This window comes from Xyrauchen texanus, chromosome 27 (assembly GCF_025860055.1).
Source record: "Xyrauchen texanus isolate HMW12.3.18 chromosome 27, RBS_HiC_50CHRs, whole genome shotgun sequence".
NCBI lineage: Eukaryota > Metazoa > Chordata > Actinopteri > Cypriniformes > Catostomidae > Xyrauchen > Xyrauchen texanus.
The window spans coordinates 38841874-38913962 of NC_068302.1; the positions used below are offsets into that span (position 1 = coordinate 38841874).

Consider the following 72089-nt stretch of genomic DNA (forward strand, 5'->3'; position numbering starts at 1 on the left):
CGAATATTAAAGACATTTGTTTTGGGAGTTGAGAAAGTCGGTCCCACGGTGAAATCCATGATTTAATTTACTCCGTATCTATGTGGAAATATGTTGGGTGTTGTGTTGTGAATTTGTCCAGTTTCAGAAGGCTTTTGTGCATTTTGTTTAAACAACTTGAAGAGAAATGGGTTTTCTGTAATAGAAAACCTTTTTGATTCATATTCAACACAAACAACCCATGACAATATACTGTACATTAGTGCAACAGAGAATAGTCAAAAAATAGTATATTAGTTATATCTCTCTCTCTCTCTCTCCCTCTCTCTCTCTCAAATGGGAAGGCTTAAATGAAATTCCCATCAATAAAAATAATTGCAGGTATTTATGGATTATTCTCACTTAGTCTGTCGAGAAAATGTGCTGGTCACATATAAATAAATAATATTTTGCATAAAGAAAATGAAGCCTAAAGATTTTATACATTGTGACATTAATCACAATGTATGATTGTGATTAATCCCAAATTCCCCCCCCCCCCAAATTCTCATTACTGTAACGCATCCTTAATAATATACTTTTTCTATTCCCATCTTTTTTTTAATAACAATTCTCATTATCGTTACAATGTAGCACTGCTGTTGTACAATTCTTTTTTTAATTAAAATCTTTCAAAATGAAAGTCAGTGCCAAGGGAGTACTATTATGATGCATACACAACATTAATAATAATACCATAATATCCATGAGAAAATTTGTGGGAAAAATGTGTGTGAAAATAATGTCACAACTCAATGGCCCTAAAAATAGGCTTAATTGTATTTATGCAACATATAATGTCTTGATTGTTTCTTCTGATTTCGGAGTAAAATAGGTCCGGGTCATTTAGGTCAAGTTTCATGAGTAATTTGTAAACACAACCTTTTAAAGTAATAGTTCACCAAAAATGAAAATTCTGTCATTATTTACTCACTCTCATGTAGTCAAAGTGAACACGGCCATCAAGCTAGATTCTTAGTCTTCTGAAGCTATACAATAGCATTGTGTTGGGAACAGACTAGGGATGTCCCGATAGCGATACTGGTATCAGAATTGGGCCCTATACCAAACAGATACCATTTGATGAATGAATGTCTTTACGTAAACCCAAATTCTAATCACGTTATGTCCTAGCGAGATTATATAACCTCAAAAGCTTCAATTTAATGACATAAATAGTGTTTACTTTGCATGTGCAGCGCACTTCAAATGTGAGCAAAGCACTAGTGAATGTGTGGAGACAGTGTTGTGCTGACGCCGGCTGCACCGCACATACCTTTTAAAGATCCTCCTTGGCTCATACAGGGAAAACACCATCATGAGCATTGAGCACTCTGTACAAAATTCACTTTGTTGCAATAGGCACATACAGAGTACATATTTAATTAAATAGCAGGCTTTTGTAGTTTAATAATAACTTCGAGTCACATAACAACCGGCTCTTTCAGACTGAAAAGCAACCGTCATCACACAGAAACACTTCAAAATAAAAGCTCAGTCAAAATAAAAGCTCAATTTAAATTAAAGAAAAGTATGACAGAAATATGTCGCTACTCTATAGTTATGTAACATTCACTGTATTACTACTACTACTAATAATAATAATAATAATAAATCCATGGTAACTGTTTTATATTTAAGCAATGACATCTGTGATGCTCTGTTATGCAGCACTTAATTTGACAAAATATAACTCAAATGACGTACTTTGGATTTTGCTGTAAGATTCTATATTTAAGCACTTCATTTGATACAAAATAATACAATATTATGGGGAAAATAATTGGTATATTTTTGGTTGATTAAAGTTTTATTGAATTCCTTTTGGGGTGGCTGTGGTTCAGTTGGTAGAGCGGGTTGGCCACTAATTAAAGGGTTGGTGTTTCGAATCCCGGCCCACATGACTCCACGTGTCCTTGGGCAAGACACTGAACCCCAAGTTGCTCCCAATGGCAGGCTAGCACCTTACATAGCAGCTCTGCTGCCATTGGTGTATGAATGTGTGTGTGAATGGGTGAATGAGAGGCAGCGTAAAGCGCTTTGAACCCCGCTAAGGTTAAAAAGGCGCTATATAAGTGCAGACCATTTACTATTTTGATGATAAAATTTTAATAAAAACAAAACTAAAACAGGTATTGAACGAGTTTCGCCAAGTATCAGAAAAAAGTTCTCATATTCACTGAGAAATTGTTCTCAAAAAAATGGTATCGGGACATCCTTAGAACAGACCAAACTTTATATGAACTAATGAATGTAATAATGATCTAAATTTCAAAGTGTTCCTCTTAAAAAGTTTTGAATGGCGTAAATCTGTAGTATGTAATTCACTAGCGCCACTTAATGTAATTGCAAAATTAAACTTTGTTTTCAAAACAGCATTCTGAATACACCCCCGCCTGCTGTTGGTCAAACAAAGAGATATCCCCCTGCTCATGCCATTGAGTAATGTTGTTGGGGCGGGTCTAAGCGGGTCACTCAAAACAACCAGAGCAATTTTCATTGCACCACAGAAACACAGTGCTTACAGATTTTGAGTAAATTAACCTATGAATGGCTTCCTTATAGTTGTCTCTGAACATAAAGCTGGGATAGATGAAAGTATTTTAACACAGAAAAAGTTACATCAGCTTTCATACTTCAGAAGAAATATATTGTTGATTTTTGGAGCTCAACAGCCCATGGTCTATGAATCGGAATTGTATACATAGGTTTGTAAAGACATGAAGTTTGGGAAAATATTAACAGAATTCCCATTAATCAGCATCAACACAGCTGACAGTGTTGCAGCAGTTTCCAATATTCTTCACACAGATTGTTCCAGTCTTAAGCGGCTTGTCTTTGTTAATCTTGTGGTGCCTTCAAATCTGCGACTCCTTGAAGTGGCAAAACGGCATCACACACAGTGTGAGTCTCTTCAGAGTGATTTCCCCAGTGCGCTTATTCACACCGCATCCCCGTCCTCACACAGCGAGAGCTGATGGATTTTGATTACAGGAAGCGAGTTGTGTGTGGGCGGCTCGGGCTGCAGCAATTCCGTTCTCATGCAGCAACAAGTCCTTAGCAGGTTCTTACCACACATTCCTGCCACTTTTGCTCCCACGCTCACACCGGCGCCGACCCCCGTCGTTCCAGCCGAGGAAGCTCCGGAAGGGGCCTGCCACTCATGGCCGTCCCTGGAGGAAGGGCTGCGGGATAGCGCGATGGAAGATGAGGGGCTCAGGCGAGAAGCATTTTCACGGCTGGTCAGGCCAAGGGCGAGGAGCTGTGACTGAGCGTGGCGTGGACTGTGACCTTGGTATAGCGGATGGGTAGGCGTGGATCTCTTGCGGAGGCAATGCGCACCTAACACGCTCAGGAAAGCTTTCTTAAACTCGTGACTGGAGCAGGGGTAGATGATTGGGTTGATGCAACTGTTGAAGTAACCGAGCCAGAACGTTATCTTGAAGACAGTGTCCGAAGGCCTGTACGTCGGGAATATTGAACCTAGAAAAAAAAAACAGGAAGGAATGACAGAAATAATGACTTCATATTTCCAACAATGTATGCGTTTACATACTCAATCTTACACGATTATACTTAATAAGCCGAGAACATGTAAGGACACATTGGGCCTCATTCATGAAACATGACAAGAACTAGTTTTTGTGTTAATCGTTCGTAAAGCCATTCTGACGTATTTTCTTGGAAAGTTTTCAAATTTTCTAAACATTAGTTGGTACGAACGAAGTCTACACCTGCTCCTGACCATGTGTAAATCGTGCATATGACATCTGAACGTTTTGTGTTCTTTCAGGCAAATGGACATGACTGCGTTTTGATGGAAGTGAAATTAAATAAGTTGTGAAAAAATTAATAATTACTAATAAATAAAAGTGTGAAATTACACGTCTGAGACCGTCTACTCTCACATCATATCACGTGGCTCGCTGGGCGCGCCACCGCAGAGGCAGGCATGGGGGCTTCACGCCACCCACCACGGCAACCACAGCCAACTCGCCACTCGCCCCACCGAGCATGAACCACCTTACAGCGATCACCTGTGTGACTCTACCCTCCCTAATAACTGGCCCAATTTGGTTGCCTAGGAGACCCGGCTGAAGTCACTCCCAGCTGCTGGCGAGTCTGAGCCCGTACACTCGCACATCTTATCACGTGGCTCGCTGGGCGCGCCACCGCAGAGGCACAGCGCGTGTGGAGGTTTCACGCCACCCACCGCAGCAACCACGCCCAACTCACCGCGTGCCCCACCGAGAGTGAACCACCTTACAGTGATCACGAGGAGGTTACCCCGTGTGACTCTACCCTCCCTAACAACCAGGCCAATTTGGTTGCCTAGGAGACATGACTGAGGTCACTCTGCCACTCACATTCGAATCAGCGAACTCCACGGTTGGTAGCCAGCATCTTTATCACTGAGCTACCTGGGTCCCCCACTTTGTTTGCTTTTTAAACCATAGCCTATCCTAGCTTGATTTTTGGTTAAAAAAATAAATAAATAAATGTATGCACTCTAACATGACTGGTTGGACAGTTTGCTTTTATTTAATATGAGCTCTATAATTTAGGTTTTATAATTTAGTATAGGGATCGATAAATCATGTTCAGTTGATAACGTATGGTCAATGCTAATGCTGTTAAACCTATAAATAAACACATCGCAGGTAGGTTGCGTACACAATACATTGGGAAAAAATGTAAAAAGCCTGCACACTGTATATATATATATATATATATATATATATATATATATATATATATATATATATCTTGCATATCTGTAATATCTTACAGCGTTTCGGTCAAATATCTTCTTCAGGCATTCTGTTAATTTCTCTGAAGTTTCTTCCAGTTGCAAGTATATCACCGTTACCATCACGATTGACCCGATAAGTTTCACAAATGATGCTGGCGATGTGCTGCGAACTGAACCAGAGAAAGTTAATCATGGTGGAGAACATCTCCCTCCAATTTTTTCACTAATGTCAAACAGACTTTTGTAAATGTTTGATTCACAAAGGAGTGCCATATGACAGCAAAAACATCCAATGACAGTAAGTCCTCACTTTCTTTGAGATGCTATTGTGTTTGCTAAATCTAAATTTTACAATGTGAATGCACTTCATTCATAAGAATGATTTCATTACTGTTCCACATAGATGTTAACTAGTGAGTCTGGTGCCTTCCTTATTTGGCATTTTCATGGGCATGGATTATGATAATTGTGAACGAACATGCTCATGGCCCTTATTTACGAATGTATGGAACATACACACCTTTACTAACAAATCTGTGGAGTACAAAGCATTTGTGAATTCAGCTGAAAGATTTCAGGTCCATTTTACATGCAAATTACTCTGAATTTACACATAAATACTACAAAAGTTTCATGAATGAGGCCCATTAAACAGTTTTCTTTATTAGAGGAAGGTCATAACCGGCAGTTACCTGGATTTTATGTTGCATGTAGACACCTTAACCAGCGTTTTTACTGGCTTATCCAATGTGCCAACGTTTTGCATATGCCTGTTAACGTTACAGAAAATAATCTGTTGATTTTAAAGCGCATTTAAACAGGGCTGGCTCTAGCTATAGGCAGACTATGCAATTGCCTAGGGCCTCCACATTGCCCATTACCACATTATACACTGTGGACGTTTCATGCTTGGAAAATTCACAAATGTCACCTATTATCAGCGTTGAAACAAATAACATGTCAAATGAGTCTGATGTCTACTTTGGTATCACAAAATCTCAAACTTCTGCGCATGGTCATGGACAAGTTTTCAGGGTCGAGGTACTGCAATATTCCCTCTGCGCAGCACATGTTGCTGCACTCAAGAGCCACAAAACAATTTTTTTTTCACGCTAAAAACAAGAACAGCACAAACTGAGAGGTGATCAAACAAAATGTTAGATATTATTCTGATTTCCTGCAATTCTGTGAGTATCTAGATGCTTGAATTAATGAGACCGGAGATCTTTTGATTCAGAAACACTGAATTTTCTTTGGTGTATTTAAATGTTAGAAATGGCTATAATTTATCATAACGTGAACATTAATAGTAATATAAGTATGTCATTATATCAAACTGTGTTATGGATATGGGATTATTTTGCACTCCTTATGTTTAAGTTGCTTTAACTTGTAAACTAAACACTCTCATACAGCATGACCATGAAATACAGACCATTCACAGCGAGCAAAATGCGTATTGCAGCAAAAATGGCAAGAGCTGCCAAAATATCCATTTTCTATTATATTATATCTATTATATATATATATTCTAATATCCATTCTGATTGGCTGGCTGTAATGCTGCTCTTGTGAGACAAGGGTGTGCATGTTTTAATCGGTTTATCAGGTAACAAAATTTTGTTTAGAACAAGGGTTGGCAACCTATGGCACGAGGGGTAATCACTGGCACGTCAGCAACGGCGAGAGAGGAGTAGACTATTTTATTTATATAAATTCCGCACCTGCAATCCAATCTACATCTTGATGTAATCCTTCCTCATGATAATGCGGTGTGTTTTTATGAGCTGAATGGCAGGCTAAACAAAAAGTAAAAAAGTCACGACCTGATTGGACTGCTTTTATGATGTATATTTTTTGATGGAACTTACCGAACATCCAAAACAATGCTGGCGAAATGCGCTCGTTGGATGTATATATGTATGTATGTATGTGGTATTTTTACCAGCTGAAAACAAACGTAGAGTTAACACAATGTGTAAAGAAGTCAAAACAACGCCAGGAATTCCTCCGTTGTGCACACAAATGAAGATATGCTGCATGGATATCTGACGGGCGGATCCGACGCCTGTACCGAACTGTAATGGGCAACATACATGAGCTCCTATGATGAGAAGAACCAGGTATGCTTGAGGTCAGTATTAGGAAAATTACTTCCTGTTTTTGGTACGTTTAGACATCTTTGGTCCATCTTGCGTTCATATATCAATCGAACCACACCAGAGAACCGTACCAGAGAAACCCCAAGTCACTTATCGGAAATAAAAGTGGTGTACCCTGGTGTCCTGGCCAAATTCCCCCATTGGTCCTCATCTATCATGGCCTCCTAATAATCCCCAACCCTGAATTGGCTACATCACTCTACTCTCTCCTCTCCACCAATAGCTGGTGTGTGGTGAGCGTTCTGGCACATTGTGGCTGTCGTCGTATCATCCAGGTGGATGCTGCACACTGGTGGTGGTTGAGGAGAGTTCCCCTATACTATGTAAAGCACTTCGAGTGCCTAGAAAAGCGATATAAAAGTAAGGAATTATAAATGAAAATATAATCAGCATCAGTTACTGAAAAAATACCATATCGGACTTCAGCTTCTATAAATATATGTATTTTTTTAAAACATGCTCAGGCAGGGTTGGACTGGGAAGAGAAATCGACCCAGGACTTTACATGGCAACTAGCCCTACTGCTGAGTGTTGGGGGGGGTAATGGGTGTTCGCTGTACTTTTCTACATATCGCGGTGCCGTTTTGTGGTCCGTTCTGCATAACGCGGCGGCTAATTTTTGGCTTATCGCGGCCCATTCGGCACGTTTCGGCACATTTCGCTCGGTTCTACCGATGGCCATTTCGCCCCAAAGTGCATCGGCCCACCGGGAAAATGCCCGGTATGCCAGATTACCAGTCCAGCCCTGTGCAACCCAGGGTTACATTTTTATTTATTACTTACTTAAAGGGTTTAAATGCAAACTAATAAGCCAAGTATGTCCGGAAACCATGTTTTACGTGTGATTTTAAAGTTATTGTGTTTTATTTTCTCCAGTCTTGATGTCAAAATGTAAACAGACACGTGCACAAGACATGCCCTTTGAACAGGCTGGCAAGAAAAAAAATGCCAATAAAGAGATTTACATGCTAATTGAAATTTGGGGTAATGGGGGAAAAAATAGATGTGTCTGTTTGATTTATGTCCTTCCTTATAAAAAGCACCATTTCAGCTGTTTAATGACCATAGATCACTTGTGATGCTTGAAAACATACTCAATGTCCAGTAAAATGCCATCCAAAGCATCAGCACTTATTTCGACAAATTAATTCCAGGCACTTACAATACAATTTTACCAGACACTTGAATCCTATGTTTCAGATGTCCCATCCTCTCATTGAGAAAGATTGAATACTCATCTCTATCATGCAACGGGGAAGATTAATGAGACTTGAAATTATTAGATAAGGACCAGAAAATTAAAAAAGGTATGTCCAGAACAGTATGAAAGAGAGGAAAATGAGTTTGAAAGCATTGTTCTCGATGCCGCTGCCTCTGTGTGGCAGGACAGATCGTTACGTCATGCATCACAATGCCGGCCAGGTCTTTTTATAGCATCCGATCTGATCTCCTTGCTGGAACGCTCGTCTGTTAATCAAAGGTAATAGTTTTATTCAAATTGCCATCATAAATCCAGCTCAATATGATCAGCCAATAGCTCTTCAGAGGAAAGGAATAAAGCACAGCAGGGGCTGCGGCCTAGGTTCTGGAAGTTTTTGTTTCTTTGGGGATTTAAAAAAATTATTCGATAAAGACTTCTTACCATGAACCAAACCAGCCAGTTGAATAACAACATTACAAAGTTTGATTTTAAGCTAAAAACGATTTACATATAAGGGGAAATAGACAAAGGCACACACAAAATATATAGTTTAAGTGTCTTGAAATGTACAGTATATATTTATATGCAAATACGTATATATGAGTATTTTGAGAGTGTAGAGCAGAGGTGTCAAACGTGCGGCCCGTGGCCCAAATGTGGTCCGCAATGGACTCCAATGTGGCCCGCGGGATGATTTGAGGGGAAAAATGCTTAAAAACATTCACGCTGATTTAGCCTATTACATTATGTTTTTTTTAGCTACAGCAGATAAACATATTAATTCTAAGCGGTTTGTAATTTAAAGTACAAACAATTTCTTTGCATTAATGTTTGGTTTTAGATGGTTTGTTTAAGCTAATGCTATCCAGCCCAGAACAGGGAGCGGTTTTCTGTCTTTTTATTCAATATTGTTGCTTGATACTCCACTACTAATTGATGTAATCTGCGGTTAATTAAATTAATAAATTTCATGTTCTCCGTTTTATATCACCCCCAGGGCTGGACTAGTAATCTGGCATACCTGTCATACCGGGCAATTTCCCGGTGGGCTGACGGACTTTTGGGCAAACCAGGGCCATTGGGAGAACCGAGTGGGCCGGTGGTTCGTCCTCGAAACGTGCCGAATGGGCCGCGATAAGCAACAATGAGCAGCCGCGTTATGCAGAATAAGAAAGTGAACACGTCGCTCTTAAAGCATGTTATGAGACTGCTCAAGCTTATATATACATATTTTATATATACAGTGCCAAAACTACTAGTAACTGGTTTGCTGACCATGGCATTACTGTGCTTGATTGGCCACCCAACTCACCTGACCTGAACCCAATAGAGAATCTATGGGGTATTATCAAGAGGAAAATGAGAAACACCAGACCAACAATATTGATGAGCTGAAGGCCGCTATCAAAGTAACCTGGGCTTCCATAAAACCTCAGCAGTGCCACAGGCTGATTGCCTCCATGCCCAGGGGCGTAGCACCAAATTTTGGGCCCTGGGTACAAACCATCTTGCTGGGCCCCCGTACCAAATATGTATGTATAGAAAACTGACTTCTAAGGGGCCCCCCCTGCCTCGGGCCCTGGGTACTCGGTACCCTTTACCCCCCCAGTCCGACGCCCCTGTCCATGCCATGCCGCATTGATGCAGTAATTTGTACTAAAAGAGCCCCGATCAAGTATTTAGTGCATAAATTAACATACTTTTCAGAAGGTCGACATTTCTGTGTTATATATTCTTTATTCTAATATTTTGAGATACTGGATTTTTTATTTCCATGAGCTGGAAGCTATAATCATCAAGATCACAACAAAAAAAGGCTCGATTTATTTCACTTGATGTGTAATGAATCTAGAATATATTAAATGGTATTTTTATTTTCAGTACCCTAATGTTGCACACCATAATTCATTGTTATAAAGAACGTAGGAATAGAAAACAACACATATTAGTAAGACATTCAGCCAGTCAATGTACACACACACACACACACCCACTGAATTTTTATAATAGCACATTGGCCATACCATTAAAAAAATAAAATTGTCTTGCGAAACCACCTGGCCTTGAAACACAGCATCTGTCTTCAGAGCTAGAAGCTTGAGCAGTCTCATAACATGCTTTAAGAGCGACTCTAGAGCGGGCTCATGAACACACGGGGTAATAAATGAGCTAGATAGACGGGTTGAGGGAATATCCTGCCTCCAAGCATCACATTTTAATCATTACTATCCAATGGCTAAACAAGTTGAAAAGCTAATCTGAAGCTTAGTCATCTACATCCCAGTTACTAGTCACAAAAGAAATGTCCGCTACGTATTTCATGTATTTTGCAAACAGAAAAATGCCTATTTTAGGACCATTAAATTTTTTGGCATAATGACAAATTCTCATTACTCTAATGTGAAAAAATATAATTCTCAATACTGAACCGAGTCCAGATGTTTTCCAGTTGTAAAGTTTTGGAAATTAGAGGCCAAGCACCGACAGAGCAAAGCCTCTATTATATCTGTTTCCTGCTTATTATTATTCTTTATCCACTATTTAAGTCGATGGCAGCCAATAGAACAGTATGGTAAAAAGTTGCCAAATTTGGCACACTGATAGGGGAGGGTCTGAACACTCCTGATAGAAAACTTGGGGTCTCTATCTCAAACTGTCTAGCGCCACCAAGAGGTTGAATTTACACTTACGTTTCTGTAGAAATGTACTACTTTTTTCCTCTGATTCTTTGAAGAATGCATACCATGGTTTCAATTTACACCCAACTACATTTTCCACCTTCAGTCTTTTGCTTCTCCAAAAAATGTTGTCTAAGACAGAGCCACAAAGTTTGGCGAAAACAAGGTATCCAAAAAGGAAGTGAGGATGTATCTCAGAAATGCTTGGGCATATAGGACACAAAACTTAACATTTTTCTTCACCACTATGAGCTGAGGGTGCATGCACAGTTTGGGGAGAGCGCCACCTAGTGGTTAAAAATCCGAAAAATTTATATTTTTGTGTAAAACTTATGATTAGTTTGGCTTATTGTCATTAGGAATACAGAATTTAATTCTATTTATTGTATAGAAAATGTAAACATCACACATGATGTTCTACAGTCTATCCCGAGTGTTATCCGCTGAAATATAAATAGATGATCTAACCAAATAATGTGTTAAATTGAAAAATGAAAAAAAGAAAAAACTGAAACAATTTCGGGCAACCCCATAATGATAATGACAGAAACAATGAGTCGCAACGCTTTTTATCGGTTAGAGAGAAGTTACCAATTTGCACTAGTCAGAATGTAAAAATACTAAAAGTATCTTCTTTATCAGGCCATTTATTTGGTGGAATTCTATCAAAGTTTATGTCCTCAGCTCACTGAGGTGTGAGGGCCCATTTACGGGAACAGAAATGATCAACTATGCCATACATTCGACAATAAATCAAGCCACCAGGCCCTTGTTCAAGCATCATACTGTAAATGTACAACTGTAACAAGGTTGTCCTTGACTGCGTGATTTGCCACCGGACTTATTTGACTTAACTGTTTGTGTGAATGGGGCCAGTCCATAAATTTAATGACAAGATGTGGTCAAATATTACACGGAACAGGTCAAACCAAACTTTTGCTCTCACCAGTGAAAGGATCTCGGTGATAAACTTCTTCTATACTACTCAATCAGTGGTGAGTGAAATCTGAAAACCTACCAGTCAGTGGCTCATCACAGACAATTTTAGTCGCATAGCATGAAATTTGGTCGCATATGCAAGTGATTTACTTACATTTTAAAGGGTTGCCGTATAGAGTAAATGATTGTTCTTGGGATTTAAGAATAATTTACTGCATAAACACTGGTCGGAATAGGGCAGAACCTTTGCGATGTGTCCACACGGAGTCATTACACTGATGCACACACCACAAACACACACACAACACCTGTGTTAGTGATGAAATGATAGGGAAAGGAACATTTAATGGTGTTTGTTGTACAAAACAAGCACAGATGTGACTTTCGACAGATATTAACTACTTTGCAGCCTCTGTAAGGCACAATTTAATTACCACAGAAGCATGTCAGGTTTAATCTATCACAAAAATGCAGAATGAGATGTTTGCAAGCACTTTTCATGTGGAGTTCAAAGCTGTGCTTGACGCTGGCATTGACGCCCTGATGTGAAACTTGAATGCAGCTTCACGATTGCTGTAGCAAAGAGGATATCCACTGTCTGTGAAGGATGACATTTAATGTACATTTCAATGAATATGCAATCTATGGTTGCATAGTTCTGTCAATTAATCATCCTTTTAGTGCATTTCTATCTTTATACTGTGGGAGACTTTATTGGAAATGTTAACCCTTTCACATGTACGATCAAACTCGTGTGATTACATTAGAATGGGTTCAGAGGATCTGTAAACTGGTTAGTATACTCAAGCCTTTTCCCATTCCATCTGTCACACGTTCTCGGTGCAACAATGTAGAAGGAACATGTTTTTAGAACCTTCTATTCTTGATGAAATCAGAATCCCATGATGCATTGCAATGTGGCGGCATGAAGTGCTTTAAGTGCATTTGCAAAGGAAAAGAAGTATATTGAGAGTAAAATTTCAGTACTTTCAAAATCTGTGATTAATCACGATTAAAATTAAAAATAATTTTTACCCAGTCCTATTTAAAATGTTTTGCAGTTGATGGACAGTGCAAAAATGGCTAATACGAACAGCAAATATCAATGCACCATTAAACCTAATGGTCAAATTAATTTTATGATGTCACACTTAAAAATTATAGATCAAACAGTTATTTTAAAAGGGGGAAATACAGCATAATGGGTTTGAACATAAAGTTCAGAAAGAGCAACTGTATGTATTTTTTCTATAAAGTGCAAAGCATTTAAGTAACAAAAACTACATAGACAGTGAAAGCGTGATATTTAAATTTCACCGAAAATTTTAACTCATAATATAAGGGTGATGATCTTGGGAGGGGGGGGGGTTATCCAAATTTGCTGACATTTCTATAAAATAAGCAATAGAATATTTAATTTAAATAGAGTTATGTCTATCACATGATGTGTTCAATATCCTGTTAATTATATCAGAAGTTATGGGGACATACTGTAAATGCCACCATTTCATCAGAATGACCAAACTACTTTAAGAAATAAGCAGGCAAATATTTTTCTGTTTGGTTTTTAATGTCATGCCCACATTGGTTGAATGTAATAGAAACCACATGAGATACTGATGCTCATTATTTATTAAAGCCCTGCTGCATTTTACTCAATTTATTCATCAACTGTGCAAATGCATCCAAAAATATAGGATGACTGAGCTATTTTTCAATTTCCTTTTTTCCAGGCTGAGTATTTCATTACTCTCGCCTTGTTTCCCATAGTTCCTTGTCTGAGCAAATGATCAGTGGAGAGAGAAAGAAACCACGTGGGAATTTCAGACATGAATTCAATGTTAAAAACTACTAGACATGCCTGTTAACCTAGGGCCCTTCACGGTGCTACTGTGTACTGCTGAAATACAAGCTGTGGTTTAGTCACGCAAACTCGTGCCCGTCTGACATACGGTGGCTTTGATGGGAAATAGACCGCATGCTAACATAAAGAATGCTTCTGAAAGGGGGAAAAATAATGTGTTTACACACTAACAAGCTCTAAAACCCCAACACAGATTTGGATGGGTGATGACAGGTGACAACCAATGACTCACAACCCTGCTTAAAAAAAAAAGCTTAAACCAGCTTATGGTTTAACTATGGTCTAACCAGTCTGGCTTAGCTAGAAGACCAGCAAACCTCTTTGGGTTGGTTTAAGCTGTTTTTTCAGCAGTGCAATCTCATAAAATGTGGACTATCACTTACAAACATTTGTTATTGTAACAATAGTTTGCAGAGTGGGTTTTCATCATGAACAATTCAATACCACCATGCTATGTTATTAAGTGTATTGAAGCTTGTTGCTATGGGGTTCTGGTTGGTTGCTTACTGGCTGGCCCAACTCTAAAGAGTCCACCCCCATGTCTCTATGATATTCTGGTCTATAGATATGACTCTGGTCCCTCCTTCAAGTCTATGATGTTTCCCCCACAATGTAATTCTATGTGTTTTCCAAAAACCGCATCATTCATAGCAATATCCCATTCATTACTATGGGGAGTTCTGCAGAGCTTGTCAAAGACAGCGATCGTCACCAAGGGGGGCGGAGCTTAGCGAAAGGTCAATTGAATGTGATGTCATAAAAAGAGTGTGTACCTTGACATAACACGGAAAAACAACACATCTTTCTATTGCGTTGTGTTTGCTGGCTACACTCAAAAGAACACATACATACGATTCACGAACAAAAGATTTTTATGAGCAGATTCTTGTGTGAATCACTGTGTTCACGGAGTTGTCTGTCTTCGCTTGTTTTCCATTGTGTTTATCTAAACATGCGCTAGACGGATGTCTTTTAATGTTGTGCTGCATCCAGCTGTTTTTTTCAGGGTCTTGTGAAGAAGCGCCACGTTTTTTTAACTTTTAAAACTGCGTCTCAGGGGTCTGGGTAGCTCAGCGAGTATTGATGCTGACTACCACCCCTAGAGTCGTGAGTTTGAATCCAGGGCGTGCTGAGTGACTCCAGCCAGGTGTCCTAAGCAACCAAATTGGCCTGGTTGCTAGGGAGGGTAGAGCCACATGGGGTAACCTCCTTGTAGTCAAGATTAGTGGTTCTCGCTCTCAATCTCGCTCGTACGTGGTAAGTTTTGCATGGGTCGCGGAGAGTAGCATGATACTCCACATGCTGGGAGTCTCCATGGTGTCATGCACATCGAGCCACGTGATAAGATGTGTGGATTGACTGTCTCAGAAGCGGAAGAAACTGAGACTTGTCCTCCAACACCCGGTTTGAGGTGAGTCACCGTGCCACCACGAGGACCTACTAGGTAGTGGGAATTGGGCTTTCCAAATTGGGGAGAAAAGGGGATTAAATAACTCAAATAAAAAAACTGTATAGGTTTGCAAAAATTGTTTATATAACAACATATAGTAAAAACTACACATTTGCAACATCGGTTTTTATATTTATATTTAGAAAAATCTAAAGCAAAACTGTTTTATTCTGTAGAAAAGTAATAACACACCTCTCCGCAACAACCTGCACGATTTGAGGTATCATTTGTCCTTTCATTCGCCTTCTAGGGAGTGTTGCCTTTGGCTTCAGTGATTGTTATTATGGCTGCATTCTGCACATCTTGTGCCAATGTGTTTACGCAATATTAGCACACCGACTTTAGTTTTGTGGATGTTCCTAAAAGTGATCCAGGCATAAAAATTTCAGCGCTCATACTGTACAGTCTAACCGCCGAGGGATCAAGGGAAGATTTAAAAGGAAGACGAATTTGCTCTTCTTTTTGAAGAGCAAATTCTTCATCCTCATACCTAATGCATTTGTCAGCAATGTCCCCCCAAAATTATACAATGTGTCTCTTCCACACAGCATTTATATAAAGCAGAGAGTCCTTTGTGCCTGAAGGCCAGAAGTTTCTGTGATGAAAACGGCATGTAATTACTTTTCTAGGAAAACAATTGATTTGCTGTTTTTGAATTATTGCGGATTGAACAATGACTTTTCTGAATTCATTGTGGGTGACATAAACATCTACTTGGGGGGTTTAGCTCCATTGTGAGATGTCATACATGCAAAAATAGTCAAATTGATCAGTGTAACATTAAACGAACTACTTTGCTATTGAGCCTAGTGTTTTAGATTTCACTGTAAAAATAAATTGGTATGTGTGTGTGGTATTGTTTCAGACTGAGTCATACTGATAAGGTCAGTGATTCCCTTGAGCTTTTTAACACCATTAAAAGCCATTTAATTCTAGTTAATTAGCAAGTGTTGTAAACTTTCACAGAAATAATATTTCTTAAAAATGTACATGCAGATTCATGATAATTGTTGTATGCTTGAGAAAACAGAGTTCCATTCTTGCTGAAAAACAACAGATTAAACCAATCTAAACTGGTTTGCTGGTCTCAGCTGGTCTCACTGTATAGCTTAAAAGTCCCCAAAACCACTCTAAAACCAGCAAGTCAACCAGTCTGACCAGCTTAAGGAAGTGTCCAAAACCTCTCTAAAACCAGCTTACTAAACCAGCTGGGAAAAAAAAAACATCTAAAACAAGCAAACCAGACCAGCTGACAAGTCCCAAAATCTCAACAACAAAAAAAAAATTAAAAAGAAAAAACAGCAAACAGACCAGCCTGACCAGCTTAAAAGTGCCCAAAGCCCTCTTAAACCAGCAAGTAGACCAGCCTGACCTGTTTAAAAGTGCCCAAAACCCTCTAAAACTAGCAAGTGGACCAGCCTGACCAGTTTAAAAGTGCCTAGAAATCCTCTAAAACCAGCAAACCAGACCAGCTGACAAGTCCCAAAACCAACCAACAAGACCATCTGAAAGTGTCCAAAACACCTCTTAAACCACCAAACCAGACTAGCCTGACCAGACTAGGAAACCAGCAGACCGGCTTAGGCTGATGAAAATTCAATGCTTTTTTTTCAGCAAGGATATCACAGATTTATAAAACTATTCTCTTTGTTTGCTTGGGGTTTCCAATAATACCATTTCCTGGATTCTTTCGTTTGTGACTAAATAGACTCATATTTTGTGGTTCATCTTGGAATAACCATGAACCTAAAGGTCTCCACACAAGAGCTCTGTTGTTCGGGTGGGAAAAACAATAGCAGCTGAAAATGTATTATGGGAGAACCCAAGGAGCTCTATTGAGAATTATGGGAATATTGGCATGTTCTGACTTTGTGAAACTCATTGAAGGAGCCAAACATATTGCAACACTTGTAACCCTGTAGTCAAAGTAAACTTTCTAAACAATAGGTTTAAACAAACATCTTGTCAAACACTGGCACATCAAACATCTCGGTTACTGATGTAACCTCCGTTCCCTGATGGAGGGAACGAGACGTTGTGTCGATGAGTTGAGTAGGGGTCCCAGGGGCTGAGGAAACTGCTCTTTTTTCGAAAATGTGAGTACCGCAGCCCGTTTCCTGAGTCCCGGGGCTGCCCATCTCAGGGGTGCTTTGAAGCCTTCTTGGGGTTCTTGGCGGCTGGCCGTGAGACGGGTGGCGTCGCAGTCCTGTGGGTAGCGCCACGCTGGGGCCGGCCCCGAGGGACCACGTCAGCCTACAGGCCCGAACGGGAGCCTCAGACGGTTCCGCCAGGTGACCGTCAGCTCCGCGTTGGCCTGCGACTGAGCCACCACACCCAAGGGTGGGAATCCAGCCGAGTCCTCAGCATCTGACATGACAAACCTGCTCTCCGATGCCGTGATCGATAGCTCATCGTTGTCGGCCCAGCGCTTGGTTGGAGCATACGAGCGTGACGGGGAGTGTGTGTGTGTGTGTGTGTGTGTGTGTGTGTGTGTGTGTGTGTGTGTGTGTGTGTGTGTGTGTGCAGTGAGGACATAAACCATCCACGAATGCTGACTCCACGTGGGTGGAACCCACACACGAGAGGCAGTGATCGTGGCCATCAGACGGGGAGAGACAATGACCGCAACCAGGAAATAAACACAAACGAAAAGGCATCTTGAAAAAGACGCTTTCCGTTTGCGCCACTCTTTTATAGAAAATACAACTCTTTTTGTGTTTTTTATATATACAGTATATATGTATATATAGACAGGTATATATAAATATATATATAAACAAAGTTATTTACTCCGTGGACTTCTTGCTTTTTCTGCTGCTGAAGTGCCCAGGGGTGTTTGCTCAGCACAACATAGTGTGCGAGGGGGAGGACCACTGGAAATCGCCATAGATCCAACAGCTTGTAGAGATGAATGGAGACTTGCTCGCTCGGCTCCGAAGAAGATATCTGATGTGTGTTTGCAGCGTCACTCCTTTCATACCCGTATGTCCGGGGGTGTGGCATGCAAATTCCACATGCCAATTTCCATTGGCCTATTCTCAAAATCACAGATGTCTGGGCTCCGCAGGAGCGACCCCTTGTGTCAACTCATCGACACAACATCAAGTGAGTGACAGATAGGGAACACTTTTGTTGCACTAGAAGATTTGCAGAATTGAAAATGAGTAAAATCTTTCATACTGTATACACTCTAAAATGGCAGAATGTATATGGAGGACGCATGCCAGTAGGCCTGTTTGGACCAAAACATTTATCAGATCTTCAGGATTCTGCACATGGCACCATTTGAGATAATTATTTTCCCATCGCTTCTGGCACTTCACATGCATTCAGACAGGAAACCTTAAAATGTTCCTGTGCATTCCTGTCTGTTAAATGACCTAGTTTGTTTCATAAAGCCGCAAGAAAAGAAGCCATTCACACATATAGACCAGATGCATCACACAAAGCAAAGAGAATCAGCTCAGATGCAATTGAAACAAGAGATCCTCCAATTCTGGTAATTAGTAGTCTTCTGGTACAGTTTTCTAACTTTTTAAACTAGTGATAGACTGATTAATTGGCCATTTTGGGATTACCGGCATTGGCAGATAACTGTGCCTGCTTGGCTGATTAACTGGTTAAGTGGTTTTCCCCCTGTGCCTCCCTTTTGAATTAAAATGTTCTTACCCCATTGGAAAGTAGTTTTGTTTTAAGCATAGTCCTCACTAAAAAAAATTGAATTTACTGAAAACAAGACTTAATTGTCATTTTGCTTCTCATGTATGTGCATCTTATTTTTCCAGTAAACTACAGTATGTAAACATTCTTAAAACAAGATAGAAATCCTGAGCAAGACAGTAATTTTCAGAATGTCGGCATTATATCGGCCACCTTGATCTCTATTTTTCAGGTTAATCTAGGTAATGCACATCTACGTTCTAGAGCAAAATGTCTGGTCGATGCCTTTACCAATAAGGCGATTGGCTCTTCTAACTGAAAGGCGAAATGTCCTTTCCTTCTGCACCTGAATTGAGCATTGCAATTTTCCAACAATTTTTCTGATTGGCCCATCTCCTTTATGAAATAATTTTTTTCTGAAAATTTCTGAATTTTTGTGTCTGGTGCGCAATTATACTGCAATTTAATGCTCTTTCAAGCCAGCTCATTCAAGAGGTACCTTTTGAAAAGACATGTTGCTAGTGCATTTTTGGACAAAGTTTTTATCAGCTAATGATAGTATCTATGTTTCAAAACACTGTTATCAAAAACAACATGTAAATATAAAAATGTAAGACACCTACCGATAGGAAGAACCAGGAAAAATGGAAGCCAACAAAGGATGAAGCACCCAACTACGATTCCCAAAGTCTTAGCAGCCTTTTTTTCACGAGAGAACTTGAGCAGACGCAGCGCAAAGTGTGTCCGGTTTCGCAATGCCTCATCCTCGGATACTGTCGTGTTACCACGGTGTATCCTCAAGGTTACAGCCTCAGAGGCATGGTCATATTTTTCTGTCTTCTGTCCACTAATTAGTCCACGTGTCTCCCTCTTAGCGACCACATACACACGGCAGTACATGGACAGGATAACCACCAGGGGGAGGTAGAAGGATCCCAAGGCGGAGAAGATGGCATAGCCTGGTTCCTCGGTTATCTTGCAAATGGACTCGTCCTCTGGCGCCGGTTCCTTCCAGCCAAAGAGAGGCCCAATTGAAATGGTGATGGACAAAGCCCATAACACAACAAGTGCTATCAATGCCCGTCGCTCTGTTACAATGGAAGGGTACTGTAGCGGATAGCTGACGCCAATGTACCGGTCAACCGATATCACACACAAACTCATGATGGATGCCGTGCAGCATAAAACATCCATCGCCGCCCAAACATCACAAAAGGGCCGCCCAAAGACCCAACGACCCAGCATCTCAAAGACGGCAGAGAATGGAAGAACTGTTGAACTTAGCAGAAGATCAGCTACCGCCAAGTTGACGATGAAGTAATGGGTAACTGTGCGTAGATTACGGTGGCAAGCCACGGACAGGATAACCAGTATGTTGCCTAGAACTCCAAAAACAATGAAGACCGCCAACACCGTGCCCAAAACGACAGCCTTCATGACGTTCAACTCTGGAACGAGAGCATGGCTGCAGTTGGTACAGTTCTCAGCAAAAGACTCTGGAGTCATGTTGTCATTGAGGGGAACCATTTGTTCAAGATTCCCAGGTATATAAAAGGGGCTTTATGGTTGGCCACATGGGATCCAGAACCCTCAGTTCAGTTTGTACCTTAAATTGAAGTCCCAAAAAAATAAAAAATGTGTTGCAAAATGGTACTTTTGCATAGGCCATGGTCCAAGGACATGTTCACTGGGGTGTCCATCCGCTGTCAAGGAACGTAATGATATTTCAAGTGTTGTGTCTTTCAATGCTCTAGAAGGGTTTTTAATGATCTACTGTATGTCCATAGAACATTGCTGTGGGTGAACATTTAAACAAGGGGAACTAAACATATTGTAATGCAAAGAGAGTCAGATTCTTTCATGAAAAGTCATAAATTCAAGAGATTGCTTTGACATGTTCATAACCATGTGCAGCTGGTGGTTCAGATCATACAAAACATTCCCAATGACAGAAACGGCACGTTGGTGCAATTTTTGTGATCCATTAAGGTATAAGAGGCAGTTTAGAAATGTGTTCCTCTAATTTGAGGCTTTAGAACTCCATCGGAACAGATAATCAGTCTTAGAGATGCATGAATGCATTGCTTCTGCAGATGTGTGAAAGTTTAACTGCTCCAAATCACTCTCCAAACCTGTTACTCTCTCCCTAGATTCATCTGTTAATTTTGTATCTGATCCTTTAAACAACAGCTTCCAGTTTTTCAACAAACACTTGTGGTTGTTGGGAAGTGTCCACATGGTGCTGACTATCGCGCTATGGTTCCTTTCATCAGTTAAGTCATTGATGCACACCTCAGCATTGAAAGTCTGCACATCACAAGCTGATGTCACTGATGTAGAGGTTGAAAAGCCGGATAATAAGGACGCATCTAAAAGCACTTTGGCATCCGCTGAGCAGATATTTTTGGCTGAAGTGCAGCTCTTGGTGCATCATGCAAATTTTGGGTGAACAGCTTCAGTCAGGATACATTTGGTCCACCATGCTGGTTTCATTTGAAGACTGATTATCCCTAAAAAAAAACAGAAAGAGACTGCATTGAAACTGGAGCTTTTTCAATACAGAGTATTCATTTGTTGGAACATTTAAACCAATTCTATATTTTGTGCATTTGGTTCATGCATTAAAATTATGTGTGAAAGGGTTTCATCTCTTGAAAACCACAGACAAGTGCATGACATTAAATTATGTGCTAGTTCCAGTGGATATTGTTTTGCACATTCATGAGGGATTCTCACCAAAATACAAATGCTTTTCCCAACAGTTCCATTTATGTGTTAATTTATTCATTTATCTTGTCAAACACAAGACCAATATGGGGACAATATAAAATGAATGGCAACTTAATTCGGATTCAACTGTAATGAAGTGGTCAAATCACACTAAAAGCTGATTAGGAATGTTGCCCGCATTGTAATTTCTATCCTAGACAATACAAGAGAAACAACATATTTTTGCAGATGGGAATATTTGTTGAGCTTCTACAAATGACAAAAAGTGGTCATATGATAGGATAGATTTTTTTTGCTTATTTAAGTGCTTGATGGTTGATGAAGTTTAAAGTTTATTTTTTACATATAAAGGCTACCACCCAAATTTTATTAGAATAAGGATTTCCCTATTCCTTGAAAATGTCCCATACTTCCTGCTGGGGTACTTAATGGCAAAATTTGCAAGGATCCCCCAGAGATAGCCAAATTACAAATACACTCACTGAGCACTTTATTAGGAACACCATGGTCCTGGTAATGTGCCCGAAGTGGTCTTCTGCTGTTGTAACCCATCCGCTTCAAGGTTCGACATGTCGTGCATTCTGATATGCAATCGTACAGAGTGGTTATCTGAGTTACTGTAGCCTTTCAGTCAGCTTGAACCAGTCTGGCCATTCTCCGTTGACCTCTCTCATCAACATGGCATTTGCATCCACAGAACTTCCACTCATTGCATGTTTTTTGTTTTTGACACTATTCTGAGTAAATTCTAGAGGCTGATGTGTGTGAAAAGGCCAGAAGATCAGCAGTTACAGTAATACTAAAACCAGCCCGTCTGGCACCCTTAATCACGCCACAGTCCAAATCACTGAGATCCAATTTTTTCCCCATTCTGATGATTGATCCTGACCCATATCTGCATGATTTTATGCATTGCACTGCTGCCACACGTTTGGCTAATAAGATAATCGCATGAATAAGTAGGTATATGGGTGTTCCTAATAAGGTGCTTGGTGAGTGTATATTTTATGAGTAAAACACCACAGGACAATAATTGGTAACAAATAGACTTTTGTCAACTTTGTCAGATTTATTTTTTTAAATAAATGATTTTGAATTCAATTTTGAAAATACACCACAATTAGAGAATACCAATATTTTAAAAATGTTATTTCCAACCTCAATGTTCAGACTGATACATTTCCGTACTTCACAGTTCATGATGAGGACAGTAACAGATCGTGGACAGACAGATGGACAGAGAATTTCAGCAAGCATGTCATGGAGGTGCTGGGAGATGCTGTCCATGATGGTCAGAATCTCAGCAAGAACCTCCAGATGGTCCAGGTCAAGCTCAACAAAAGGCGGTGTTCTGAGAGGCATTGATGTGCCTTTGTACCATGCTGTGGATATGAGTGGACCATGTCAAGTCCTCAGAGATGTGAACTCTAAGATACTTAAAAGTCGCTGACCTTCTCCACTGGTGAGCCAGATACCATGAGGGAATGTTTGTGTGATCTTCTTGGTGACTTTCTGTCCATTATCAGCCAACTATGTAGACATACTTTGATGTTTACAATGCAAAGCTCCCTCCCTTGTCCACCCAGGGTTGCATTTCCCAAAAATATTACAAGTCTAATTAGATCGTAGAAACCATTGGTCCCAATCGTCTCTGCGATCAATTTAAGCTTGCGATGCTTTTGAGAAACGCAGCCCAGACCATTTACTGAAACTGATGCATACTGTGAAGACAGATATTAGCATCTCACTGTCCATTTTTACATATCTACATAGGTGGCACTAGGGGTGGGACAATGTATTTAGTGAAGCCTGAATGTTTATGCAGGGGTGCCAAAAGTACCCCTACTTCACTATCAAGTCAATACTAAAATATACATATATAAGATGCTCCAAAAAACAACAACAAAGGATGTTAATAATCTTCAGTTTTACTCAATCCATCCATGTTCATATTACTCAAAAAATTCATGTAACCAAAGGAACTTAAATGAACTGAGTTGATTCAACTAAAAAAAGGCTCTTGTCAGCTTTACTTAATCCAGGTTCATTGGAACAACATGAATAATTTTGTTAGGATGACTGAAACTAAAAGAGTTTAATTTGAGTTATTTTGACATGTTAAATTTAGTTGGATTTACTTGATTCAGTTAGGTTCCCACTACTTGAATTATTTAAGTTGAAATGACATGGTAAATTTGTTTTAAGAAACCTTGTTTCAAACATGTGCAACCACTGTCCATAACTAGTTCAGCCAAAGAGTTATTTTGTATTTATTTATTTTTGAGTGTATGTAATGATACTGTCTTGGTGAGATATTGGAAATGGTGTTGAAATAGTTAATTCAGATGTTAGAAGTAGCAACTATTTAGAAACTGTATAACTGTATAACCCTGTATAACCACTGTATAAACTGGAGTGGTGGTGGAGTGGGCTTAAGCACATAACTGGTAATCAGAAGGTCGCTGGTTCGATCCCCACAGCCACCACCATTGTGTCCTTGAGCAAGGCACTTAACTCCAGGTTGCTCCGGGGGGGATTGTCCCTGTAATTAGGGCTCTGTATGTTGCTTTGGATAAAAGCGTCTGCAAAATGCATACATGTAAATGTAACCCTGAAAACAAAGAGTAATATATAGATGTGCTCAAGACATTTGCAGAGAATTTTGCATTTTTGGCCAAACTATTTAATTAAGAAAAGATGCCACTAACCTCGCAAACCTTGGCTAGCAAATTATTTTAATATAATCACCTATTTCACCTATTTAAATGCCTATTTAGAATATCCACTGACTCCAGAACAGCCCCTGCATATCTACACCTATTCCGTATTCAGCAACTTGGTCTGCTATGATAAATGATGGTCATTTATATAGAAGTCTTAAAGTTATCTTTAATTGTAAGGGTCAGAGAGAGGGTAGAAAATGGACATACAAATGAAATTACAACTGTTTCTGGTGCAAGAAAGCTTGATTTATATAAATCCATCAACTCTAGTCACAACCCATTCTGAGACATGACTTCCCTGTGTACTCAATTTAGCCATTATTGGTACTGGCAAAGACCCATTGCCTAAAATACAGAGTCTGGGGCAAAATGAAATTTGAGTACCCAATACATCACAGATAAAACTCTGAAACTTCTACCTAAATTCTTGGATTTTAACACACCCCCAAAAAACATGGGTTTGGTCTTCATCTTCTGATTGGCATCGCCAGCAGGTCGGTGTGTTTTTAAGACCAAGCCTATACAATTGAGGCAGATAGTTTTAAGTAAACGAGATATCCCTGCATGTTTGGAAAAATAGTTATGATGCACACATCGTATGTTATACACACCCCAAAACATCACGTGGGAAAGTAGTCAGACATTTCATATCTGAGTTAATGAAGGGCATATGCACAGCAAGTGCATAAAATTATAGTCAATTTCAAATTGTGGTCACACTGTGTCAACAAAGGATGTGTAACCCGAAAACTGAAGAAAATGGTCAATTTAGACAACCAGCCTTAGGCAAGTCAGATGGGCATCATGTCACATGTCATCTGATAATTGCAAAAACAGAAAAATATAAGAAGTTTTTACATGTGTACACTTGTTGTCTTTTTGTGGGTCAAGGGGTCAAGGAAAGAGGGAAGAAAATCACTGCAGGCAGAGAGCAGGTAAACATGGAGTAAAAATCAGCGTGAAAGTTTGTGTGTGGGATAGAAGAATGTAGGAGCGGTTTGAGCGTCATGATCTTCGAGACTTCAGTTTGCAGTCTCGAGGATCATGTGACATGCAGTATGATCTACAGTGCACCTTCAAGCCAATGAAGCGCATTTGTTGGCCGCACACGTCATCAAGGCTGTCTCGTTTCAGAAAAGCGAGTAGGACACTTCGAATGCAGCCTTCGAATGTGACCTTCTTTCACGGGAATTCGGAAGATGCATTAGGTGTATCCTTCGTGGGCACTCACAACCCACAATTCTTTGCTTCAACGGATATGTCTAAAAAAACGCCAATTTGCCCATAAATATGATGTTCAAACGCAAGTAATGTTAATTCCCAAGTAGATGGGTGCTGAGTATCTAATATGTATAATTATATTCACATATAATTAAAATAAAGCATTAGACTAAAAGTACACCTGTAAAATCTATTTTCTTTTCTCTTTACATCATTATATCTCTCCTAAAATGTACCTCATACATGGTTGTCCCATCCAAAGGGAATTTGTTACCCTCTCACTCAAAGTGCTTGTGCTTGTTAAAGAGTGGCGTGCTGTCATAGCAACCGTGTTACATTCCGTTTACGTTTGTCCTACGAAGGCCGTCTCGTTTAAACGAGGCTTGTTTAAAGGAGGACGCTCGGTATACAGCAGCCTTCAAAGGACGCGTCCTACCTAGCATGCAGCCTTCGAAACGGGACAGAGCTTGTGTGTGCTGATTGCTCTCCCCTCTTCCATTCAGTCCCCCATTCTTCAGAGGAACAGCACTTCAAAATAAAAGGGAAAATAATAATGGTAAAAACATAAAATCACATAACTTGTGGCTTTTAATGTTAAAATTAACAATAGTGTGGTGGTGGTGGTGTAGTGGTTAAAGCACAGGGCTGTTAACCAGAAGGTCACTGGTTCGAACCCCACAGCCACCACCATTGTGTCCTTGAGCAAGGTACTTAACTCCAGGTTGTTCCGGGGGGATTGTCATATGTCCCTGTAATAAGTGCACTGTAAGTCGCTTTGTATAAAAGTGTCTGCCAAATGCATTAATGTAAAATAATATTAAGCTATAAATAACGGAGGGTTATTTATACCAGATTCTACCTGGTTTTATTGAAGGCCGGCCTCCGACTTGTGAAATTACCAACAGTTTAGAATTTGGGGTGGCACCTGGGGTGGCCAGTAAAATTCTAGGGGGGGCTAGGACCACCCCATGCCCCCCATCTGGACACGCCCCTGGCTAAACCACAAAAGATTTTGAGATTTCTGGAAACTTGTTTGACAAATTGATGAGGGAAAAGGACAAGAAGATAGAAGGTAAAATATGTTTGTTCAGGACTTTAAATAAGTCTGCAAAGGCAAACTGTTAAAGAGTTAGAGGCATGAAACTTTGGCACAAACCCTTCCCGTAACGTTTGTGCTATAGACGCAGTCACGCAAATGACACCTTAAATCACGCGGCTTGTTAAGTACCCCTACTAGTACTTTTATAAGAGACCGGACTGACTATTTCCACCTTGTGGATGATAAAACAGCGTAAAAATCCATTGGACTTAGGAGGGGTTTTGCGCTGGCAAACACCAATCACATTTTACTCACAAAATGTACAAATCTAAAAGATTCAGAGCAAAGGAAACCTTGCATGCAAAGGTTTTAACAAGATGTGTCATGTGAGGTTTTGACCAGTTCAGAATGAAGCAACAGCATTTTTCTCCTCTCACAGTTGTGAAAAATGAACCCACTGCGCAAAAATGAGGCTGCCTTAAAATCAGAGGACATGTGATTTTTTTTTTTTTTTTTTTGGCAGTTGCAAGCTCTGTAATTCCCTCTCAAATCAAGCTTATTCTTGTTGCTGGCTATGAGAAAGAAAACAGCTGCATAAATAAAGAAAACATATTTATTAACATTCAAACATGTCATGCTTTCAGGCAAATCTCCGCTGCAGAAAAATTACAATTTCTGTTGACATAGATGTATTGTTTTGTTTTGTTTGCTCAGAATGAAACCTGACATTTAGAAATTAAATTTGGACTTTTTTTGCCCTAACAAATATTTTTGCCAAACAACAATGCATGCACTGACAGAATCAGACAGATGGCAAAATACATCTTTTTTAGCCCTGTGTCTCCATTTATAATGCTGTCAAAATAAATGTCCCTGTGTAAACGGAGAGCGGTGACAAATTAATTTGCACACATGCAGGACCCTTCTCTGATCATAAACTGTACGCTTAATTTTATCCTGGAAAAAAAAAAGAGGATCTTTTTCATAACTGTGCTATTATTACTCCACATTGACACTGATTACATCTAATGAAATCGCCCACCACCATTCTTGAGCCTATCAATTCACTTTGAAATTAGAAATGCATGGAAGCTTAACGCTCCTACTCGAACGCTATCAAGTTTCCAAAATTAGTAGGAATATTGATCTGATTTCCAGTTTAATGAGGCACAAAGGTGACTCTCAGAGCTCGCTGGACACAACAGAGGTGTTAGGACACACAATGACTCCTTCACTTGAGTGGGAAAGCGCGAGCTGTTAGGTCGGTGCTGACACACACTCTCACACAAGGGTTCAGACACAGTGTCTGTCTGGTCGGTGTAATTCTGGGCTATATTTATTAACCCTTTCAGCCTCAATTATGTTCCAGGGACACAAAAAATATAAAAAAGAAATGCTTTATAAATAATTTTATGGTAATGTTATTTAATAGTTATATAGAAATAAATAGCTATTTCTGGTGTCCATTATAACGGGCATTGGTTTTGAAGTATGCCAAATGTATTTCCTTGTGTCATATGTCACCATGTTTCATTACAAAGGATGATTTGAAGTGGAGTGGTGGCGTAGAGGGCTAAAGCACATAACTGGTCATCAGAAGGTTGCTGGTTCGATCCCCACAGTCACCACCATTGTGTCCTTGAGCAAGGCACTTAACTCCAGGTTGCTCCGGGGGGATTGTCCCAGTAATAAGTGCACTGTAAGTCGCTATATAGGATAAAAGCATCTCATAAATGTAAAAAAAAAATTTGTTCAAAAAAATAACTGTGCAATATGACACTCATAGTTACTTTGCAGAAACGAATTTAATAATTATTGTGATTTGGGATTCACCAAATGGTTAAAAATGGCCAGAGATGTCCATTGGAATGTGTTGAAACAGATTATGTGATTTCATCTTCTTTCATCTACTCACATTTGAAGTGCGCTGCACATGCAAAGTAAACAATATATTTATGTCATTAAATTGAAGCTTTTGAGGTTAAATAATCTCACAAGGACATAACGTGATTAGAGTTTGGGTTACGTAATGACATGCGTTCATCATATGGTATCGGAGCATTTTTACGAGCACAAGTATGAGTACATGAGTGTGGACTTCCCCTAGTTTCAATGTCGGATGCAAGGTTAGAAAAACAAACTTATGAATTGTGCAAAGTAAGACCATGCTGGGACATACATTTAGGAAGAAAATAGGGTCCATTTTGATTTATGCTGTCTCTAAAAACTGATAAACAAGAAGTTTTTAGCGCAAATCCCATTTCACACTATCTCCCTTCCTCTATATTTGTATATCCACTTTCATTTCCATTCGGCCTCTCTCTAAATATTGCTCTCATTTTATCCTTTGTATACACAGTGGGCGCGAGAAACCAAATCCCTTACAGGGTTCACCAGACTTGGTGTGATATAATAGTCCAAGAGCAGAGATCAGTCTCTGATCTCCCCATCATGCATCAACCGGTGTCTGACCTTTGGACCTCTCCGGTGAACCGAGTGAACTCCATGCTGACACGCCAGCTGCTCCAATCCTCAGCCGATGAGCGCGGCACGCTTTCAGCTGATATGATGCATTGCACATCAGCCCTCCTGCCTGCGCTACACCGTCCACCCCTGTTCTGCTCTCTCCTGAGCTGCTATCAACGCTCACCATCTTAAATGGCTTGAGTTATACATGTTAAATAGCTCCATGTGACCTGATCTGTCTCCAAATGCTACAAGCACAACGAGACTCTATGATTTTGCAGCATTTGTTGTTTTAGTCTTCTAGCAAACTGTGAATAAAAGGGATACCAGATGATCCTTACACACATTAGTAAGAGACCTTAAGCTTTGCCATACTTGGCACCCATGTGGCTGTGCACATGAAACGAGTCAACAAAATAACTCTTCGACTCAGCGAGTGTCTTATCTTGTGTCTAATCTAAAAAATATCAAGAATGAGACAATTTAAAGGAATAGGTGAGGCAAAAACCGGCATTATTTGCTCACCCTCATGTCGTTCCAAACCTGTTTGCTGTTGTTTTATCTGTGGAACACAAAAGATGTTTTGAAGAATCTTCACACAGCTCATGGTAGCCACTCCTGTCAACTCCGAAAACAACAAAGAGAAGTAGTCCACACGTGTTAATCTCGTCTACGAAATTACTGACGAAAATATTCATGGCGAAGGAGTTTTTGATTTAGTCAATGATAATGAAGACAAGACAAAAAAGACGCATTATGATGATAATCAAACAGTTTGAATTAAAACATAATTTTGACCAAAAACTAAATATTGCGAGATAATAAAGACATGCAAAAAAAAAAAATTTTAAAGACAAAAATCTAGAAAGAATTGACAATTGAGCTGAAAGCGCTGAGCCGGTATACAGACGGGTTAATTACATCCCTCAAAAGCATCGTGACAGTATATGTGACATTAATCAGCTATAGTCACAGCCATGTCAGAATGCGTAACTTGCGTTGTGAATATTCTGTTTCCTTAAAAGGAATATTTGTGTTCAATGCAAGTTAAAGCTCAGTTGACAGTGTTTGTGGCATTACGTTGATTATCACAAAAAATTATTTCAACTCGTCCCACCTTTTCTGTAAGAAAAGCAAAAATCGAGGTTACAGTGAGGCACTTACAATGGAAGTCAGTGGGAACAATATTTTTGAGGGCAGAAATGTGAAGCTTATATTTTATAAAAGTACTTACAGAGAAAACATTGAGCTGTAAAGTTGTTTAAATTGTTATTGCGGTTTTAGGGTTAACAGTCGCCATAGCAACAAAGCTGTAAAACTGGTTATAAATTGACACGGAAAAGGTTAGTAATTTTATTGCAGTAAATGAATGTAAACATGCATGTTGTTAACGTCTTGTATCTATTCTTTTGAGCTCCATTCACTTCCACTGGAAGTGCTTCACTGGAACCTCGATTTTTGCTTTTTAAAAGGAAAGAAAATTAAATATTGTGGTAATCAACATTATGCCACAAATGCTTACTTTTGCTGCTTTCACTGCTTCAGAAGTACAAAAATTAAAGAAAAAAAATATATATATATATATATTTTTTATATATATATAAATATAATTTAAATTAATAAATATATCTAATGAAAATTCCAAGACTGTGCAAATGAATACGTTTGAAATAAAATGAATTACAGTAGATGCTATTTACACTTAAAAAAGTGTCATACTCCCCAAAAGATATTAATGGAATAAGTGTTGTGAGTTATCTCACCTGTTATGCAATGAGAACGCGCAAAATGATTGACAGTCAAAGAACGTCACTGACCGCGGTCCACAGGCTTGTTTGCCGTTTACAGAGTCTAGAGCTGTCACAGAAACAGGTGAGATATCTACATCTACACTACAACACTTATTTCAAAAATATCTTTCAGGGAGTATATAACATTTTGTTTTTGCATACCTTTCCATCAAAAAAATCACTTACAGCACCGTTAAAAGATAGGGCCAGCACTGGAGCTCAACTTGTATCGAACCCGGAATATTCCTTTAATAACGTGCTAAACGTAACGCAATATCCTACACTCTTATACTACAGTCTTATAGGGTAACTAAACCCTAAACCAACTTTTTTTAGTTAATTATCTGTAAGCATGGGGCTTTATTAGTACTGGTCATTGATTCAAGTAATTTTTTTGACCTTTGTGTATAAAGTGTTTTAATTCTACAATATATGGTGTAAAAACGTCTGAGTGCTGCCCTCCAGGTTGAACGGTGGCTACTGCAGTTGAATTTTCCTATTGGCTGTTGTGGTACTTCGTGAGGTAAGCGGTGACAGCTGACGTAAGCAGGTTCCAGCTCACCACGCCAGATTCATGTACATGTCGTCTTGCGACCGTGTGAGGAATAATAATAACATAGAGTCTGACAGCAGCTGTCAATTAATCCTTCACTACGAGTCTTAGGTTATATGGTGTGTTTTTGTCTTTTTGGTGCTTTCCAAAAGTGGCCATTCTGGACTGTTATTGTATGGGAAAAAGCTGCGTATGTCTGTGAATTTCCCTGTTCCTGTTCCCCCCAAAAATTACAGCATACGGGTATGGAACGACATTTAGGTGAATAAATGATGACATTATTTTTGGGTGATCTATTCCTTAAAAGGACTTGAGAGGAGTCTGTTATTCACAAAGAGATTGTCAGGAAGTCATGGTGGCCTGCGGGTGATTCTGCATTCTCACTCATCACAGAGACAGTCGATAAGTTCAGTTTCAGCTCGCCGGTCTCTCTGTGGCCTGCAGGCCAGACTCACTCTGACTGAGATTAAATCACAATTATTGGTCTTCTTTGCGTAGTACTTATCACAACCCCGCAGTGGCAAGCAACAACCAGAGCTTCGGTGCTCTCTGTGTAATCTCCAAAGCCCCCTGTGAAATTAATGGATACGGTTGCCTTCTTTTACATAAAGAGAGGTAAATGTTTAGGCATCACCACTGACAGAAAGTCTAATATTAGTGGAGGTTTCCTAACATACAGGTGGGAATTCACCATCATTTTAGAATGCAATTCATTGAAGGAAACAAGCAAATCAGACGGCATTATTACGTCCAAAATACATAGACATCATTTGACATCGATTTAATGCTGTCAAGTCATTGGCCACATTTACATGCATCTAAGAAAATATATGTTGTTTGGCACTTTATAGCACACGATTTCTGTCGGAGAACACAGCTTTTATGTGAACGCATAAGTGTGGCGTTAATATGCATTTGAAGAGTGTGCATTTGCATATGCTCAAGTGGGTCAGGGGAACACCGAAGTGTAATATAGAGGGAAACCCATCTATTGCAGCACAATGCATCTGTCGCATTACAAAGTGCATGCCGCTTTCATGTATTCATCAGCATTCTTGCATTAAACGGCTTTCTGCTGTATGTGTAAATTAGCTATTTTCAGGGCTGGACTGGTAATCTGGCATACCGGGCATTTTCCCGGTGGGCCGACGCACTTTGGGGCTGATCGGGGGGCGGACTGGCCATTGGGCGAACCGAGCGTGCCGGTGGGTTGGCCACGAAACGTGCTGAATGGTCACGATAAGCAAAAATGAGCCGGCGCATCATGCAGAACGGACCACAAAATGGTGCCGCGATATGCAGAAAAGGACAGCGACTTTTGGCTCAAACCCCCACCCCACCCCCACGCTCAACAGTTGGGCAAGTTGCCATGTAAAATCCCGGGCCGATTTCTCTTCCCAGTCGAGCACTGGCTAATATAATTTAATATTTGCAGAATACAGCTCAAACAACGTGGTTCGAACGATGGATGTGCGACACAGTCACTACGGTTTTGCAAAAACGTTCTTGACTAGCTAGTTCATTTCTACAACGATGCATCATACTATGATGGTTACACAGTTAGTTACGTCATTGTACGAGAAACGCACCCCTGATCGTAAATGTCAGGCTGATCTCTGGAAATGACGTAGCTGTGGCGACATTTTTGCAAAATGATATTACGTGGTTCATTAGACATACCACATTAGTTCTGAGCTAAAATATCCACTGTATGGCACTAAAAGAGAGTTAAATGTCCTCACAAACAGATGCATTTAAGGTTAAAGCACTTTTGAGTTTTAAATCAACAAAACCGACCTCCCTACCCTAAACCTCAAAACTGAACCTAAGTGATAGTGTCAAAAAAAGCAAATGTGAGATTACAACCACGTCATTTTGTGACACTATGGCACGTTCGGCTCACGTGTCGACTTGCGTGCTCTTCAGGACTTTTTTTTAATCGCAAATGCAACGCTCGATCAGTTGAGCGTAATTTAATTGTGCTCAAACAAGCTTGTAAATATAGTTGATTGTGTAAAGCAAACGTTAAAATTAGTCACCACCAGGGGTGTGGTGGTGGCGGCGTAGTGGCTAAAGCACAGGGCTGTTAATCAGAAGGTCGCAGGTTCTAACCCCACGGCCACCACCATTGTGTCCTTGAGTAAGGCCCTTAACTCCAGGTTGCTCTGGGGGGATTGTCCCTGTAATAATTGCACTGTAAGTCGCTTTGGATAAAAGTGTCTGCCAAATGCATAAATGTAATGTAAAAGTAAGTGTTTATGAACTGATAATCAGCAGTTTTACATTTTAACGTGATTTGTCTGAAAGTGAATAAAAGTCGTTGTTGTTGTTGTTGTAGCGTGTGGAGCGGAGGGGGGCGGGGCCGAGCTGGAATGTCGCACGCCCGGTACCCAATTGGCCTGATGGGGCGCGCGAGGGACAAAGGCGGCCGGTGACGATGGTTCGAGAGAGAGAGAATAATGGGCATGTCCGTCATGTGTGTTGGCCAATGTTAGGGGGTTAAGATGGACAAGGAGGAGGCGAGAACCGGCTTGTCAATATAAATAATAATTTAATGAAAACTTAAACCAAAACACGCACATGCGGACATGCCCGTAATTCTTTCTCTCTCGAACCATCGTCACCGGCCGCCTTTATCCCTCGCGCGCCCCATCAGGCCGATTGGGGACCGGGCGTGCGACATTCCAGCTCGGCCCCGCCCCCCCCTCCGCTCCACATAGCGCCTCTAGAGTTCATTAACCAGGAAACTGCCACGATACTTGCAACAAGCTACGTACAAATTGTTTTAAAAAAAAAAATGTACTATAGTATCGAGATTCTGAGACCAGTTTGGAAACTGTACATAAGCAACTCTTCAAAAACAAATGTTTTTTGATTGCTTTACAAAGGTTGCAAACTCTATAATAAGCTTGCTTTATATTGAAATAAGGCACGTTTTCTGAGAAAAGAATGACAATGGCTTAATATAAATACTTATGGCATCTGGAATGCAGATAAAACGCAGGTTTGTGTGATGAAATAATATCCGAAAATTCCATCACTGGCCACTCATACAGAGAAATGGCACAAAATACTGAATAGTCTGTTTATGTATCATGAAAGCGTTGAGACCGCAACACATAATGAAGAGGTCACGCAGACAGCGGCATATCTCTCCTGATTAAAAGCTCAGGTCTGTGGCTTTCTAGAACATTCACTCTTCAAGAACAGAAGAGAGGGCACGCTGAGCGACTCTTCATCACACATTATTCTTTCCTCTTTGGCATGTGAGCGAGGAGGAATACAAAGATTGCAGAAACCGTGAAAATGTCAGGTAACCTCCCAAACAACAAGGTGATTATAGACTTGGAATCTGATTGTAAAAGTAGTAGCCTATATTTGACTAAATTCTACACTATTTGTAACTGACAAAGGGTCATATTTATTTGCTGACACTGCACGCCAAATGCTCTTTGGAACATTCAACATGGTTCATCATGTTTTGCACAAATATGTGGACTTCATGCCAGCTCAAGTGCATGTTGACATTAATAGGGATCCATTACCAGATACTGAGACATTTTCAAATGTGTCACTTTTCACTCAAATTGTTATGCTGATGATAAAACTTATATTGGAGCATTTTGTATTCAATTAGAATTTTTTTTTTCTTTTGACTTTTTGGACCCCACTGTGTAAATTTACACTGTGTTATATAATCTAACGCACTGATATTCAACCATTATACAGTATGCGTAAACAATGCCAATTAATGCATTATAAAATACCAATTAGAAACTAATTTACATTTTTTTTAAATGGTCTGTGTCCTTTTCAGGATATTATGCATGTCATAGATCACAGAGTTCATATTGATTCAACAGTTTGCACTGCAGACTGAGAACCTGGAGAAATTCTGTTTTTCAATTAAACTATTTTGGGTTAACTCAATATACGACAACAGTAACCTTTCAGGATGCCCATTATGCATAAATCATATTGACAACTGGGGAAAGAAGCAGTAATCTCTGGAACACACAGATAATCAATGCACTACATTAGTATGCACCAAACATCCTCGGAATATATGCATGAGCACTAACGTCAAACATCCTTTTTAAAGAGGATCATAACCTTCTGAATTCGACATCATATCTAAAGTTATTAGATATGTTCATATTCCACATCATCTGAAGCAACCTGTGGACTGTGCAATGCCATGCAATATATATTTAATGCACGCATCTTTTACATCACAATAAGTTTGTTCAAGGAAAAACTATTTGCATTGTGATTTATGCTAAATATATTCTATTAATTGTATTATTGCATCACCACTCACCTCAGTTGCGTGTTAATGAAGGTAAAACCCGAATCCCGACGTGTTTGTGGTTCATCCTTGCGCGAATGTTCCGTCTTCTCTTGTCACCGCTGGAGACGGCAGTGGTGAAGTTCAGTGAGTCAAGTGCAGATCTGTGTTGAGACACACACACCTATGCGCGGAACGCACCTCGGGACATTAGTATTTCTCTGAGGAGGGTGAGGGTGACTGTGAAATGAGTCACGGCTCCCCGCGCCGCGCCGCCTCCTTTACGCACAAACTTTGGTGCTGCGCGCTGGGCATGTGGATTGTGGACGTGGCAGTTGGCTAGAGATGGGTTCACATCACCTTTAAAAGAGCAGTGAATCAGCTGGTGACGCGAAAGAGGGTTAAAATAGCTTCCAACGTCTAGAGATGTGAGTGAGAATATGTGAAGGTAGACACAGGTGAGTTGGAGTGTAGTGGTTATTTATAGAGGGGAGTTACTTTTGACTCCAGGTAATATCTCATAGGGTGGGATGATTTTTGAAAGTCTGTTTTTGTATATACGTCACTAAAAACGCAAATAAGAAAACTTAAAAAAAAAATAAATAATTAAAAAAAGTATATCTATTAAAACAGCGGCTAATCCCGTTATGTCGCGCGCCCCGACGAGCCGAGCCCCCGCATCGGTGTTGGGAATTAACAAAAGAGAGCTACTACTAACTTAAAGGGATAGTTCGCACAAAAATCTTAAAATTATCTCATCATTTACATTTATGCATTTGGCAGACGCTTTTATCCAAAGCGACTTACAGAGCCCTTATTACAGGGACAATCCCCCTGGAGCAACCTGGAGTTAAGTGCCTTGCTCAAGGACACAATGGTGGTGGCTGTGGGGCTCGAACCAGCGTCCATCTGATTACCAGATTACCAGTTATGTGCTTAGACCACTACAACACCACCATTTACTCCCCCTCGTGCTATCCCAGATGTGTGTGACTTTATTTCTTCTGCTGAACACAAACGAAGATTTTTAGAAGAATATCTCAGCTCTGTATGTGCATACTACAATGCGTGTGAATGGTGACCAAAATTTTAAAGCTCCAAAAAGCATATTAATCCATTCAGTTAATTACTCCAGAAGTGAATAGTTGTGGGTCAGAAACAATCAATATTGAAGCCCTTTTTTATGATAAAATCTCCTCCCTGCCCAGTAGGTGGCGACATGCAGGAACAATATGAATCGGCAAAAGAAGAAGATTGTGAAAGTGGAAATTTATGGTAACTCAACGACACTTGTACAACAAGGATTTAACAACTAGAGTCATATGGATTACTTTTATGTGCTTTTCCGGTGCTTCTCCATCCACACCTTGATTGACCTGACTGTGTGGCATGGAGCATTGTCCTGCTGGGAAAAAAACTATCCTCCGGGTTGGGGAACATTGTCAGAGTAGAAGGAAGCAAGTTTACTTCCAGTATAACCTTGTATGTGGCTTGATTCATGCATCATTCACAAAGACGAATCTACATGATTCCAGCTTTGCTGAAGCACCACTAGATCATCACCGATACTCCACCAAATTTCACAGTGGGTGCGAGACACTGTGGCTTGAAGGCTTCTCCTGGTCTCTGTCTAACCATTAGACGACCAGGTGGAGTATCGGTGATGATCTAGTGGTGCTTCAGCAAAGTCTGTAATTGGGTAGATTCGTCTTTGTGAAGGATGCATGAATCAAGCCACGTACAAGGTTATCCTGGAAGAAAACTCCTTTTTGTTTTTAGTAGCATTTCGAGGCAACGTTTAGATAAATATCCGAATTAAACACTCTGGATACTTTTGTCCATACCGAGTGCAAATGTGAGATAACAGGGTGTAATTTAATTTCTCTGGTTAGATTGATAGAAAGGTTTTGGAATGGCAAAATAGGGCAAGAACTTCCTGTTCAATACAAAACCACGGAGGGGCTCTTTCAGGTGGAAGCGACAAATGAGCGAAATGTCTGAGATCAAACGCATAATAATAAAACAAAATCTTGGGTTGGCCTAGCCCACCTTTGTCAATCGGCCTATGCAGTTTACTGAAATGTAATCTGGGACACTTACCATTCCAAATGAAAGACTTTGCTATGATCTCAAATTGTTTGAAATAAGAGAGGAGGATCTATAAGGAGTGACTGTAGCAGGTAGTTGAATATTGGAATACAGTTAATTTTCATAACATTAACCTTCCAAATCATCGATAAATGTAATGAAGCCCACCTGCCCAAATCGCTCGAAAACATTTTTATGAAAGCAGCAAATTTAACTCTAAATAAATCAGACAAATTTGCTGGGAATAAAATAACCAAATACTTAATGCTCTGTTTAGGCCACCAGAAAAATTATTAATAATTCTGTGGAGACAAGGCATAGATCTAGTAGGGTCATAGGCGAATAATAACATATCATCTGCGTAAAGCAGAAGGTTACCATACCTCCCGCCATCACCCCTGGAAAATAATCCAGCCCTATTCAGAGAAAAAAATGATCTAAAATTAATCAATTTGTTTGTGCCGCTGCTACAGGGTATCTATAAAGTAACTTAATCCATCCAATACTGCCAAACCCATACATTTCCAAAATCTTAAAAAGATTATCCCATTCTACCATATAAAATGCCTTTTCGGCATCAAGTGAGATGGCAGCGACCGGAGTCTGATCATTTGCCACTGACCACATGATATTGATTAAAATCCTAATGTTATCAGAAGAGCCGCGGCCCAAGAATAAACCCCACCTGATCTATCTGTATAAGAGATGTCAGAACTTTACCTAATTGATTAGCCAAAATTTTGACAATATTTTATCATCTAGCTGGATTTGGGAAATTGGATGGTAACTCTTACACTCACTTAAACTTTTTAAGAATCAGACTGATCCGGGCTTGTTTCATGTCTTTCTGCTCTCCTGATCTGGAATATCTCGTGCTTCTGTGTCGATCATTCTGGCTACCGAGGGAATTCACAGTGGTCATCATCACAGCTGTGTACATCCCCCCACAAGCCGACACAGACCGGGCACTCAAGGAACTGTATGGGAGTATAAGTGAGCAGGAAGCTGCGCACCCTGAGGCCACGTTCATTGTTACCGGGGACTTTAACAAAGCCAATTTGAAAACAATCACACCAAAATACCACCAACACATCAGCGTCTAAACACGAGGGGACCAGGTTTTGGACCATTGCTATTCTCCTCTCCGGGAAGGCTACAAATCCCTCCCCCGCCCACCATTTGGCAAATTAGACCACTCTTCCTTTCTGCTGCTGCCCACTTACAGGCAGAAACTGAAACAGGAAGCACCCACCCTCATAATGATCCAGTGCTGGTCGGACCAATCAGACTCTATGCTACAAGACTGTTTTGATCACGCGGACTGGGAGATGTTCCAGTCCGCCTCTGATGACGACATCGAGGTTTACAATGATTAGCGTAACGTGTAAAGCGTAACGACATTTTCAACCTTTCCCTCTCCTTGTCTGTAGTCCCCACATGCTTCAAAACATCCACCATTGTCCCTGTACCAAAGCAATCAAAAATCACTTGCTTAAATGACTGGCATCCTGTTGCTCTTACCCCCATCATCAGCAAATGCTTTGAGAGGTGATTTGATTTGATGGTTGGAGGAAGCTTTGTATAAACTTATAACAAAAGTGGAGCTGGTTCTGTAGCATAAGATATACAAAATTCAGCAGCAAAGCCATCTGGCCCCGGTGCCTTGCTTGCTGTGCCTTAATTACCTCATCAAGCTCCTCCAAGGTTATCTCAGAATCAAGATAATTTTTTGGCTCAGTCATCAATTCAGAGAGTTCTAGAGGTTCTACAAAGTTTCTAATATCTTCATCAGTAGACAAAGACATGAAACTGTAAAGATCAAGATAGAACTCTTTGAAAGCATTATTAATATCAATAGTAAATATTTCACCACCAGCAGATTTCACTGAGGGAATAGTAGAAAAAGACTCTGTATGCTTTATATATCTAGCCAAAAATTGTCCTGCTTTGTCCCCCGACTCAAAGTATGACTGTCTTGCCCTGAATAACCAAAACTCCACTTTTTACGACAAAATAGTATTATATCTTTATTTCAATCAGGTCAATTCTCTGAGGCCATCAGATGACATTCTGCGCTTCAGCTCAGCCTCTGCACTTTTAATATTCCCTTCCAACTCCACGAGATCTCGTGCTTTGGATTTTTTGATGAATGAGGCATAATGTATGATCCAACCCCTAAGAACATCCTTAAGTGCTTAAGTGCCTCACAGAGGAGACCGGTTGGTCTCCATATAAACATATTTAGCCTTTAACATTTGTTGGAAATCAGGATTTTGCAAAAGGGATACATTAAAGCACCAACTATATGAATTTGTTTTTTTTCAACCTTTGCCCCTGAATGTCAGCTAAAACAATAATGACACTTCCTAATTTATCTTTACTTTGTTTGAGACATTTGAATGGTAGATGTTTACTTATCAATGTAATGACTCCCCTGCTCTTACTTGAGCCAGCACTAAATAAAACATGCCCACCCCATATCTTCCCAAATGTTTCAGCTTCCTGTGGGGAAAGATGCGTTTCTTGAAGAAACACTTTATCATATTTCTTAAACTTAAGAAAATAAATAATCTTCCTTCTTTTTATGGGGTGTCCCAAGCCATTTACATTCCACGTGGAGAGTGACAGTCCACTCATATTAACATTTTACATTTTGACATATTAGACAAAAATAGATTGTGGTTCCCCCAGAACCAAACAAACAGAAAAAATAAAAATTTGAGCATTAACCCCACACAGGACAGCGCCAACCAGCGTCCATCCCTCTAAACTCAAACACTCCATGTACGCCTTCGAGAGTCTCAGCGACAAATTTGCCATTGGATTGCTCAAGTCCGGTGCTTCTGTACAAATTTTGTGAGGCATAATTACAAAACAGAAAATACTCTGTAAAACAAACTCCAGCCAATATGCAGAATAAACACAATGAACATGTAGATTAATTCACACAACTGTATCGAAGGTGTGTTCCTCTACAAAACAAGCTCCAGCCTCTAGTGGAACCAACACATAAAAAAAGGCGTTCAGTTTTCTAGGACAGACAAATGATTGTTCAATCAGACATGGGCCACATAAGAAACACCAAATGTCTTACTCACCCCATTCCTATGAAAGACAATACTTGCTGGGGACATGTAAATACTTTGCAGCCATCCTTAATATCTATTCTCAGCTTGGCCGGAGAAATCAGTGCAAAAGCGACCTTCTGTTGATGTAAGAGTTTCTTGCATTCCTTGAATTGATCATGTTTCTCTCTTGTAGAATTCGCAAAGTCCGGGAACAAGAAAATGTTGTGATTCTTCCAAGGAATCAAAAGAAATTTGGCCAGAATTGATCAGGACCTGTCTCCCTCAGCCGATCTCAGAGCCGGGACCCTGCGAGCTCACTCGATTTCTAGCTTATGGCCTGTTATGTCGAGCAGACTCGGGAAGAGCTCATCCAGGAATTTCATCATATCTCAGCCTTCTTTATACTCAGGAATTCCAACAATTCGGATGTTGTTTGACAGGTCACGATTCTCAAGGTCTTTCAAAATGTTTTCCAAGTCTACAGTATCTTGGTCGCTAGCCGATCAATCCGCCACTCGACTTCTGACAATATTGTAACCAACTCAGAGAATTTCCCCTACATTGCCGTAATCGATCAACGTATTACAACAAGACCTTCCAGGTCAGCAACAACCTTCATCAGCATCACAGATGTGCTCGCCAGTTGCCACTGGATTTCTCCTGCCGCACTGTCCAAACCGAGTCCTTGGTCAGTGGGCCTTTCTGGGGTATCAGCTTGAGCACGTAAGTGTCTTTTAATGTCTCCAAAGCTCGAGGGTTTTCAATTCTTTACCATGTTGACATTATAGAACAGTTATGTAGCAGGGTGTATTGAATTTCACCGATATATGACATAAAAATAATTTAAAACTAGCAAATTGCGCAGAGCTCGCCATTTACACGTCCGACCCCCACGTGGTGCCACGCGACTCCTTTTCAACCATCTTTTGGCATTTTGAGATCATCCAGACTTCTGTAATTCTCAAACATGATGGAATGTTTTAGAATGACTCAAACCTACTAATTCGACAAAACATCAGTTCATTTATCAAATTTATGCATATTTAATATATACTTTCTGATGTTTTTGCTGTTGTTTTCCCACAAAAAGGATGTCACTTTCAGAGAATGATGTCATCAAGGAACTGGCTTGGGATATTAGGGAGGGATTTTTTGTTCGTTTATTTTGTAATAAATAAATAAATAATTGTATTTATTTACTTTATTTTAAAGGGATATTGCAAAATACTAACAGGATTGTGATATTGGAAATAACAATAAATTGATTACTATTTTAAACAATATTTCCAAAACAGCAATTTGATCAAAATTTTTGATTAGAGAAAGTAAAGACATGAAGGAAAAACCTGGAATTATTTTTTATAAATTGCCAATTCTACATGTCAGAAGTAAATACATTGAACCTGGCGACATTGCAAAAATAGTAACTCACTCAAACCAAAGTAGTGAAATTATTTAAAATGAACCTCTATGTTCACTTAATTGCAATATTGTGGTTTAAAATACAATCTAACTAATATGATTTCCATCTTTAAAAATTGTAATTTAATATATTTTATCCAATATATTAAGACATGAAAATATTCTGCATAGTAGGAATACCTGTTTACTCTTTCAAACACACACACACACACACACACACACACACACACACACACACACACACACACACACACGTTTCTTCCGCATTGTTTTTCTCGGTATCCTCCTCTGCCTCAGGAAGGCATCGTCTTATCTCCACCTTCCAAGTCTAAATCACCATGACAACTCTTACGTTGTGTTTATCTCCTAAATTGCTGCTCAGAAATAGCTTTGGATATTGGAGGAAGGGGGTGTGCATCTTAAAGAAATGATTGCAGTCTGGGGTCGTTGTGCAATCGATGCCCCCCACCAACCCCACCAAACCTCCCACATCCCAATCCATGTGTATATCCATCAACAGCAGTGCTTGATTCATTCCACAGTCGAGTGAAAGATGGCAAGAAGGAAACATACCGTTTCAGTGCCGAGTTATTTGAATAAACAAATGTCATGGGTCATGATTTTGAACATGAGAGCACATACCACCAGCCAAGAAAGAAATATGGTTTTATATTGAGTTTGGAGAGAATATTAAAGGTTTAGTTCACACAAAGTAAAAAATCTGTAATTTACTATTAATTTATTCCTCGGAACACAAAAGGAGACATTTTGAAGAAAGTTCAAGCTGTTATTTTACATTCAATGATAGCAAATAGTGACCAGTCACATTCATGCACAAAAGTTAAAAATAAAATACAATCTAACTAGTTCATAGAATTCAAATCTTGACATTAAATGTTGCATGATCCATCTTGTTTCACCAAGTCTGAAGATGCCAACCTTGGCCCGTATTCACAAAAAATCAAAATTTAGGAGCAACTTTAAAAAATGAGGTACGTGTCACTCCTAATTTTAGGACTTGTAAATGTTTCATCTAAGATTAATTCATGAAGTATTTTAATGCTAAAAGTAGCTGCTAACCCCACGACAGCATAGAAGTCGTCCTGAGGACTTTTAACTCCCTAAGAGTGACTCACAAACGATCCAAAGCAAAGCTGCTAAAACGATGTATTGCAGATGAATTGGGAATATCTGTCATCCGTCAGCAGAATCATCTGTCAAACTATATTTGCCATCTCCAGGCCGCACAGCATCCGACAATTCATATAGTATTTTTCCTGTGGATGTGTGCTCGCTGCAGGGGAAAAAGGGGGCATTCATGGGGAATCATGAAAATTGCAGGGCTACCCGGTGTTTTGATGCTGTTGATAGGATTCATGCTTGTTTCTATCTATCTACTGTATGTATCTGTCTGTCTGTCTGTCAACTGTATGTCTGTCTATCTATCTATCTATCTATCTATCTATCTATCTATCTATCTATCTATCTACTGTATGTCAGTATGTATGTATGTATGTATCTGTCTGTCTATCCATCCATCCAACTGTCTATCCACCTATCCATCCATCTATCTACTGTATGTATGTATATCTATCCATCCATCCATCAACTGTACAGTATGTCTGTATGTCTGTCCATCCATCTATCCATCCATCCATCTATCTATCTATCTATCTATCTATCTATCTATCTATCTATCTATCTATCTATCTATCTATCTATCTATCTATCTATCTATCTATCTATCTATCTATCTATCCACTGTATGTATATCTATCCATCCATCTACTGTATGTATATCAATCCATTCATCCATCCATCCATCAACTGTACAGTATGTCTGTATGTCTGTCCATCCATCTATCCATCCATCCATCTATCTATCTATCTATCTATCTATCTATCTATCTATCTATCTATCTATCTATCTATCTATCTATCTATCTATCTATCTATCTATCTATCCATCCATCCATCCATCCATCCACTGTATGTATATCCATCCATCAACTGTACAGTGTGTCTGTATGTAGGTCTATCTATCTATCTATCTATCTATCTATCTATCTATCTATCTATCTATCTATCTATCTATCTATCTATCTATCTATCTATCCACTGTATGTATATCTATCCATCCATCTACTGTATGTATATCAATCCATTCATCCATCCATCCATCAACTGTACAGTATGTCTGTATGTCTGTCTATCCATCCATCATCCATCTATCCATCTATCTATCCATCCATCCATCCATCCATCCATCTACTGTATGTATGTATGTATGTATGTCTGTCTATCCATCCATCCATCCATCCACCCATCCATCCATCCATCCATCCATCCATCAACTGTACAGTATGTCTGTCTATCCATCCATCCATCCATCTACTGTATGTATATCCATCCATTCATCCACCCATCCATCTATCTATCGTATATCAGTATGTCTGTCTGTAGGTATCTGTCTGTAATATAATTTTGCAAAAATATCACCACAACAGTCTCGTAATTTTCATGAGATTAGGCTCGATTAATGTATATGCACAAACATTTCTCCTTTTGTGTTCACAGAAGAAAGTTGAATTCATATGTGATTTGGAATGACACAAGGATGAGAATGATAACAGAGTTCATTTATGGGTGAACTATCACTTTAAAATCCTTCATTGACATACTAAAGAATTGGAAAGGTTTTGGCATTTTCTCCAATACAAGAGAAAATAGCATGGATCACTAGGATGAGCTGTGAGAGGACCTTTACTTTATCTATGGCAGAGAAATGAATCTCTGCTACCACTCTGAACTCTGAGGGTTACTCTTTCAAAAGACCTATCCATCCCTGTATTTAGTTAACGATGCCCTAAAGAATACCAGAAGTTTACGAAGCAAGAGTAATTGAGATACATCCCCAGCAGCAAGGTTTTCACCCTGGTATTTTGGAGTACCTTTATTTTGAGATGAACAATATATGCGCAAGCTGAAAGAACAACAAGAAAGAGACGTTGAGTGTGTGTGTGTGTGTGTGTGTGTGTACGTGGATGCGTACACATTCACCTTGTCTTTGAAAATCTCCTCTCCTGAGCTGTATGTCATATGAGCAATTATCTGAGGTTGAGGTGACTTCTCTCTAGAGCAGACAAAGGCAGATCCTTCAAAGGTTTCCGAAAAAATTAACATCAATTTCAGGGGACATTTCTCTGTTAAAAATCAATGAATGGAAAAGCATGCCATGTCATTGAGGCCTCATGTAAATGCTGGTGAGCAGATTTTTTTGCGGTACCAAACATGCAGACAAAACATTTTAGCTTTGAGGTCTAGGCACAAATGAACTCTTTTTAACAGTCAGGTTTGACAAAACACACATTTATCTGGCAAAACCACCTTGTTGCATTAAAGCGACAGTTCACCCAAAAATGAAAGTCTGTCATCATTTACTCACACACGTTATTCCAAACTTCAAACCTATATGACTTTCTGTCTTCTGTGAAACATAAAAGGTGATGTTAGGCAGAACGTTAGCCTCAGTCACCATTTACTTTCATTAAATGGGAAATAAATGCAACAAAATTTAACACCTCCTTTTGTGTCCACAGAAAGACAAAGAAAGTCATAATGACATAGAACAATATGATATTGAGTAAATTATGATAGGATTTTCATTTTTGGGTGAACTTTCCCTTTAAATGCAAATCAGGCCACATTATAGGGTACAACAGGGTTAAAGGACACTTGGGGTCAAATGCTCCTTTGATTTGATTTTCTCCCAGAACACTAAATAGCAACAAAACTACCACAACAGGGGCGGCTGTGGCTCAGGTGGTATAGTGGGTCGGCCACTAATCGAAGGGTTGGTGGTTCGATTCCTGGCCCACATGACTCCACATGCCGAAGTGTCCTTGGGCAAGACACTGAACCCCACGTTGCTCCCAATGGCAGGCTAGCACCTTACATGGTGGCCCTGCCGTCATTGGTGTGTGAATGGGTGAATGAGTCACAGTGTAAAGTGCTTTGAATACCGTTAAGGTTAAAAAGGCGCTATATAAGTGCAGAACGTTTACCATTTACTTTCCTAAACAGCTGTTTGTCACTCATTGCATGTGATGTCTAAAGGTTGATTTTGAGGCAATTCAATCTAATTTTTTATATTATTTAAAATGTTGCAAATTTGTGTAACTAATGAAAATCCCTGAAATGGATGTAGAGAAAAAAATACTTCTTTACCTTGTTCAAAATCATTAAATCAAAAGACTGTCCAATAAGAGAAAGGATGGTATTTGTGTTAAAAAAAATCACCTGTTGCAGGGTTGCATAAAATGCATAAAATATATTGTTTTTTAAAGGGGGGAAATAGATGTATTAAACTGTTCAAAGTGGGCTCACACTGACTGATCCAATAACAATGGAGATTGATTTGTTTGCAGAATACTTGAGATTTCATAAAATGCCAAATGTGTTTGAAATTAACTCAATTGATATTGTGCACCCTTTTCTGAAGTTGTTCTTTTGAGGAAGCATTATCTTTATTTGTTACTCATAAAAGCATCTTGCTGTCTCAAAATGATTTGCATTAGTTGAGAAATGTTGCACTATAACTATTGTCTCTATATCTACAAGATATCCCTATAACCCTCTAGGAGCCTTTTTTCCCAACTGTACTGTACTAAAAAACTGAATATTAATCAAAACATCCTTCTGTTATTATATTGTTTCACACTAATTATGTTGCTCCATCAATATTCAATAAAATCCATCCATCCATCCATCCATCTTCAACCACTTATCCAAAGTCGGGTCACGGGGGCAGCTTCTCCAGCAGGGTGCCCCAAACTTCCCTATCCCGAGCCACTTTAACCAGCTCTGACTGGGGACCGAGGCTCCCAGGCCAGTGTGGAGATCTCTCCACCTAATCCTGGGTCTTCCCCGAGGCCTCCTCCCAGCTGGACGTGCCTGAAAAACCTACCTAGGGAAGCGCCCAGGGGGCATCCTTACCAGATGCCCAAACCACCTCAACTGGCTCTTTTTGACGCAAAGGAGCAGCGGCTCTACTCCGAGCTCCTCACGGATGACTGAGCTCCTCACCCTATCTCTAAGGGAGAAGCCAGCCACCCTTCTGAGGAAACCCATTTCGGCCGCTTGTACTCGCGACCTAGTTCTTTCGGTCATGACCCAGCCTTTATGACCATAGGTGAGGGTAGGAACAAAAATTGACCGGTAGATCGAGAGCTTTGCCTTCCAGCTCAGCTCTCTTTTCGTGACAACGGTGCGATAGAGCGAGTGCAATACCGCCCCCGCTGCCCCGATTCTCCGGCCGAGGTACTTGAACTCCTTCACTTGGAGCAATACCTCTTTTTTTATTGAGGTATTCAATAAAAATAAATATATTTTTCTATCTTTAATTTTGCTAATAAAAGCTAATTGTCCTCAGCCCCATTTGTACTCCAATAAGGGATACAAGGGATAGTTGTCACAAAAATCACACAAATAATAATTATCTTTTTTTTCTTTTCTTTTTTGTATCCTGGAGGATATAGTCATTTGAGAGGCTACGGAGAGGAGCAAAGAGTGATTTTGTCATAATTTGTGAATAACAAAGTAAATATTGAAATACATTTAGTATATGAATAAATATTGGTCATGTGAGCTCATATGACTTTGTAAATACAGTAAACTCTGACATGAACTCACATTCTTTGTCTAAGATAATCATGGTAGTATTTTTGAGTGGTTTGTTGACCTCGGGGCAACAGTTCCTATCTTTTCAATGTTACTTTCATGATTTCCACAAGCTGTAAAATTGGAATATAAAAACAAATATTTTGAAGAAACACGGAAATGTATTATTTGGGCCCTAGTGTGTTGGGAAATGGCACTAAATTACATTTTCTGAGGTATCTTTATGTTTTTGCCCTTTTAAGGGTTAGTTTTTTACCCATTTTGTACTCATTACCTCAACATGACTGGACAGGTCAAGTTTTTGGTCACCCAACAGGTGTCGTTGACCTGTAAAAATATTGCCGTTCATGTGTTCAAATGCATTCATTTGGTGTCAGAAAGTTGTGAAAGATCAGAACGGGTCGTTTTTGCTGCTTAGTTTCAATAAATGCTCTTTTTTGACTGGGGAAGAAGTTTTAAGTTCTGAAAGTTAGTTTTCATTGTCCAATGAACTTTGTAATATGTAAAAAGTTGATTTCTCAAAATATGAGACTTATTCAAAATAATGAGAGTGAACCCAGTAAATGACAGTGAGAGGCGTTCATGGTCCCACATACTGTGCTTTGATAAAACCATGTGGCCTTCTCTGTCTGAACTGCAGGGTAGCGAACTGAAGAGAGAAAGTTCAAAGACACAGCTGTGTAAACTGATATACCACACACACACACACACACACACACACACACACACACACATTAAATACAATCTGACAGGTGGTTAGGCAACACATACTGTATAAAGATGCATCCAGGCATAAAAATAATAAGGTGCATACTAACTAAAATAAAAGAAGATGAATCACTGCTGTCTCCAAAAGATTATGTTACAGTTAAGGAGAATGGACTGAATAAGAAAATGTTTTTTTTATTTTCTAAGAGGTTGCTCTTTCAGAGCTCAAGAGAGATAATGGTGTTCCCATTTATGGGTTATTTAGGAATCAACTTTGTTTCAGATGTACAGTATCTCCTAAAACTCATTAAAGGGGAAGTATGTACTGGACAAGAGATATCTATAAGTAAGCCATTTAAACCGTGTTAATAGAGTGTGATGCTATCAAATCTTGCAATGTTTTTGGAACTGCCTGACATGCCAACATCTGGTTCAACCAGTGACATGAGTTTGGGGTGGGATTATCTGTTTGAAGATGTTATCGTCACAATTTTGTTTGGTGACGCTAGTGGTACAGAAATGATAAAGTTGTGTCTTTACCATTGACATAAATAAGTTTATGTTTAAAACTATAAATCTATGTGGATATGTAGCTCAGATACTGTAATTGGTCTTTGATTAAAAATATTTGAGTTCATATTGAGTTCTCTGACAATTTGGTTTCTTGGGAAATCGGAGTATAGTTTGCGATAATGAGATCTCGGTTTTATATGCTTTATTTATCACAAGTCACATAACAAATGCAGGAAAACATAGACAATAATAGAGAAAATGAACAAGTTCGCAGAAGTAACACAATATACAAAGGGGTATTAAAATAAAGGATCTTAGACATTAGTTAAAAACCAACAAAAGTTGAAGTCTCCAATATGGATAAAAATGTAAGGCCCTACAGCAGTCCAGAGTCTTTATAGCCTTGGTGTCTCTCACACTCTTCAATGCTTCAAGATACTGATAAAACTTAAACTGACTGGTACCTTCTTTGACCACAATCTTCATTTATGAATATAATATTTACATACAATAATAAATAAGTTAAGAACTTAACACATTTTCTTTTCTAAAGGTTTATTAGACAGAGATCAGGAGATGTTCGCCTAGTTTTCAGCATCAGTCTTTTTTTAACAAGCAATAGTTTTTTATTCTTTTTTTCTCACATTTAACAAGAGTTCCCTCACAATAGCTTTATGCATCCCTTATGGAAACTAACACTTACTGTAGTACTGTGGAATTTGGTAGGAACCGTATTTTAAAATCATTGTACATATACCACAAAATCAGCTATGGTATAACTATAGTAAAACTGTAGTAACCATGATTATTTTTTTGTTTAGTTTAGGTTTTTGTGAATTAATACATGGTTTTATTACAATTACGTTAGTTGAACTATGATTACTGTAGTAAAACATGGTACATTTTGTGGTTACTATTGTTTTACTACAAATACCGTAGTTGAACGATGATTTCTGTAGTAAAATATGGTCAATTTTGTGGTTACTATGGTTTTACTACAAATATGGTAGTTGAACGATTATTACTGTAATAAAACATGGTCAATTTTGTGGTTACTATGGTTTTACTACAAATACGGTAGTTGAACGATTATTACTGTAGTAAAACATGGTAAATTTTGTGGTTACTACGGTTTTACTACAAATACGGCAGTTGAACGATTATTACTGTAGTAAAATATGGTAAATTTTGTGGTTACTATGGTTTTACTACAAATACGGTAGTTGAACGATTATTACTGTAGTAAAATATGGTCAATTTTGTGGTTACTATGGTTTTACTACAAATACGGTAGTTGAACGATTATTACTGTAGTAAAATATGGTAAATTCTGTGGTTACTATGGTTTTACTATAAATATGGTAGTTGAACGATTATTACTGTAGTAAAATATGGTCAATTTTGTGGTTACTATGGTTTTACTACAAATACGGTAGTTGAACGATTATTACTGTAGTAAAATATGGTCAATTTTGTGGTTACTATGGTTTTACTACAAATACGGTAGTTGACGATGATTACTGTAGTAAAACATTGTCAATTTTGTGGTTACTATGGTTTTACTACAAATAAAGTAGTTGACGATGATTACTGTAGTAAAACATGGTCAATTTTGTAGTTACTATGGTTTTACTATAAATGCGGTAGTTGAACGAAACATAGTCAATTTTGTGGATACTATGGTTTTACTACAAATACGGTAGTTGACGATGATTACTGTAGTAAAACATTGTCAATTTTGTGGTTACTATGGTTTTACTACAAATACGGTAATTGACGATGATTACTGTAGTAAAACATTGTCAATTTTGTGGTTACTATGGTTTTACAACAAATACGGTAGTTGACGATGATTACTGTAGTAAAACATTGTCAATTTTGTGGTTACTATGGTTTTACTACAAATACGGTAGTTGACGATGATTACTGTAGTAAAACATGGTCAATTTTGTGGTTACTATGGTTTTACTACAAATACGGTAGTTGACGATGATTACTGTAGTAAAACATTGTCAATTTTGTGATTACTATGGTTTTACTACAAATAAAGTAGTTGACGATGATTACTGTAGTAAAACATGGTCAATTTTGTAGTTACTATGGTTTTACTATAAATGCGGTAGTTGAACGAAACATAGTCAATTTTGTGGATACTATGGTTTTACTACAAATAAAGTAGTTGAGTATTACTGTAGTACATGGTATTGTAGTTACTGTAGTAAAACATGGTCAATTTTGTGATTACTATGGTTTTACTACAAATACAGTAGTTGAACGATGATTACTGTAGTAAAACATGGTCAATTTTGTAGTTACTATGGTTTTACTACAAATAAAGTAGTTGACGATGATTACTGTAGTAAAACATAGTCAATTTTGTGGTTACTATGGTTTTACTACAAATGCGGTAGTTGAACGAAACATGGTCAATTTTGTGGTTACTATGGTTTTACTATAAATGCGGTAGTTGAACGAAACATTGTCAATTTTGTGATTACTATGGTTTTACTACAAATAAAGTAGTTGAACGATGATTACTGTAGTAAAACATGGTCAGTTTTGTGATTACTATGGTTTTACTACAAATAAAGTAGTTGAACGATGATTACTGTAGTAAAACATGGTCAATTTTGTGGTTACTATGGTTTTACTACAAATAAAGTAGTTGACGATGATTACTGTAGTAAAACATGGTCAATTTTGTGGTTACTATGGTTTTACTACAAATAAAGTAGTTGACGATGATTACTGTAGTAAAACATGGTCAATTTTGTGGTTACTATGGTTTTACTACAAATAAAGTAGTTGACGATGATTACAGTAGTAAAACATGGTCAATTTTGTGGTTACTATGGTTTTACTACAAATGCGGTAGTTGAACGAAACATGGTCAATTTTGTGATTACTATGGTTTTACTACAAATGCGGTAGTTGAACGAAACATGGTCAATTTTGTGATTACTATGGTTTTACTACAAATGCGGTAGTTGAACGAAACATGGTCAATTTTGTGATTACTATGGTTTTACTACAAATAAAGTAGTTGAACGATGATTACTGTAGTAAAACATGGTCAATTTTGTGGTTACTATGGTTTTACTACAAATAAAGTAGTTGAACGATGATTACTGTAGTAAAACATGGTCAATTTTGTGATTACTATGGTTTTACTACAAATAAAGTAGTTGAACGAAACATGGTCAATTTTGTGATTACTATGGTTTTACTACAAATATAGTAGTTGACGATGATTACTGTAGTAAAACATGGTCACTATGGTTTACTACAATAAAGTAGGATGATTACTGTAGTAAAACATGGTCAATTTTGTGGTTACTATGGTTTTACTACAAATAAAGTAGTTGACGATGATTACTGTAGTAAAACATGGTCAATTTTGTGGTTACTATGGTTTTACTACAAATACGGTAGTTGAACGATGATTACTGTAGAAAAACATGGTAAATTTTGTAGTTACTATGGTTTTACTACAAATACGGTAGTTGAACGATGATTACTGTAGTAAAACATTGTCAATTTTGTGGTTCTGCTTTATTCATGGCAATCCATTGAATTTTTTCATGTGAGACAATCTCCTCCATTTAAAGTCCCTGTTGTCTCTCCATTTAATAGTATTGCTGTCTGGGAGAAACTATTGAGATATATCATTTGTGAGTTTTCTTTCCTACAGGTATCTTTGATGAAGTATCTTTGTGTGTGTGGAAGAGAGAGTACAGTATATTAATCCAGTACACTAACAGCTCGCCTGAAGTCGTGTTTCCAACCCAGTCACCTCCTTCGCTTTTATTATTTGCAGCAACCTTCTCTGTCTTCTTTGTCTCACAATAAACTCAGAATTAATTACTGAACCTTGGACAGCTCTTACAGTACCTTGACGTATGCTTAAGAACCCTGTGGGAATGTTTTGTATGTGTATGTTTGCATTCATTTAGTTCTCTTACATAAAATAACCAAAGTACTAGATTGTCGACCTTCCAATCTTTTTAAAATATGCTCTCCTAATGATGATAAATACTTAGAGAAAACCATCAGGCTATTACTGTAGAGCAACATATATCAAAACAACTCGTAAATTATGAATGAAATTACCAAGTTATGCACCTCTATTTGTGACATTATTCTAAATGATTTTAAGGAAAAGCTAGATGGAAAAAGGGCAACAGACCGAATAATTTCTATCAGAGCAGAGAATGTCAACAACGTCTCGAAAAATAACACAGCAAGCTTAGACACTTTCTCATTAGAAAAGCCGTATGATAGCACAAGACCAGTCATGTGAGGAGAATATGTCATCCTCCACAAATCTGAAGAGGAAATCAGGTTTTAATGCTTTCTTAAACCGTCTTTAACTACCTCTGGAGGAACCTCAGTGAAGGTATTTGCATTTCCTCCACCAACCAATTCAATTAAAGAAATTGGTGTGGGAACCCTGCTGATGTGGACCGAATATGCACTGAGATTATGACTAAATATATCTCCACCACTCAAAACCATAACACTCGCTGGAATATTCCAGGTTAAATGCTGTCAATTACTGCAGAAAACCTGACTTTTACATTTTCTAAAGAAAGTGTGAGCAGTGATGTGAGTGGTTTTGCTATAGTATGTAGTTGCTAGAGCGTTCTGGTTGGTTGCTAGGTGGCTGTTTATTGGCCCAAGTCAAAAGAGCCCACCCAAGTCTCTAGATATGACTCAGATTCATTCCTTCAATGTAAGTCCGTGGGATATTTCCCACAGACTTAAAGGAAGAAATATGAAGCTAATCATTTTATGAAACCACGTACATTAATTCTTCTGTTAAAACTTGAGTATTATTTGAACAGTAAAGTTGTTTAAATCGTCCTTTTTGCGGGATTACAGGGTTTGTGGTGTTACGTCGTCATTGAAGTTGTAAAATTGGCTATAACTTTAAACAGAAAAGATTAGTTAGCAATTTTATCACATTCAAATCACGTTTGCATACATATTGTTTACGTATTGTAGCTATACTTTCGAAACAGTGAGTATTTTAACGTTTACGGATTGGCCCCAATTTCTTCGCCTTTGAAGGAATGCAATGTGAAGGTTGTACAGAGTGACATTAAGTGAGTATCAGGCACAACGGCGCTGCTCTAACACAAGCCGCCATCTTGACTGTTTTGTTGGATAGATCACATGACTAAAAATGCTTCATCGTTTTCCAAAGCCTCCGTTTTCACAACGTGAAAATGGCGTTTTCAAATTTATCCACTTTGGAGTGCGTTTTCAAAAAGCTCAGTTTTCGTGGACAAAAACGCCGTCTCTGTGTGAACAGAAGAAGATGCGTTTTTGGACTAGGCATTAGATCATGCATTGAAGCCATGGAGTAATCTCATTTGCATAATAAGTGACGAGCGCGATTTAGAGGTTGCACATTTTTACTCCACTAATGTTTAGGTTTAGGTTAGGGTTGGGAGTATAGTTCAAACATGCTGTGGACTAATTTTCCAGAAATCCCTCCCAAGTAATAATAATAAAAAATACTCAAATTATTAATAAATAACACTGTATGTTTATAATCGCATGATAAACAGAAAGTTTAATATACAGTATAAAATATGCATTCCTCTTCACTGTATTACATCCTGTATAGCTGAAAACATCTCACTTCACAACACTTTTGGTGCCCCTCTGTGGACATTAAACCTGAAAAATGGAACTCTCTCATGCCCATACGCCCAACAACACTTACCGTTTTAGCCACTGGGGGCAGTGTTTCTAATTTTGATAGATTGATTTTAGCTAATGAAAAGCCAACCTACTGTTTCTGAATTCACTGTTAGATCAGTCTGAGAGTGCCAACTGCCGGAAGACAGTTTCTGTTTATCGGCTTGGAGAACATACATTTTTCAATAGGGTTGAAAAGTTGTGCACCATGAGATTAACTTTGGTTGTTGTTGTTTTATTGCTTTTTACCCACACGCCAAATGCTCAAGTCTTCTTACAGAGCACAATGATACATACACACACATTTACTCACGTCCTCAAATACACACACAATAATACACAATCCATAACCTAGAGAGGCTGGGAAAGATAATTATTAGTTTGGCACAGTGTGTTTACAGTCCTAAGGCAATATAGTATAAATGAATGGATGGGCGGACAGATAAACACTCACTCCTGAACTCTCACTGAAAATATACAGTGGCCCCACAAAGGATCTGGACACTATAGTCACACTTTAAATTGGACCTATTATGCATAATTCACTTTTAGATGGTGTTTGAACATAAATGTGTGTTGGCAGTGTGTGTACACAACCACCCTATAATGATAAAAATCCACCCAGTCCTTTTTTTTAATCCCCATTAATCATAAGCACTGACTCAGAACAAGCCGTTCGCAGATTCTGTACAAAGTGACATCACTTTGTACAGGCCATGAATGTTGACGGACACTGCCGTTGGACATAGCGAGCGTTGTAACAGTATTTGTGTGTGTTTGTGTGTGTTGCTCATCCATTGTTGCAAAACTACTGAAAAACCTCTACAACAAATAAATACATTTATAAAATAACCATTCGGAAACTTCCTGGTTAATTCTCAAAGTTGTTACTTCTGACGGAGTCTCTCCCTCATCAGTGTCTGACTCCGGTTTAAACATATAGCGCTGAACATCGCAGCGCTTATGATGTCTAGTTATCTGAAGCAGAGATGTCAAAACTCCGCCCTATTCTGGATATGGGAAGGGGAGCTCCAGCTCATTTGCATTTAAAGACACACACAAGAAAATGGCTCGATTTTATTCCCACCCAAAAATTGGCTTTTCAACAAGGTATAATAAATGATCTTCAGGGTATTTTGAGCTGAAACTTCACAGGCACATTCTGGGGACACCAAAGATTTAAATGGCATCTTGTGAAAGGGGCATAATAGGTGCCCTTTAAAATGTCTGAAAAACTTCATCACATAACAAAATATGATAGCAAGTATTATCTGTGTTCAAATGCTGCTGTAGCTTTTGTCAGAAAGAAATAATAAAAATCACTTTTCTGAGCCAGTTTTGCTCAATGACTTTTTATCAGCTGGTGTCTTGGTGATATTTAGTGGATGAATGAAGTCAGTTCCCATCAAGTTCACACAGGTGTCCTAACAGAGTAACCAGGTGGATTTCCACTAGTGTTTGACAACCACGAAATGTAAAAATATTTGTGTCAACATTTTTGTAAATACATATAATTTATGTAATTATATGTAATATAATTAAAATCTTGACTTCTTTTTGTGAATCATTTAAAATGAGTGTTTTCTTTAAAATAATTGTCAGTTGTTTGATATTTTGTTATCTAATGCAATGACAATCAGTGGCGTAAGTGTGGCGTAATTGTACTTTTTAGGTCCATGGTATAATGCATCTGTTTTAAAACTAATCATTGAGCAATTGTCGTCTTTCTGAGCATATTGTCCAGATGGTCCCTCAATATCATGACAAAAATGCTTTATAATGATATAATTGTCGGCTGGTCCAAAGGGGACTTTAACGATTAAAACGTTAAAGTCACTGTATAGAAAAATCAGGCATATGAGGTCTAATTTGAAATCTTATAATCTGAATTTTTCCGAGATAACCATCACTTATGCATTTATGTTACATAAAATAACAAAATAAGGCCTCAAAAATATGCATTGCAAATTAGCACCTCATAGAGATGATAAACTTAAAAATATTTATGTGAAAAGTTAGATACCAAATGAAAGCTCACATTCTCAGGAATGCAACAGTACAGTGTATTTTGTTGCCCTAATGCCACAGTTCAAAAATATGTTTTTTTGGGTTCCACTTTTTCACCCAATATTGAAAGCTCAATTCCCAATGCGGTTTGAAGTCATCGTGGTGGCATACTGACTCGCCTCAATCCGCAGCCTCCCAACTCACCACGTGCCCCACGAGAACGAACTGCATTATAGTGACCACGAGAAGGTTACCCCATGTGACTCTACCTTCCCTAGCAACCGGGCAGATTTGGTTGCTTAGGAGACCTGGCTGGAGTCACTCAGCACACCCTGGGATTCAAACACGCAATAACGTAACGCATGTTTGTGTCTTGCTGCTGCTGAAGTGTTTTCTTCACTGTATAAACTGCACATTGCCACACAGCTGAAGTTTCACTTACTGCCCTCTGGAGTAAACAGGTGGTACTGCAAGCTTGCATTTCAAAGGAATCTTCCTTATTAGGGGGCATTGCGATTAATTGTGTTATTTTTTTTTAACGCGTTATTTTTTTATCAAATTAATCGCACTGAATTGACGTGTTAAATCAACAGCCCTAATATATATATATATTTATTGAAAAGAGAAAAAAAAATAAAAATGTCCAGAGTGCTCAAGGAGTTCAAAAAAGTATATGAAGGTGCTCTTTGGGGTCGAGAGTTCAATGTCAAGTAGAAAAAGGAAATCCAAGGCACTCTTCTTAGGAAAATAAAGAAGCCTTTATTGGACTGGCTATATCATGATAGAAAAAATAATTAAAACATGTGGGGGAAAAGATACAACCCACGCGTAGCGGCACAAACAGCCTTCTTCAGGGTATATTTTCCAAACAAACAATTTCCTCTTTTATAGATGCTAATTGGAAACACCTGGATGACAAATAGCCTGCACATACAGAGAAGGTCCACTAGGAGGTGGTTACAACAAAAAAAAATAAAATAAAATAAATAAATAAATAAAAAAAATAAAAAAAATAAAAAATAAAAAAAAATCACAGAAAAGGGCTGAAATCTATTTCTTCATTTAAACCAGGATATACTGTGGCCTGTAATTCATATATATAAAAAGTTTCTCTCTGTAGAAGTCATTTTAATCGGTCACCACCCCGAATACTCTTTTTAATCGTTTCTAAACCCTCAACCATTAGACCTTCTGGGTTACTATTGTGCACGTTTTGGAAGTGTTTTGCCATAGGGTAATCTAAATTGGCTTTTCTAATGGCATTCTTATGCTCAGATACTCTGTCTTTAAGACGTCTCTTGGTCCGGCCTACATAAAAGCATCCACATATGCATGATAACCTATATACCACAAAAGTGGTATTGCAATTAATGAATGTCTTTATGTCATACTTTTTATCTGTCTTGAAATTAAAAAATTCTTTACACTCTTTCATACTAGAACAATGATTACAAGACCCACATTTGTAAACTCCTTTTAAATGTATGTTAAGCCAGGTGGTCCGTTTTTCGGCAGGAAGATGACTAGATACTAGCCTATCTCGTAGAGTTGGAGCCCTCTTAAAACTTATTTTTGGAGATGCAGAAAATACTTCTCTAAGAACAGGATCACTCTTAATAAGATTCCAATTTGAATGTATAATTCTTTTTATGGAATTGGCCATGGAGCTATATTCTGTCACAAAATAGGCCTGATTTTGTAAAGCGGATGGTTTTTTCTTCTTCTGGAATAACTCTAGTCTAGAGATAGCCTGGGCTTTCTTATAAGCATTTTGTATAATCTCTGTATGATAGCCCCTTTCTAAAAATCGGCTGGACAGAATTTTAGCTTGCACTTCATATTCATTATCTGTGTCACAAATCCGTCTAAGACGTTGAAACTGGCCAAAAGGTATATTATTCTTTAGCCAATTTGGATGGAAACTATCTGCTTTTAACATGGTGTTCCTATCTGTTGTTTTGCGATATACAGTAGTGTGGAGTTTCCCATCTTTACCAATAGAAATAGTTAGATCTAAGAAGTTAATAGTCGTTTTGGAATGTTCCATACACAATTTTATATTCCTATCATTATTATTCAAGTACTCATAAAATTGTAACAATTCATCAAAAGAACCTCCCCAAATCAAAAGAATATCATCAATATACCTCCCCCACCATTTTATCTTGTCAATATACCTGTGTGGATAGACAAGATCACTCTCCCACAAACCTAAAAAAAGGTTAGCATAGTTGGGGGCAAAACATGCACCCATCGCAGTGCCCCGAACTTGGATATACATTTGGTCCTGGAAAAGGAAAACATTGTTCTTAAGTGTCCATTCGGTAAGCTGAACGATGAACTCGGAGGGAGGCAAAGAGTCTATAGGTCTATTGGTCAGGAAATGTTGTAAAGCTTTTAGTCCATCATTGTGAGCAATATTTGTATAAAGAGATTCCACATCCAATGTGACTAAAAAACAGTTATCAGGAACTTTCATATCGCTTAATACCTTCAACACATGAGTGGTATCCTGTATATAGGAAGGAAGTCGTTGAACCAATGGCTTGATATGAAAGTCTATAAATTGAGAAGCTGGTTCTGTAAAGGACCCATTGGATGATATAATAGGCCTGCCTGAGGAGATTCAAGAGACTTGTGGATCTTCGGGAGCATATAGAAAGTTGGTATTCTAGGATGTTGACATAGGAGGAAATCATGCTCCTGTTTAGAAATCCATCCAGCATCCTTAGCCGTAAGCAACAGAACTTTTAATTGATCTCTTGTGTCGTCTATTGGATTGGACCGCAACCGTTGATAGTAATCTTGATTGTTAAGTTGTCGCAGGGCTTCTTCAACATATTTGTCTCTGTCCATTATTACCACTGCTCCTCCTTTATCAGCAGGTTTTATGATTAACGACTCATTCTTAGTTAGATGATCTATTACAGATTTCTGGGATTTGGTCAAGTTTTCCCTACTTATTTTATTTGATACTAAGAATAGTCTTTCAATATCATAATCCACCTTCTTTGCAAAAGCAGTCAAAGTCACATTTGAGACTGGAGGCATGAAATATGATTTTGGTCTAAAAGAAGATCTTGGTTCTGTGCAATCATTTCTCTGATTATATTGATGATACCAAACTTTGAGGTGGAGACTTCGGTAGAATCTAAATAGATCCACCTTGGTGTTAAACACATTGGTATGGTAAGTGGGAGAAAAAGAAAGTCCCTTGGACAACACACTCACATGGTCAGGGGTAAGAGATGTTTTTGATAGGTTAATTACCGTCTGTTCTTGTTCCGGTCCCTGAGAATCCATGGTTGTTGTCTCAGTTGTTGTCTTTGTCCTTGACCGTTTTCTGCCTCTCCTTGTTTTCTTCTTTTTATGTTGGGTTTGATGTGTTTGGGTCTTACGTCCAAAAAATCAGACGTGGTGGAAGTAGCTGGTGATATATATATATATATTGAACTTTCTGTTTATCATGAGATTATAAACATATAATGTTATTTATGAATAATTTGAATCTTTTTTTATTATTATTATTTGGGGGGATTTCTGGAAAATTAGACAAATTTTTTGCAATTAGTCCACAGCATGTGTGAATGGTGAGCTTTTCAATTGGTGTGTGAATTTGTGGTAAATTTGTGGGCGGCCACCCAAAAATGCACAAGAGTTTAAGAGGTTAATATACACAGTCATGATCTCAATGCTGCAGCCAAGATAACAAGAAAATATGATCTATAATATGCAGAATGCTCCCAAATAGACATTACTTACAGTGCTATTTTCATTCCCATTTGGAGTGTAAATGAAATGGAAGTGACTGTGTGCAATGAGGTAATAAAATATGCCCTGTATAATCTGACTTTATTTATAAACCAATATGAAGTAATGATGATGAAAACCATTATTTTGGCTGCATAGATATATATGCATATCAAGAACATGTCCAGGTCACATTTTAAGCAAAAATTATTACATATATTTTGCTTAAAGAAAAAAAGCCTATTTTTAAGGACAATCACAATGTTTTGCATGATAATGTTATGTTCATGACTATTTATTAAGACATTTCTGTAATGCAAAAAGGCTAATTTTGCTGTGGAATGTGTCCTGAACATGTTTTCATGAGATTTTTTCATCGACTTAAATAACTATACATACATTGATGAGCCAGCATGTTATGACCACCACAGCCTAATATGCTGTTGGTCCCCTCCGCACTGCCAAAACAGCAATGACCCACCGAGGCATGGACTCTACAAGACCCCTGAAGGTGTCCTGTGGTATCTGATACCAAGACATTAGCAGCAGATCCATCAAGTCCTAAATTGCAAGATGGAGCTGCCGTGGATTGGACATGTTGGTCAAGCACATCCCATATATTCTCAATCGGATTAAGATCTGGGGAATTTGGAGGCCATGGAAACACCTTGAACTCTTCATCATGTTCCTCAAACCATTCCCACACAATGTATGCAGTGTGGCAGGGTGCATTAACCTGCCATGATGCCACTGCCATCAGGGAATATTAATGTGAGGAGTGTACCTGGTCTGCAAAGATGTTTAGGTAGGCGGCGCACATCACATTGACGTCCACATGAATGGCCAGACCCAGGGTTTCCCAGCAGAAAATTGCCCAGAGCATCACACTCCCTTCACTGGCTTGTCATCTTCCCACAGTGCATCCTGGTGCCATCACTTCCACAGGAAAATGGGACAGACATACACGGCTGTCCACGTGATGTAAAAGAACACAGGACTCATCAGGACAGGATACAGGATAGTCTTAGCTGCCCTCACGGATCGATGAGCCTTGGGCGCCCAACACCCTGTCACCGGTTTGTGGTTTGTCCCTCCTCAGACACTGTCAGTAGGTACTTACCACTGCTGACCGGGAGCACCCCACAAGCCTTGCCGTTTCAGAGATGCTCTGGTCTAGTTATCTGGCCATAACAATCTGGCACTTGTCAAAGTCGCTCATGTATTCACGCCTGCCAATATCTCCTGCATTCATCACATTGACTACGAGAACTGATTGTTGGCTCACCATATAATCTACCCAGACCTTGACATATGGCCTTGTTAGGAGATGATCGATGTTATTAGCTTCACCTCTGAGTGGTGATAATGTTTTGGCTCATCTGTGTATATCAACAATATCGACTGTATGCAGAAAACAAAAGAAAGGAACTTTTACAGAGACCTCTGGCAGTAGCGTTCACACACAGAAGGTGACATGCATCATTTGGAATGCATGCTTTTGGACAAAATAACCGTGATGTAGCCAGCGTTCTTCATCATGAAGCTGATCATGTAGCTGATGTGAGCAGCGAAGGAATCCTTTTGGCCTCTGCAGTCCCCCAGTGCTTCCAATCGACCCTGCAGATAATTAACCAATGCTTATCAGAGGAGCAGTAATAATGAGGGGCTTTGGCGGGAGAATGCATTTAAACTACAGCTTTACTCTGACCTCTGTGAACTGATTTGTTTTCATGTTAGATAATGACATATTATGGCATAATCACTAGATTCCATTTAACTCTGGTATGGTTTATGATTTACCTGGTCAGTGTTTATTCAAACAAAACTCTGACTGCCAGTGTCAGTAATCATCTTTTTTATTAAGGGGCGATTTTTGCAGTCTAGAATGAAGGCATCTTGTTTTCAAACCATGCAGCATGTCATCCATTTATGTCAAGTAATTAACATCTTAAACTAATAGTTCACCTAAAAATGCTAGAAAGTGGACTCAAGCTTAAAATCATGATTTATATATATATATATATATATATATATTAGCATTATTTCCATGGTTAATTTTGGACCCTGCTAACAGGCTAACATTCTGATTAACCTGTTGATATGCAATTCCCCCGCACGCGGTAGTGACGTCACTCTGCTTACATTTAATATATAATTTACCATCTATAAATATAATTAATGTTCAACGGGTTCAACGTTGATATCCGATCTCTGTTTCACGATAGCAATGCTCCACAAACAGCAATTAAAGTTATTTTTGCCAGGAGTACAAATGAAAACATGAAATATCAAAACGGGATTCATACCTTTGTTATGAAATCACGATCAGCAGATGAATCCAGTTCAACACACTTGGGTCAATCGTCCATGACAAGCGTTCATTGAAAAACATCCAATAGCACTTTTTGTCCATAAAAGTGATAAATCTGAGAAATATTGATATATTCTCTGTTGTTTACATGAGATCTCGCCTGGAAGAATCACCCTTCGTCATCGTTCTTCAAAAAAATGCAATCTGAGCAGCATTCATGTTGTAAAACTGTATATTATATTATATATTAGAGTCTCGTAAACAAACGACTCTGTCTCCAAAGTCTATTTTTTATTCATAATAGCCAAGCAGTGTCGTCAGATTTAGTGTCGTCTTGAATGGAAGAGCTTTAATTTTACAGAGAAAAAATCTGCAGGAACCTCATTTTTTGTCAGATCATCTTCAAATTTGACACATAACTTCTTTAGACTCGTGGCTTTGAGAACATTGTATTTCTGGGTTGTCTTGGCACTTTTATTATTGTTTTTTTTAGATTATAAAAACATGTTCAGCACAAAATATTTCCATTACTATAAACTTCAGCTACTCTAACTTTAAAAAATAACAACATATATTAATTCTGAAACTTGGGAAATAAAGCCCAAAGTGTCTTCTTTAAAAAGATACTACAACTGTGTCCATACTCCAAAGGGTCCATCCAGTAAATTCAACCATTTCAGCTATGTCATTTTCATGGTTTGTGCTGAAAAAGGGGGTGGGTATCAACAGGTTAACATCTCCATGTTCCATGGATTAAGGAAAGTCATATGGGTTTGGAACAACATGATGGTAAGTAAAGGATAACAGATTTTTCATTTCAGCTGAACTATCACTTCAAGCAAAATATTCGCCAGTCCGTTAAACACGGTCAAGACAATAGACTTGACAGTAAAGCCCCAGACCACAGACAACGCCCTCAGTGAAAGATGTGATGGATCAGTGGTTCAGCATCTAAATCGATACCTCTGCCCACCCCGTCTCACAGTCTTAAATAAGACCACCAGCCACCATCACAATCCATATATTGAAGTAAACCTTTTTTCACCCTTGCAGTTTCATGGTGCAGTCGACCGTTTCAGGGTGATTGTGGGGCGAGTCCACCGGCTAGATGCCGTAATTAAAGCTGATGTACCAGAATGGGGCCATTACCAAACTCATCACCGATGCTATGTGTTATGAAACAGTCTGCCTAAGAATGGTTGTACATCTCTGTCCATGAACAAATCCACCTAATCCCCATACAAATGGATAAAACAAGAGGATTGAATCTTAAAAATGTGTTGGATCAACCTTTATTCCTCCCTGCCCTGCTGAGACAACCAGCTTAGAACAGCAAAAATAGAAAAACAAATGCTGGTCATCTATTATTCGTGCGTGCGTGTGTGTGTGTGAATTATGGGGATAAAATGGGTCAATTGTAAAGTATTTAATGACCGATACGATACAGATATTTGTGTTTAAGTGTCCAATAACCGATATAACACATCCGGGATGGCATGAGGGTGAGTAAATGATGAGAGAATTTTCATTTTTGGGTGAACTATCGATTTAAAGATCCTTAATGTTGGTCTCGTAATTCTCTATTGGTTTTGCTTCAGGACCCAGATTTACCCTGGACATCATGTGGCGACCCAACAGATTAGCAAAATGCAATTTAAACGGTTTCATGCTCTCAGGAGCCATTAATTCACTGCCCAAAACACAATGTGGTCAGCACAAGCCTTGTTCTTAATGCAAGTCAACTTGTATTTAATGAAGTGGGTAGTTGTATTAATGTTTTTTGAGGATGAGGGCAGATCACATAACCCATCCATGTTGGAATCTGTCTAAATTGGTCACATTCTACCAAGTGACAGATGAATATACATGTATGAAAATACAGTAGAGTTTGATTGGATGCCTTTGGCATCAACAATTAATATGGGAAGCATTTTCTCCTCCCTTTTAAAAATGTATAAACCTATTAAGAACTATGCACGATTACATGGTTACATGCATTTTATTCGCATTTAGCATTATTTGCTCTCCACAACCCTATCAGAATGACCCACCAGTTGAGAAGACAAATGGAAGATAAAGAGACATAAAGAAAAGAATGGCATCTAACTATCACTATTGTTATCAGCAAGATAAATCAAATGCTGTTTATTCTTTTCATCCATGAAGGAACTAATTATTTCAGATTCTCTAATTAGAGGAGCTCATTAGATGGAGAGTGGTCACTATTTTGATTGTGTTGTTTACGGCAGGCTGCCGATGAGTTTGGTGGGTCTTCAAAATGACCTGAACATGAGTCATTTCTCCTCTTTTTCTCTCAATGCCACTTTTCAGCCTTCGACATACTGTAGATGAACAAACATCTGAGAACCAGGAAAAAATACATGCGTCTGCTGTTGCACAAATTATTTTCTAAGTTTGAGAAATTAAGTTTCTCTTGTGACTTGTGAAAGCATTCAGAGACATTACAAACTAAAAAGTGTCATGGTAATCCCTTTTGTTTTTAGTTTTTATGGATATTTACCTTAATAGTTTTGTGGAATATTTTTTTAAGTTTCCAAGTAACCATGGTGATATATATAAAATGTATGTAATATTTATATTACTATAATATAATAATATTTCAAATGACCACAGATTGTATTTACAACATTTGAGGGGAATGAATGCACTTTGCATAAGTGAAATATTAAGTCAACATGAAATCAAAATGGTCCCTAATTATTTTATTAATGGCTGTTAATGGACTAAGTGAATATTGTAGAGACAGAGTGTTACAGTTGACTGCATTAGGCCCCAATCATTGCCCTTGTGCAATTTTTATTTAAGAAAATATCATTTAATTTGAGGCGTTCAAAGGCTCAAAACATTAGATAGCAAGAAAAATATTGTACATGAAAACATTTATTTTATATCTTATTATTAGTTTGCTTTCACGTGCTCTGGGCTCCTGATATATACCATATATAAGGCCTGCTGTTATGATTTTCTGTACTTCACCAAATAATATTTTAATTACATACATTATTTATGTTTTATAAAACGTTCTTACTGTTTGCTGATTCTACATGAATCAGTCAGTAAGAAGGACAGTTTGTAATTAAAGTTAGATTCAATTATCTAGAATAGATTTTCTCGTTTTTATTCAAGGGGTACTGTTTGTTTTCAATGATAGAGCGCCGTCATGTGGTATTGTGTATGTGGTATTGTGTAGTTAACGTCATGAAGATGCATGCGCAGTTTGAAATATACCCAGAAGACACTTGTTGAAAACGCATGCGTAGTTTTAGGTTAACCCGGAAGTTTATATCCAGAAGCGTAAACAGTAATCTCGTGTGTCTGTCACAAGCTGATATAAAATGATATTTTCATTCAACTTTAGTTTATAATGACCTCATTGCTTTAAAGCAAAAATATAAATTTAGTTTCTCGTGACTGCTTCAGGGAAAATCGTCATCAGTCTGTTTTGAAAGCTGAAGATCAAGGTTAAGGTAATATAGCGACCATAACAAAATACAGTAAAAAACATTATTATCACTTTTAAATATGTAAATTTACATGAATGGGTCTGCATCTTGTTTTAATAATGTATTGCATAGATAACAGTTAACTACATACCCAATAGAGTAACATGGTCATTATTTGCAGTGACCATGTTAATGTTTGTGATGGTGTTTGAAATGTATGTGTTTTTGAATTAGGTGAATAAACTTGGAGACAGTGTGAAGATGCCAGCTCGAAACACTGTCAACAGTGGAGTTAAATACTCCAAACTGGCCAGTAATGATGATGGATACATTGATCTCCAGGTGGGATAGTGAGAGTTTTCAATGGACTTGCATACTGAAGTCAGTGTATTGTACTGAATAATAATCTTTTTCAGATATCTATCTGTATTGTCTCTCTGTCTATTTATACAGTATATGCATATATCTATGTGTCCTTGTAGATGTCTATCTGCCTTTTTATGTGTATGAGTACAGTATGTATGCTTGTGTCTGTGTGCCCGTGTATGTGTCTTTCTATGTATTTGTCTATATACTGTATGTGTCTATGTATCTTATTTTCTATGTATATGATGTATGTATCTCCATGTCTGTGTATCTGTTTATTGTGTCTGTTAGAGATGTATGTAATTTATATGGTGCATATACTGTAGTAATGTGCCTCACTAAGCATTCATGCATCCTTATATTATATTTCATAAAACATACAAATGTAAAAATTTTGCACATCTAAATTATTGATAAATGTAAACTTTTATTATTTTACTGTGATTATAATTTGAAAGGCTATGTGATTGTTTTATTTTCTCTTACCACTTTAAGAAGAGCCCACCCAAAGTCCCCTACAAAGCCATCGCCCTGGCAACAGGTCTCTTCCTCATTGGCTCCATACTGATCATTATCGGAGCGCTACTGTTAGCAGGATACTTTGAAGTTAATGATGTGAGTGCTGTAACACATTACCATAGCTTTATGCTTTTCCTTTCATGTGTGACTGTGCCATTATTAACTAATTACTAACAGTTACCCACAGAGGTTCTTCTGCATGTGTTAGTGTGTATTAATTTGATTTCATGTACCTCATAGTCATCAGAAGTATGTGCACCATAAAAACATTTTCTGTATGTTCTGCATCTTAAAGACCGATTTCCTTTCAAACACTCATCTGCAGTTCTGTACTTTTAGAAGTAAAAAAAAAAAAAGAGTAAAAAATGGTCAACAGAGTTTGTATGGTCATGTAAAACCTGAAGATGTTTTAAGAAGATGTTTTAAAAGAATTTAAAAAAAAATGTCCATGTCTCGGAAAGTGTAATTCAATTCATAAAGAATTTAATACAATTCTAGAATAGTCATGGATATTTTTTATGGAGACCCTTAGATGACAGGTGGGATTTATTTATAATTTTTTAAAATAGTTTTGCGTTCCTCGCAATAGTTTGGGTTCCTTTGCAATAGTTTTGCGTCCCCTCGCAATAGTTTTCATGCGTTCCCTCGCAATAGTTTTCATGCGTCCCCTCGCAATAGTTTTCATGCGTCCCCTCGCAATAGTTTTCATGCGTCCCCTCGCAATAGTTTTGATGCGTTCCCTCGCAATAGTTTTCATGCGTTCCCTCGCAATAGTTTTGATGCGTTCCCTCGCAATAGTTTTGATGCGTTCCCTCGCAATAGCATTGCGTTCCCTCGCAATATTTTTCTTGCTTTCTCTTGCAATAGTTTTCATGCGTTCCCTCGCAATAGTTTTCATGCGTTCCCTCGCAATAGTTTTCATGCGTTCCCTCGCAATAGTTTTCATGCGTTCCCTCGCAATAGTTTTCATGCGTCCCCTCGCAATAGTTTTGATGTGTTCCCTCGCAATAGCATGCGTTCCCTCGCAATATTTTTCTTGCTTTCCCTTGCAATAGTTTTCATGCGTTCCCTCGCAATAGTTTAGTTTTCATGCGTTCCGTCGTAATAGCGTTGCGTTCCTTTGCAATAGTTTTGTGTGCCCTCACAATAAGTTTTGCATTGACTCACAATAACTGTACCATGGTTTTACTAAAATAACCATATTTGAACCTTGATATTCATAGTAAGACCATTGTAATAATACAGGGAAACAAAAACAGGTAACAAAAATCATAAATGTAGCATTATTTTTTAGATTTTACTACAAATAACATTGCAAAACTACAGTAACCACAAGATTAACCATGGTTACTCTATAGTAAAACCATGTTTTTGTTTTCCTGTATTATCACTATGGTTCCACTAAGAATGTCATATGGTTACTGTGGTAAAACTAAATGCATTGTGAGGGCATGCAAAACTATTTCAGAAATAAATCCCACCCTGTCCTGTCATTTCTACACTGAATATACATTTTCCTTGTGCTCCGCTACAAAATATTGGTAACACTTTACAATAAGTTAACATGAATCAACAATAGTTTTACAGCATTTATTCATCTTAGTTATTGTTTGTTTCAACATATATAGTAATACTTTTTTAAAAGGTTGTATATGTTAACATTAGTTAATGCACCATGAATTAACATGAACTAAAAATGAACAATTGTATTTTTATAAACTAACATTAACAAAGATTAATAAATGCTGTAAAGTGATATTGTTCATAGTTAGTTCATGATGCCTAATGAATTATCTAATGTTAACGAATGGGACCTGATTGTAAAGTTTTTCCTAAATATTTCATCGGCTAGAGGTTGCACTTGTGTAATCGATCTAAAATTATTAAAAAAATTATTTATCTAGTAATTGCAAACAACTGGAAAGTCATGAAAATGCATTCGTTCAAACATGTGAGAAGCAAATGACAATTTCCTCTTATTCCTCTAGTCTACACGTAAGCTTTGCTGCTTAATGCATTAAAATCATATTCATTCAGTCTACACAGCTGTTGATTTAGCAGCAGAATGCCATGAGATTATGTACCTTCTGTGCACCTAACACAAGGGTTAATCCCAGCAAGGTGTTTATATTGACTAACAGTGCTCTTAAAGAAACCCCTCTGTTTGCGCCCCGCCCTCTTTCCGGAGTAAGTCCTGATAATGGATGAAGTTCCCACAGTCATTAAAAACCTGGTAGTTGGGAAAATTCTCCCTGGAAATTCAGACGTCCTCTCTGGCTCTGGGAGACATAAGCAAAGTAACACTTTTCAATAAGCATGAATGATCAATTTAAATTATAGGTATTGCACTAACCGAAGAGCCACATGTGTCGCTTATTTTTAATAATAGTATATTTTTTGACTATTTTGACATTATTGTTTTTATTTGAAGTATTAAAGGTACATTTCTAGTTTCAACATCATTTGTCCTTCAGACCATTGTTTTGTTGGACAAGAGAAACTAGCTTGTGACCCACATTTGGTTTTCGACCATTGAAAATTGGTCAAATTAAAAAAAACATTTGTCCCATTGAGAGCCCAATATCTCTGGGATTTAACAATTTAGGGCTTTAAAAATGCAAAAAGGAAAGTTTGTTTTAAATTACAATCTAAAAGGATATTAAGATATATTGAACTCTTCTGGAAAATAGGCAATCCAACTTTGGAAAACAACACCAATAAAATGTTTTTTTACAACGTTTGGACTCACACCATTGACATTATGCAACAAGGGGGGCTGAATCAACTCATTTTAGAAATAGACATACCTATCTCTGTGTAAAAATAAAATAGTGATGCTGCCACCTTTTTAAGATTATTTTGTACCTGCTGTTTTGCTCCAAAATTATAGGCGAAATTGTCATTTTGACCCCCCTCTACACAATAATGGATTACTCTGTAAATACTGATCCTTGTCATTTCATATTTTGGCTTTAATCATCATCATTATTTATGTTTATCTTTCACCAGTAAAAAAAATAGGGAAAATTTTATTTATTTATTTTTTTAAACTGTTCCTTTCATTAATGATCTGTAAATGTGTTAAACCCATCTGACATTTCCATCTCTCCTTCACTTACAGCATCGTGACCGCACCATTCCTGTCCTCATTATAGGAATCCTCGTTTTCCTCCCTGGATTTTACCACCTGCGAATCGCCTACTACGCCTCCAAAGGTTACCGCGGTTATTCCTACGATGATATCCCTGACTTTGATGACTGAGCACACGGGGACGTCCTGTCAGCCTGCTGATGTGACAGAGATTTGAGTCTTCTTTGCATGCAGAGACACTGATATCTGCTGCGTGTTTGACACCACAGACTCATTTTTATTTACATTTCATGTACTGGGAAAGTGGCTTGCATTCTTGAACTAGTATAATTAGTCAGGTGACGTGTTCAAACATATTTTTAGGGATATTTCACCCAAAATGTTAGTTTCGGTCACCATGTATTTTTTAATGACCTAACCCTTTATTGCTGTGTTTTTTTCCAATCGGAAGCGGAGAGTAATTCTGTACTTAATTACACGCAAGGATTCCATGTTTAAATGTCATGTCACTGGATTTAACTTTTTTAAATTGTTATAATTATGTGAATTATTCCAATGCAATTAATGATCTATGAAATTATTTTTAACCAAAGAGTGATTGTATTCATGTTGGTTCAGTTTTAGAAAACTTAAGAATTTATAAGATTGAGGTTTATAAATAACCCTGAAAGTAAAATGACATTTACAGGAATGTTTCTGAACTTGTCAACATGCGCCCACGTGTGGATTTTAAGTGGATATGCACACAAAATAATCAACTCAGCATTAAAATAATTTTGTTTGCAAAAGATTATTTTAAGACTAAAACACAATTTGTTTTAGTGAGAGTACATATTTATAGTTGAACTGAATAGTATGCTTGGTATATTTTTATTAAGAAATTTGAAAAGACTCATTGCTGTGCTCAATAGGGAGGAAAACTAAATAATAAAGAGCCACAAATACATTTTCCAAAATCTGAAATGAGTGCAAGTATAAAAGATGATAATAATGAAAATAATAAAAAGAGTCTAATGTTTTGGTGTTTTGGAGTAGTTAATAACATCTACATTTAAAGAACCAACAGGAGTATAAAATGTATTTTTATTCAAATATCCAGGGCTTTTATTTCATACCAAATGATAGTTTAATATGATATAACATGTTACTATTATAATAGGGGTAATATGGTAAAATATAATAACATTATATACAGTAAAGACAAATATAAGTTTTAAGTAATTGCAGATTTTTTGTGCACCAAACACAATTATTTGAAATGTGAATCCAACCCGTCTGGCACCAACAATCATGCCACAGTGAAATCAAAATGTCCCCATTCTGATGGTTGATGTGAACATTAACTGAAACTCCTTAACCGTATCTGCATGATTTTATCCACTGCACTGCTGCCACACGATTGGCTGATTAGATAATCACATGGATGATTGTTGGTGTCAGACGGGCTGGTTTGAGTATTTCTGGGAATTTCACACACAACAGTCTCTAGAATTTACTCAGAATGGTGCCAAAAACAAAAAACATCCAGTGAGCGGCAGTTCTGTTGATGGAAATGTCTTGATGATGTTATAAAAGGATGTTAAGATATATTTAACTCTATGCAACTCTATGTTAAGATATATTTAACTGTACTTAAATGCTAATCTGAGATGCGGGTTGGCACTGTTTTGCTGGTGGTTTTAATGTTGTGGTTGATCGGTGTGTGTATATATATATATATATATATATATATATATATATATATATATACTGTATACTACTTCATATTTTAGTATATTAGTATATACATTTTGTACAATATATTATCATATAATATAAATAAAAATATATATATATAATATTATACAAATGAAACAAAAATG

At 38.2% G+C, this 72089-nt stretch overlaps 2 protein-coding genes across 4 annotated transcripts; one reads left to right on the forward strand and one right to left on the reverse strand.

Moving 5' to 3' along the window:
* Positions 1 to 531: 531 nt before the first annotated feature.
* Positions 532 to 35702, reverse strand: LOC127621328 (alpha-1A adrenergic receptor-like). Its single transcript, XM_052094886.1, has 3 exons — positions 35569 to 35702; positions 19349 to 21235; positions 532 to 3501 (listed from the first exon to the last, which is right to left on the reverse strand). Exons 2-3 carry the CDS (start codon positions 20250 to 20252, stop codon positions 2960 to 2962), a joined length of 1446 nt encoding a protein of 481 aa, XP_051950846.1. The 5' UTR covers positions 20253 to 21235; positions 35569 to 35702; the 3' UTR covers positions 532 to 2959.
* Positions 35703 to 66047: 30345 nt separating this feature from the next.
* On the forward strand, positions 66048 to 71808 carry LOC127621343 (transmembrane protein 230-like). Of its 3 annotated transcripts, none has more exons than XM_052094905.1 (4): positions 66048 to 66275; positions 66486 to 66593; positions 67107 to 67232; positions 70258 to 71808. In XM_052094905.1, the coding sequence occupies exons 2-4, from the start codon at positions 66513 to 66515 to the stop codon at positions 70396 to 70398; spliced, it is 348 nt and encodes a 115-aa protein (XP_051950865.1). In that variant the 5' UTR covers positions 66048 to 66275; positions 66486 to 66512; the 3' UTR covers positions 70399 to 71808. The 3 variants fall into 3 exon arrangements, with proteins under 3 accessions (XP_051950865.1, XP_051950866.1, XP_051950867.1); XM_052094906.1 differs by having other exon boundaries at positions 67113 to 67232; XM_052094907.1 differs by having other exon boundaries at positions 67116 to 67232.
* The last annotated feature ends 281 nt before the right edge of the window (positions 71809 to 72089 follow it).

Excerpts from the sequence above, each read along its gene's own strand:
- LOC127621328 (XM_052094886.1), bottom strand. The coding sequence starts at position 20,252 with ATGGTTCCCCTCAATGACAACATGACTCCAGAGTCTTTTGCTGAGAAC. Across the intron at positions 3,502-19,348 it reads TTTCCTGGTTCTTCCTATCG|GTTCAATATTCCCGACGTAC; the intron begins GTAGGTGTCTTA and ends TTTTTTTTCTAG.
- LOC127621343 (XM_052094905.1), top strand. The coding sequence starts at position 66,513 with ATGCCAGCTCGAAACACTGTCAACAGTGGAGTTAAATACTCCAAACTG. Across the intron at positions 66,594-67,106 it reads ATGGATACATTGATCTCCAG|TTTAAGAAGAGCCCACCCAA; the intron begins GTGGGATAGTGA and ends TTCTCTTACCAC. Across the intron at positions 67,233-70,257 it reads GATACTTTGAAGTTAATGAT|CATCGTGACCGCACCATTCC; the intron begins GTGAGTGCTGTA and ends CTTCACTTACAG.